The 60948-nt window shown below is 51.1% G+C and overlaps 7 protein-coding genes, 1 long non-coding RNA gene and 1 other non-coding gene across 19 annotated transcripts; 4 read left to right on the forward strand and 5 right to left on the reverse strand.

Annotated features, from left to right (window-relative positions):
• The first annotated feature begins 21804 nt into the window (after window positions 1-21804).
• On the forward strand, window positions 21805-26639 carry LOC120648878 (pumilio homolog 1-like). The gene is made up of 5 exons (XM_039925518.1): window positions 21805-23468; window positions 23677-23839; window positions 24881-25044; window positions 25769-26027; window positions 26103-26639. Exons 1-5 carry the CDS (start codon window positions 22126-22128, stop codon window positions 26205-26207), a joined length of 2034 nt encoding a protein of 677 aa, XP_039781452.1. The 5' UTR covers window positions 21805-22125; the 3' UTR covers window positions 26208-26639.
• A 420-nt stretch (window positions 26640-27059) lies between these two features.
• On the reverse strand, window positions 27060-27132 carry TRNAR-ACG. Its single transcript has one exon. It is a non-coding gene; the product is annotated as a tRNA-Arg (tRNA).
• Window positions 27133-27314: 182 nt separating this feature from the next.
• Window positions 27315-29319, reverse strand: LOC120647024 (ras-related protein RABH1b-like). Its single transcript, XM_039923620.1, has 6 exons — window positions 28977-29319; window positions 28737-28807; window positions 28422-28510; window positions 28036-28147; window positions 27777-27867; window positions 27315-27670 (listed from the first exon to the last, which is right to left on the reverse strand). Exons 1-6 carry the CDS (start codon window positions 29094-29096, stop codon window positions 27509-27511), a joined length of 645 nt encoding a protein of 214 aa, XP_039779554.1. The 5' UTR covers window positions 29097-29319; the 3' UTR covers window positions 27315-27508.
• A 9348-nt stretch (window positions 29320-38667) lies between these two features.
• On the forward strand, window positions 38668-40340 carry LOC120647027. The gene is made up of 4 exons (XR_005664668.1): window positions 38668-38978; window positions 39148-39224; window positions 39374-39534; window positions 40103-40340. It is a non-coding gene; the product is annotated as an uncharacterized LOC120647027 (long non-coding RNA).
• Window positions 40341-40435: 95 nt separating this feature from the next.
• LOC120647025 lies at window positions 40436-42254 on the reverse strand. Of its 11 annotated transcripts, none has more exons than XR_005664667.1 (3): window positions 41570-42146; window positions 41024-41195; window positions 40436-40874 (listed from the first exon to the last, which is right to left on the reverse strand). XR_005664667.1 is itself a non-coding variant. In XM_039923625.1 (2 exons), exons 1-2 carry the CDS (start codon window positions 42178-42180, stop codon window positions 40828-40830), a joined length of 606 nt encoding a protein of 201 aa, XP_039779559.1. In that variant the 5' UTR covers window positions 42181-42254; the 3' UTR covers window positions 40436-40827. The 11 variants fall into 11 exon arrangements, 5 of the variants coding, with proteins under 5 accessions (XP_039779559.1, XP_039779558.1, XP_039779557.1 ...); XR_005664665.1 differs by having other exon boundaries at window positions 41035-41195; window positions 41570-42128; XR_005664666.1 differs by having other exon boundaries at window positions 40436-40868; window positions 41035-42209.
• Window positions 42255-44780: 2526 nt separating this feature from the next.
• LOC120647028 lies at window positions 44781-46203 on the forward strand. Its single transcript, XM_039923627.1, has 2 exons — window positions 44781-45243; window positions 45345-46203. The coding sequence occupies exons 1-2, from the start codon at window positions 45013-45015 to the stop codon at window positions 45813-45815; spliced, it is 702 nt and encodes a 233-aa protein (XP_039779561.1). The 5' UTR covers window positions 44781-45012; the 3' UTR covers window positions 45816-46203.
• Window positions 46204-51318: 5115 nt separating this feature from the next.
• LOC120647029 lies at window positions 51319-52387 on the reverse strand. Its single transcript, XM_039923628.1, has 2 exons — window positions 51893-52387; window positions 51319-51819 (listed from the first exon to the last, which is right to left on the reverse strand). Exons 1-2 carry the CDS (start codon window positions 52308-52310, stop codon window positions 51449-51451), a joined length of 789 nt encoding a protein of 262 aa, XP_039779562.1. The 5' UTR covers window positions 52311-52387; the 3' UTR covers window positions 51319-51448.
• Window positions 52388-52415: 28 nt separating this feature from the next.
• On the reverse strand, window positions 52416-53537 carry LOC120647030. The gene is made up of 3 exons (XM_039923629.1): window positions 52968-53537; window positions 52690-52893; window positions 52416-52612 (listed from the first exon to the last, which is right to left on the reverse strand). Exons 1-3 carry the CDS (start codon window positions 53494-53496, stop codon window positions 52542-52544), a joined length of 804 nt encoding a protein of 267 aa, XP_039779563.1. The 5' UTR covers window positions 53497-53537; the 3' UTR covers window positions 52416-52541.
• A 1931-nt stretch (window positions 53538-55468) lies between these two features.
• Window positions 55469-60540, forward strand: LOC120647031 (probable mitochondrial adenine nucleotide transporter BTL3). Its single transcript, XM_039923630.1, has 4 exons — window positions 55469-56270; window positions 58703-59006; window positions 59106-59573; window positions 59982-60540. The coding sequence occupies exons 1-4, from the start codon at window positions 55828-55830 to the stop codon at window positions 60048-60050; spliced, it is 1284 nt and encodes a 427-aa protein (XP_039779564.1). The 5' UTR covers window positions 55469-55827; the 3' UTR covers window positions 60051-60540.
• Window positions 60541-60948: the final 408 nt, after the last annotated feature.

The following is a 60948-nucleotide window of genomic DNA, read 5'->3' on the forward strand; positions in this document are numbered from 1 at the left end:
CCTTGGCCTTGCGAGATCGCACCGGCCTCCTGGCAGCTCCAGCGGGCGGCGTGGTGGTTCCTATGGAGAGTACCGTTCCCCGCGTTCGACGTGGCGGCGCTCTGAGGGTCCTGCAGGCGGGGGTCTTGATCTGATCAAGGTCCGGACCGCGCCCGAGGGTCGCGCCCACGCCATTCGAGGGTTCCTGCGGAGGAAAAGCACGAGAGAAGTACAGGGAGTTGGCAGCACATTGGTTGGAGCAGTGCCGAGCACATCTTGCACAGCATCGCAGCTTCCCATAGTGTCGCCGCAGCGCCAGGGATGGCGGAGCAGTGACCGGAGCTGGCGGACGGGACTCCGGTCACAGCCACTGTGGGGAATGGCGGCCTGACGTCGTCTGACCCGGGCGCTGCGGAGGAGTGGTTGGCATTTAATACCTCAGTACGGCGGGCGAGCGAGCGGAAGGGCCGTTTGTCCCTTCCTTCGAGGGGTGGCCTCGAGCGAGGCGGAGACGATCCGCTCCACTGAGGGTAGGCTCCTTACCCTCGAGCGAGGCGGAGTCAGTACGCTCTCTCGAGGGTAGGCTCACTACCCTTGAGCGAAGCGGAAACGTGAGGCGCTTGTTGAGGGTCCCGGCAGGAGGCCCTCGAGCGAGGCGGAGATTGCCCCGCGGGTTCGAGGGGGCTCGGAGGGGCCGCACTGTGTACACGGGTCGTGGATTGGGCTTCTTTGAGTCCTTTCCTTTTCTCCGGATTTAGAAAGAGGTTGTAGGCCTTCGTGGGTCGTGTTTTGCATTTTTAGGGTGATTTAGTCCCCTAATTAGGGTGCCCCTAATCATGGTACCCGACAGTAGCCCCCGAGCCTTTGTAGGGGTGAGCATCAGCCCTGCGGAGACTTAACCCTTCGTGGGCGTGACTCGGGCGCTGACCGTGGGTATCTTAGTCTGCCCGGCGGGGGCGCGACGGTGCTCCGGAGAGCGTTGTCAGAGGAGATTGATCCAAAGTAGAGGTTTCTCGTTGGAGAAGCAACGAGGAGGCCACTCCGAGTTGTCTATGCAGATCATAGTCGCCTCGAGCACCATGGCTTAGCCGCTGGGGATGTCTCCATTTGTGCTGATGGGGGCGATCGAGCTGGTCTGCAGAGGGCTCTGCTCCTCGAATGTGTGAGATTCCTCCGTGGGGGTGCATCAGCGCATCCGCGGGTGTAACCCCGAGGCCTTGGAGGAGTGCTTGCACTCGTCCAAGGGCTATAAACGTCGCTCTGCATGGTTGCTTAACTGGGGTGGCCGTCCAGCGTCTTTTTCAGCCGGCCTTGGCATTTTTCGTGCTGGCGCAGCGACTGGGAGTCCTGTTGAATCATCTGGCAGGCGCGCGTTAAGAGTGGGGGTTTTGGCTAAACATGTGGAATTTCACAATCGACGGTTGTCGATCCATTCGAGGGTGCGGCCTGAGCCGCGGTGTGCGAGGAGACCCCGAGCCCTGGCCTACGTGAAGGCGTTCAGGGGACCCTCGACTTTTATTACGACCCTCGTCGCCCTTCCGCAGGGAGGAGGGGTGAAGCGCACCATGCTACCCATGACCGGGCCGCGAGCTATGGCTGCTTCAATGAGCTGTTATCGGGTGGTTCAAGTGGACGTCCGTGTCCCATTCGATAGGGGTCGGCTTGTGGTCCGTGGACACGTCACATAAAGCGCTCGCAAAGGTTCGCTAGGCGGAGCTCGGACCCATTCGATAGGGTCCGAGGGCTCGGTGCTCTCCCTCGATGGGATCCCCCTGCTAGGCACCCTCGACTGGCCTTGAATACTGCGCAGGATGTCTCGAACTCCGTGTTCGAGGGTAGCTTGTATGGCACATCCATGCAGTCCCTGACTCTGGCGATCTGGGGCGCCTGTCGAACCCTCGACGGGCCAGGCTTCGAACCCCTGATCAGTAAGGCCTCGAAATTGATTTCCTTCGACGGTAAGGAATCCCCGGGGGGGATATTCCTTCGACGGTAAGTCCAAATAATACCAATCAAGTGCAATAATTGACACTTAACCTTAAACCAGAATTACTGCACTCAACCAGCACACTCAGACCACCTGCTTTAACCAGGATTGATTACACAGGAACTCTCGCCAAAAGACGAGCACAGATGATTACCGACAACAAAAGCGTTCGAAGCCATTTACAACCCGAGTTTAAAACAGAAGTACCAACTTAAACTACAAAAAGTGGTTACAAGCTAGTTTTACAATTCAAACCTCAGAGTTCAACGCAGCGGAAAGTAATTTAGAGTTGAAAACAAGCTTCAAAATACAGTATGATAACCAACGTCGCAGACAAAGACGAGCTTCACACCTTGCCCACTGATGTGAGGCTCACCTGCCCGAACTTCATGGAGAAGACGGGACCCACTCGACCGACCAACCCGGAGGAAATGGTTGACCGATCCACGAGGCGCAGATCTCGTCGGAGTCCTCCGGAACGCATCCTGCTAAAATATATGGCAACAACAAGCCTGAGTATTCTAATACTCAGGAAGGCTTACCCGACTATTGGTATATACTTAGCCGACTCCTAGACATGCAAAGCTGTTTGGCTCTGGAGTTATTTTGCAGAAAAGCTACTAACAGTGAATCCTTACTTTCAGTATTTTAGCTCAAGGTTATTATACAAATACCAACTAGGTTTGCACTAACATCTAGAGCACGAATGGTTGATCACCTTATCCTTTCAGAGTACCACAACAAACCTTCTCAGTTCAATCTCATTCCACTTCTTTACTACGATGTGACGAAGTGACCAAGGTTCTCTTAACCGAGAGAGACGGCGAATCGATCCGATTTAACCTTGCAAGGTGGACCTAACACACACGTCACATATAGGCCCCGTCGGACCATACGTGGCAACCCTTCACATATGCACACCGAATAGCCGAACTGCCCTGCGACCCGGGACTGCTAGCCCCACCGATACCAACGAAGGGTCAGCCATGAGTTTGTATACTAGCTCCACTGGTGAAGACAGTATCAAGTCTGCCTACCGGTGCACATATGGTACTGAGCTTACCGGTTTCGACTACCTCCTACTCCCGGCATGTGGTTAGTCGGCCAACAACGATACGGTCCTCAATCGACACAGGCAGAGGCTTACTTTCCATCCAATCCATATCCATAACCAAATCCATCTCCGCCCGGTCTCCATTTTTTTCCTTTCTTTTCTCAAAGCTTCACTCTCAGTAACTTTTCCATAAGTAAAAAGACCTATATCTCGCGAGTGACAGGAATCACTCGACTTCTACCAAATCCTAATTAAGCATTGCAGTACTAACGACCTGTATACTAGTAGAGTGACTGAGGAAACCTAGGGATCATGCATCTAAGGTTCCAATCAACTCCTAGAAACTTAAATGCACAATAATTATATAACAAATATTGAATACTAAAATTAAGGGTTATGCACCGGGGCTTGCCTTGCCTGTCAGCGGGGTTAGCGACTTCTGGATCTGGCTCGACGGCTGCTTCGACTCGTGGTTCCCCTGCTTGCGGCTCCTGGATCGGCTCAGCGACCAACTCGTAGACGGCTTCGCTCGTGACGTCTACACGTATGAAAAAGGATGCCATGCAATAATTAAAATGGTGCAATGAAATGACACAAGCGTTCATGATGCAAGGATAACACCGAAGGGAAGATTATTTGGTAGCGCAAAAAGAAAAAAAACCGCGGCTAGGAGCGAAACACATGCAGGAACTCAACTTGCCGACATGAATAAATCAACAAAATTTTACTAGCATGAAAATATGTTGGAAACACATGCAAGAAAAATTTATTTACTTTTATTGCAAAAAGGAAAACATTTATTTTTTGCCCTAGCAGAATAAACTGAGCAACAATAGATCCACACACATGCACATAGACCATGCACCTGAAAATTTTACAGTGGACTACACATGTAAGGAGTAAGCCACTATGAATTTTTCATAAATTTTAGAGCAACAGAACAACTGGTATTAAATAAACTAGGTAAACACAAACTAAATTTTTAGCAGGGGCAAAAGTGACATTTACCAAGCACAAGTATTTTTCTTCTGAAGATCTTGATCTATGAAACCCAACAAAATTTAGTTTGCATTTTTCACATTTTCTATATTTTTCTACACATTTTCAAAGTTTTCAGTCGAATAAAATAAATAAATATGGAAAACAAAATATAAAAGAGGGGGGCTGACGACTGGGCCCCACCCGCCAGGGAGCCCAGCCCACCCCCTCCCTCCCCTGCTTTGCTCGCCTGGCGCGCGGCCAGGCCACCCCGCGGCGGCGGCGTGCCTCTTCGGCGAGGGCCGGCCGGCGGCACGGCGGCGCTGGCCTGCGGCCTGGGCGGAGCGAGGATGCGGGGCGCGCGCGCGCGGGGCAAAGCACAGGGGCGCGCGGAGCAGAGCGGCGGCGCACGCGGAGCAGAGCGGTGGCGGCGCGGGGGCGCGGCGGTCCGGCCCGGCCGTGGCCGGCAGGCGGCGGAGGCGGGGCGCGCACGCGGCTAGGGGCCCAGGCGACCCCCGGGAGCGAGGCGGCGTCGTGCGAGGCCGAGCAGAGGCGACCCGCGGCGGGCGCAGCGGCGGAAATGGCGCCCGCGGCGGTGTTCCGCCGGTGGCGGCGCTAGAAGGGGAGGGGAAGGAGCTCGGGGAGGACGAGGGGGACTCGGGGAAGCTCACTGTGACCTTCAATCGGACCGCGGAAGGGCAGAGGAGGGTCGTCGACGAGAGGGCGGAGCTTCGGCACGGCAACAATGGCGGACGCGGCGGTCGGGAGGCCGATTCGGCATGGGAGCGGGTCGGTCGGCTTGGGGAAGGGGCGTTCGAGGTGCGGGGTGAGGCGAGGGGGGTTGGGGTGCGGGGAATCGAGAAGGGGCGGCGAGTTTGGCCGGCACGAACGCCGGCGGCGGCCTGCTCGGGCTCGGCTTGACGAGGACGTGTGGAAATAGAAGGGGTCGGAGACAAGAAGCATCCAGACTCGCGAGCGGATAAGGGCGACGCAGCGCGTAGGGCGAGGATCGCCGGCGCACGCGACGCGTGGAGTCGCCGGCGGTCGGTCGCGGCAAGCACAGTGACAAACAGCGCAGCACAGTGATCTTTTTGACTAATATTTGACCTAACTTTGACCAATTGAAACTCAAATTTCCGTATAGGAACTTGAAATTTGGCCAAAATAAAAGTTGTAGAGGAGGAAAAGATCTACAACTTTGCTTTTGGGCGAAAGTTGATTTGGAGCTCGGATTAGGGAGAAAAACGAGATCGAACGTGGCTAAGTCGAAAGTTACTATGCAAACTCGATTATCGCTAATGACAGTGATTAACCCTGATTAGCGATTAAACACATGATTAGCACCAAAAGATTAACACCGGGTGTTACAGCCTTCCCCCCTTAAAAGAATCTCGTCCCGAGATTCAGGCACGATAGAACGTATAAGAAGGGAAGGTTGAAAGATGAAGTACCTAGATGAGAGGTTAGGAAATCAGGATACTTGGCTTTAAGAAATTCCTCTTGCTCCCAAGTAGCTTCATCTTCGGAGTGATTACTCCATTGAACTTTGTAGAATCGATTGGTTGCGCGACGAGTAACTCGATCCTTGCGATCAAGTATCTTGATTGGATGCTCAGAATAAGTGAGATCAGATTCTAACTGAATGGTGTCACTATCAATAGCTTTAGTTGGAACTCTCAGGCATTTCTTTAATTGGGATACATGGAAGATGTTATGAATTGCCGAAAATTTTGCAGGAAGGTTCAACCGGTAAGCTACTGGACCACATCTTTCTACAATTGGGTATGGGCCAATGTAGCGGGGAGCTAGCTTTCCTTTTATCCCAAATCTTTGCACGCCTTTCCAAGGTGATACTTTTAAATAGACGTGGTCACCAACTTCAAAAACAAGTGGATCACGCCGTTTATCCGCATAACTCTTGTAACGGGACTGTGCAATCTTCAAGTTCTCTTGAATAAGATGAACTTGTTCTTCGGCTTCTTTAACCATGTCAGGTCCAAAAATAGTCCTCTCTCCAACTTCGGACCAATTCAGAGGAGTACGACATCGACGACCGTATAAAGCTTCGAATGGTGCCATTTTTATGCTTTCTTGATAGCTATTATTATAAGAAAATTCTGCTAATGGTAAACATTGATCCCATTTCTGTGGATAGGCTAGGACACATGCGCGAAGCATATCTTCTAAAATCTGATTGATTCTCTCCGTTTGACCATCTGTTTGAGGGTGATAGGCTGAGCTGCGGATCAATCGAGTTCCTAAACAAGTATGCAATTCTTCCCAAAAGCGAGCAACAAACTGGGTCCCTCGATCTGATATGATAGTCTTTGGCATACCATGTAAACATAGGATGCGATCCATATACAAGTCGGCATATTGTTTGGTCAAGTATTTTGTCTTAACTGGGAGAAAATGTGCTGATTTGGTAAGGCGGTCTACAATGACCCAGATCGAATCATAACCCTTTTGAGTTCGGGGTAAACCGACAATAAAATCCATGCTAATGTCTTCCCATTTCCATTCAGGAATACTCAAGGGTTGCAACGTTCCAGCTGGCTTGAGATGACTAGCTTTGACCCTACGACAGATGTCACATTCTGACACATACTTGGCAATCTCTCTTTTTATCCGAGTCCACCAAAACTGTTGTTTCAGGTCTTGATACATCTTGTTGCTACCAAGATGAATTGATAGTCGAGAGGTATGAGCTTCATCAAGAATTTGCTTTCTGAGCGCAAAATCCTTAGGCACCACTAATCGGTTCTTAAACCATAACACATTCTCACTATCTTGGTGGAAACAACTTACTTTCGAATCTCCTTCTGATAATCTCATCTGAATTTCCTTTATTCCTTTATCTTTCTTTTATGCTGTGATGATTAGATCACGAAGAGTAGGAGTGAGTTCTAGATGGGCCAGTGTGCCATGTGGTACAATGCTCAAGTTCAGCTTTTCCATTTCAAAGCAAAGAGACTCGCTTAATGGTATAGCTGAGATGCAATGACAGTGAGCTTTGCGACTTAGTGCATCTGCAACTACATTCGCTTTACCAGGATGATAATACACTTCAAGTTCATAATCCTTGATCAGTTCCAACCATCGCCTTTGGCGCATGTTCAAATCAGGTTGAGTAAAAAGATACTTAAGGCTCTTGTGGTCAGTGTAGATGCGACAAGGACTACCCAAGAGGTAATGCCGCCATATCTTCAGAGCATGAACTACAGCAGCTAATTCCAAATCATGAGTTGGGTAGTTTTCCTCGTGGCGTTTGAGTGACCTAGACGCATATGCAATCACTCGGTTCTCCTGCATCAAGACACAACCAATACCAGTACCAGAAGCATCACAGTATATGTCAAATGGTTTTGATGTATCGGGTTGAGCCAGGATAGGTGCAGAAGTTAAGAACTTTTTCAGAGTATGGAAATCCTCTTCACATTTATCATTCCAATGAAATTTGACACCTTTCTTGAGTAGCTCGGTCATAGGGTTAGCAATTTTTGAAAACTCTGGGATGAATCGACGATAGTACCCAGCTAATCCTAGAAAGCTGCGGATTTCCTTAACTGATATTGGAGCCTCCCAATCCAACACATCTTGAACTTTTCCTGGATCAACTGAAATACCCTCTGCAGATATGACATGGCCTAAGAAAGGAACTTCTTTAAGCCAAAATTCACATTTGCTGAATTTTGAATACAGCCTGTGCTCTCGTAAACGTTGAAGAACAATATGAAGGTGCTTGGCGTGCTCTTCTTCATTCTTGGAGTATATCAGGATGTCATCAATGAATACCACAATAAACTTGTCCAACTCAGGCATGAAGACCGTATTCATAAGATACATGAAGTAAGCTGGAGCATTAGTCAATCCAAAAGACATGACTAGGTACTCAAATAAACCATAGCGAGTGGAGAAAGCAGTCTTTGGAATGTCCTGAGGTCTGATCTTTATTTGGTGATAACCGGATCGAAGATCTATCTTAGAAAATACCTTAGCTCCGGCTAACTGATCAAAGAGAATGTCAATGCGAGGCAATGTATATTTATTCTTGATGGTAACTGCATTTAGAGGCCGGTAATCAACACATAACCTCAAACTTTGGTCTTTCTTTTTCACAAATAAAGCTGGGCATCCCCACGGTGATGAGCTTGGACGAATGAAACCCTTATTCAGTAGGTCTTGCAATTGTACCTTCAGTTCTGCCAATTCATTTGGTGGCATCCGATATGGCCTTCTAGAGATAGGTGATGTACCCGGTTGGAGTTCAATAACAAACTCAACGTCCCGATCAGGTGGCAGTCCAGGTAAATCCTCTGGAAAGACATCTAAATAATCGCACACTACAGGTATCTCCTCTAAGCTTTTACCCTCCAATTTATTTATAGTTGTATTGTGTGCCTTGTACTTGGTCAAAGGTAACACCGTAGAACCATGTGCACGTGAATTGATATGAACAGCATGCGCCTGAGTATCCAACACAACTTCATGCGCCTTCATCCAATTCATACCCAATATGATATCAATCCCTTGATGTGGGAGAATGATAAAATTGGTCGGAAAGATTCTCCCAGCCAAGTTGATTGGTACCTTTCTTGCCATTTGGTTTGTGATTATTTGACCACCTAGGGATTGAATTTTATATGAAGTATTCATACAATCAATTTTCAATCCGTGCCTATCTGCACAAGCCTTACTAAGAAATGTATGCGAAGCACCAGAGTCGAATAGAACCCTAATTGGATGATCATTGAGGGAAAATATATCTGCCATCACGTTCTCCCCTTCTGGCACGTCCTCACAAGTGGTGTAACTCACACAACCATCCTTAATATACGGCACCTTCTTTTTCTTATTTGTATTGCTAGAACCTTTTCTCGGCTTGGGTGGAGTGTAACAGATATTCTTCGAGTGATGGCCACCCTCGGCTAGGTGATGCTTGCACGGATCAGGGCGGGAGCGAAAAACATGCTGCAATACGGGTTGCTTTTGCTCCAACTATGGAGGAGCCACAAGTTCAGGCATCCCCTGATGTAGTTGATATTGAGTTTGGGAAAAGCTAGTGGAACCCAGGCGTAGGCGTTGCACAACACTCCCAGAGGACCCAATAGGTGATTTCTTCCTCTTTTTCGCCTTTTCATGCTTCAGCATCGCATCTTCTTGGAGGATAGCTTTACTGACCAAGTCACTGTAGCTGGTAAATGTTCTCACTGCTAAACGCATGAGTAACTCGGTATTTAACCCTTTCTGGAAACAATCTTGCTTCTTTTCATCGGTATCTACGTGATGTGCAGCATATTGTGCAAGATGATTGAAAATGTTGGCATACTCCATCACCGATTTGTTCTCTTGTTTCAAATTTAGAAACTCCTCCACTTTCACTTTTATGAAACCTTCTGGAATATAATGTGCCCTAAAAATCTCTCTAAATTCTGACCAAGGAATTTGTCTCTCTGTTGGTTGCATAGCTAAATGATTGGCCCACCATATCTTTGCCGGGCCTCTCAGCTGTTGCGCTGCAAAGGCAGCCTTGTCCACTTCTGTGCAATTCAGAATGCCAAACTTGTCCTCTATGGTGCGAATCCAAGCATCTGCCTCAAGGGGATCTTCGGCCTTGTGGAACAGAGGTTGTTGGGTGGCAAGAAAACCGACGTAGTCAGTTTCTGCTGGTGGTGCTTGTCGGCCTCTGCCAGCATTGCTTTGCACCAGTTGCCTCAATAATTCGGTCTGCTCATGGCGGTCGGCGATAAGAGCCGCAATAGCCTGAGTCAAGGAGGGAGACGGTGGTGGCTGTGCTCCTTGACCCCCATTTCCACGGTTAGCAGCATTGTTATTGCCCATCTGCAAAAGCACCATCCCTTGGTTAGCCATTCCGCTATCGGGACTAATCCATGCAAGTAAAGAATGTGCATAATTAATATGAACACATAGCATGAATCGTTCCCTTCGCGATATGGTTCACCAAGAGAACAAAATGGTTTGCCTCAGTTGAAACCGCATCTAATCGGGTTGAACAGCAGGTTGGTAACTCGGCTAGCTATAACGTTGCAGTCTCAAGGTTGCACAACTATTAACTACGAAGCGACCAACCAACTCGAAAATGCAAGATGCGTGCACGTTCTATCGTTCTCACCCAAACAATTATCAATTATGGTATACGAAGACGACCAGTGGCACAATTACATACTCTCCCTATATATACTAGTCGTTCCTACGATCAAGGATTCATAACGTGCTTACGTAGTTAGTGTTCCTGCAGACAAACCAAGACAACAAGAGAGAGATATAAATATCCATTTCTGGACCCTTCGTGCCAGCACACACGAACGACCCCCATGTGTCCCACGCCACACGGGTAACGCATATGCAGTTTCCCACATATTCACACATACATTACCATCCACTATAGAGATGGCACCCAAACGTTCGACACTGAATGGGCAGCGCTGCATATGTTACCGAAGCAACGTATTCACTTCCCGTACAAATCGCCTTACGGGATACCCAAGGGTACACGTGTCCCAAGGTACACGGTTATGACCAACTGCATAACGAGTCTTCACCTCGTAACATTTACTTACGATATGGCTGTGATCACAATCACACGGTAAGAAATCCGCACTCCATATCAGGCGGCAGATAGCGACAGGCTCGTTTGAATTGAGCCTTATCACCTCCTCGTATGCTCAACATACAAGACCCGCGCACGTATGAAACACGTGGGCTATTCTAAGGACTATCAAGATACTCACCTTGCTTACCTCAGCGTAGGTGCGTCATTACAGAATAGTAGTTGTGCATAAAAGTAAGGTTTAATGAGAAGTAAATGCTGGAAGTGCTGGAATAAAATAGATACTTAGATGCCACCTACTTATAGAACATAATTAGGGCATACGAACTATCTACTATATTCCTTAGCGCCTCTAGCGTCAACTTTTCGAAAACCTGAAATTTTTGAAAAACAAAGTTTACTTAACGTAGTTAAGTATGCCAGTAATCACCCCCCCAGTGCAATTAGCTCTGATGCCAGCTGTCACATAACAGTCCAAATAATACCAATCAAGTGCAATAATTGACACTTAACCTTAAACCGGAATTACTGCACTCAACCAGCACACTCAGACCACCTACTGTAACCAGGATCGATTACACATGAACTCTCGCCAAAAGACGAGCACAGATGATTACCGGCAACAAAAGCGTTCGAAGCCATTTACAACCCGAGTTTAAAATAGAAGTACCAACTTAAACTACAAAAAGTGGTTACAAGCTAGTTTTACAATTCAAACCTCAGAGTTCAACGCAGCGGAAAGTAATTTAGAGTTGAAAACAAACTTCAAAATACAGTATGATAACCAACGTCGCAGACAAAGACGAGCTTCACACCTTGCCCACTGATGTGAGGCTCACCTGCCCGAACTTCATGGAGAAGACGGGACCCACTCGACCGACCAACCCGGAGGAAGTGGTTGACCGATCCACGAGGCGCAGATCTCGTCGGAGTCCTCCAGAACGCATCCTGCTAAAATATATGGCAACAACAAGCCTGAGTATTCTAATACTCAGCAAGGCTTACCCGACTATTGGTATATACTTAGCCGACTCCTAGACATGCAAAGATGCTTGGCTCTGGAGTTATTTTGCTGAAAAGCTACTAACAGTGAATCCTTACTTTCAGTATTTTAGCTCAAGGTTATTATACAAATACCAACTAGGTTTGCACTAACATATAGAGCACGCATGGTTGATCACCTTATCCTTTCAGAGTACCACAGCAAACCTTCTCAGTTCAATCTCATTCCACTTCTTTACTACGATGTGACGAAGTGACCAAGGTTCTCTTAACTGAGAGAGACGGCGAATCGATCCGATTTAACCTTGCAAGGTGGACCTAACACACACGTCACATATAGGCCCCGTCGGACCATATGTGGCAACCCTTCACATATGCACACCGAATAGCCGAACTGCCCTGCGACCCGGGACTGCTAGCCCCACCGATACCAACGAAGGGTCAGCCATGAGTTTGTATACTAGCTCCACTGGTGAAGACAATATCAAGTCCGCCTACCGGTGCACATATGGTACTGAGCTTACCGGTTTCGACTACCTCCTACCCCCGGCATGCGGTTAGTACTGTTCAAACTCGGTCAGCACGGCCAACAACGATACGGTCCTCAATCGACACAGGCAGAGGCTTACTTTCCATCCAATCCATATCCATAACCAAATCCATCTCCGCCCGGTCTCCATTTTTTTCCTTTCTTTTCTCAAAGCTTCACTCTCCAGTAACTTTTCCATAAGTAACAAGACCTATATCTCGCGAGTGACAGGAATCACTCGACTTCTACCGAATCCTAATTAAGCATTGCAGTACTAACGACCTGTATACTAGTAGAGTGACTGAGGAAACCTAGGGATCATGCATCTAAGGTTCCAATCAACTCCTAGAAACTTAAATGCACAATAATTATATAATAAATATTGAATACTGAAATTAAGGGTTATGCACCGGGGCTTGCCTTGCCTGTCAGCGGGGTTAGCGACTTCTGGATCTGGCTCGACGGCTGCTTCGGCTCGTGGTTCCCCTGCTTGCGGCTCCTGGATCGGCTCAGCGACCAACTCGTAGACGGCTTCGCTCGTGACGTCTACACGTATGAAAAAGGATGCCATGCAATAATTAAAATGGTGCAATGAAATGACACAAGCGTTCATGATGCAAGGATAACACCGAAGGGAAGATTATTTGGTAGCGCAAAAAGAAAAAAAAAACCACGGCTAGGAGCGAAACACGTGCAGGAACTCAACTTGCCGACATGAATAAATCAACAAATTTTTACTAGCATGAAAATACGTTGGAAACACATGCAAGAAAAATTTATTAACTTTTATTGCAAAAAGGAAAACATTTATTTTTTGCCCTAGCAGAATAAACTGAGCAACAATAGATCCACACACATGCACATAGACCATGCACCTAAAAATTTTACAGTGGACTACACATGTAAGGAGTAAGCCACTGTGAATTTTTCATAAATTTTAGAGCAACAGAACAACTGGTATTAAATAAACTAGGTTAAACACAAACTAAATTTTTAGCAGGGGCAAAAGTGACATTTACCAAGCACAAGTATTTTCCTTCTGAATATCTTGATCTAAGAAACCCAACAAAATATTGTTTACATTTTTCACATTTTCCTATATTTTTCTACACATTTTCAAAGTTTTCAGTCAAATAAAATAAATAAATATGGAAAACAAAATGTAAAAGAGGGGGGCTGACGACTGGCTCCACCCGTCAGGGAACCCAGCCCGCCCCCTCCCTCCCCTGCTTTACTCGCCCGGCGCACGGCCAGGCCACCCCGCGGCGGCGGCGTGCCTCGCCGGCGAGGGCCGGCCGGCGGCGTCGCGGCGCTGGCCCGCGGCCAGGGCGGAGCGAGGATGCGGGGCGCACGCGCGGGGCAAAGCACAGGGGCGCGCGGAGCAGAGCGGCGGCGCACGCGGAGCAGAGCGTTCGCGGCGCGGGGGGGCGCGCGGCGGCGCGGCGGTCCGGCCCGGCCGTGGCCGGCAGGCGGCGGAGGCGGGGCGCGCACGCGGCTAGGGGCCCAGGCGACCCCCGGGAGCGAGGCGGCGTCGCGCGAGGCCGGCGCAGATGCGACCCGCGGCGGGCGCAGCGGCGGCCATGGCGCCCGCGGCGGGCGCAGCGGCGGCCATGGCGCCCGCGGCGGCGTTCCGCCGGCGGCGGCGCTAAAAGGGGAGGGAAAGGAGCTCGAGGAGGACGAGGGGGACTCGGGGAAGCTCACTGTGACCTTCAATCGGACCGCGGAAGGGCGGAGGAGGGTCGTCGATGAGAGGGCGGAGCTTCGGCACGGCAACAATGGCGGACGCGGCGGTCGGGAGGCCGATTCGGCATGGGAGCAGGTCGGTCGGCTCGGGGAAGGGGCGTTGGAGGTGCGGGGTGAGGCGAGGAGGGTTGGGGTACGGGGAATCGAGAAGGGGCGGCGAGTTTGGCCGACACGAACGCCGGCGGCGGCCTGCTCGGGCTCGGCTTGACGAGGACGCGAGGAAGGAGAAGGGGTCGGAGACAAGAAGCATCCAGACTCGCGAGCGGATAAGGGCGACGCAGCGCGGAGGGCGAGGATCGCTGGCGCACGCGACGCGTGGAGTCGCCGGCGGTCGGTCGCGGCAAGCACAGTGACAAACAGCGCAGCACAATGATCTTTTTGACTAATATTTGACCTAACTTTGACCAATTGAAACTCAAATTTCCGTATAGGAACTTGAAATTTGGCCAAAATAAAGGTTGTAGAGGAGGAAAAGATCTACAACTTTGCTTTTGGGCGAAAGTTGATTTGGAGCTCGGATTAGGGAGAAAAACGAGATCGAACGTGGCTAAGTCGAAAGTTACTATGCGAACTCGATTATCGCTAATGATAGTGATTAACCCTGATTAGCGATTAAACACATGATTAGCACCAAAAGATTAACACCGGGTGTTATAATGACCACCAATAACGCCGGGTGGACACGGGGGTGGTTTTACTTGCGCAACTTCGGCAACCGGCTCCCGGCGTTCACCAACAAGGTGCTCCGGGAGAGACCGGAGAAGTGGAACTAGGGGGTATCACCCCCACCGCATTAGGCCAGGCTCGAGGTGCTCACCAATGCGTTGCAGCATCTGGCGAGGAACGGGCTGACGGCGGCGGCCGTTATCGCAAACTTTCATCGGCAGAGGGTGATTCCTCTCACGGAGAGGAACCTGCCAATTTTCGACCTCACCCCCGAGGCCCCGTACGCGGGCTCGAGGACGTCGAATGTGCTGCTCCCCCAGGACGTCGCTGCTCGAAGGGCGAAGAGTGCGGTGGCGGAGTTCCCCAACAACCCAAACGATCTCTGGGAGATCAAGATGCGCCCCGAGACGGGGTACATTTCTGTGGTGAGTTTAAGTTTCAATTCGTTGTCGATTTGTGCTACTCCTCTCCCCACTCCTTGACACTGACTTGGTTGCGTTTGCAGGGGGTGAGCCACAAGGGCCATGTCTCGAAGCCCCCGGTCCCGGAGGAACGTGAAGCCAACCGCCTGCACGGAGAGGCGGTGAAGAAGAAGAAGGATGCGGCGAAGCAGGCCGCCACCAGGAAGAGGGAGAGGAAGGAGAAGCACGAGAAGGCGTGCAAAATTGCACTCGCAGAGGGAAGGCAGCGGCCCGCCACGCCCGAGTCCACCGAGGAGGACTCCTCGGACGTGGAGCTCAATTTCTCGGATGACGACGAGGCGGTGACGGGCACTGGCTCCCCGCTGGCCTATCGAGGGGTTGGCGGTGAGGATGTGACGGTGGCGGGCAGGAGATCGTCCACGCCCGTGACGGGGCAGAGGTCGCCCCCGCCGGCGATGGGTAGGAGGACACCCGTGCCCGCGGTGTCAATGGGTGGCGGAGGGTCCGCGATGAGTGCGGAGACGCCCGTGCAGACGGCCTCGAGGCACCAGGCCGACCCGAGGGTGGCGCCCTCGGGCCAGTCATCGGGAGGCGTCAGTGTGCCGCGGGCCCGGAGGAGCGGCACGGGCAAGCGCAGCATGAGTGCCCGGTCGGAGTAAGTGACCTCGACTTTGTTTTCGTTCTTGCTCGACCCTCCAGTTCTGCTGACTCCAACGTTTCTTCCTCGATTACCCAGCTCTGGGGCCATCGCCAGGAATGCGGCCCAGCTTGTGCCAACCAAGGCCCTCAAGACCAAGGCGCACGCAACGCCACACACGGCATTGCAGCCTCTGCCCGTGGTGGAGATAGTGGCGGAGGTCGCGAAGCTCCAAGAGGTGATGGCTCGGGGGACCCTGGAGTCCCAGCTGGCCCGTGAGCTGGAGGGTGGAGGCGACGCGGGCCAGAGCGGCGTTGTATCGGCCTCTCGGGCTGACGCCGAGGAGGAGGCCGACCGGGGCGGCGCGGGTGACGCCGCCCGGCCGGGCACCGAAGTCGAGGCCGGTCGGGGTGACGCGCATAGTGCCGCCCAGCCGGTCGCAGGAGGAGGAGCTGGTGGGGACGCGCAGGAGCGCCCCACCGGCCAAAGAGAGGGGGGAGACCCTCGTCCTCGAGCCCCTGAGGGCTGTGGTTGAGGGTGTTACGGAGGAGGAGTTGGCGCCAGGGGCGCTGGTGGTAGAGGAGTCCCGCGTCCCAGAGCCCGCGAGGGCCGGGGACGAGGGCGTTGTCGCAGCAGCGATGGCACACACGGCGCCAGAGAATGTGGTGCCGGTGGTGCAGCTGCCGGAGAGCAGCGACGAGTATGGGGACTCGAGGGAGATCGACCCTGCTGCTGCAACAAGCGCCGCCGGCCCGGTCTTCGAGTTCGTTGCGGATTCCGCGGAGATCCTCGACACGAAGATGTACGAGGAGCTTGGCGACCGGGGGTATAGCGACGAGGGCGACTGGGCGATTGTTCATTCCGGAGTCCCCTCGGAGCCAACCCACGCCGAGCGAGAAGGAGATGACTGGCGGGCCCACATCGTTCCCTCGGATTTTGCCGACGCCGAGCAGGAGGAGGGCGACGCCTGGCGCAACCATATGGCCGTCGGAGGCCAGATCGAGGAGGGGCTTTCCCGAATCGTGGATCTCTTTTCGAAGGCGTACCACGATTCCAGTAGCGTAAGTGTTCTATTTGTCCACTTTCGATATTGCGAGTTTGCTTTCCTCTCATGTCTTTTCACACGCCTCCCTATTGACACCCCTGGAGGCACGCATCCGAAAGCTGGAGCAGGAGCTAGCCCGAGCCACCAGTGAGCGCGATGCCTAGCAAGCCGCAGCCGACCAGAAGGCCTAGGAGGCCGAGGCACGTGAGGCCGAGCTGCGGCAAGCCAGAGCGGCGCTCGAGGAGAAGGAGCAAGCCCTTGAAGCGAAGGAGGCCGAGCTCCAATGCAAGGAAACCGAGCTCCAACATGAGAGGGCGACTGTTGCCACGCTCGCCGGGACTCTCGAGGAAAAGGGCAAAGCCCTCGAGGAAAAGGTCGTGGCCCTCCAGAACACGGAGGCTGCCCTCAAGGAGAAGGAGGACTCCTTGTCTGCGCTCGAGGAAGCCGCGCGGGTCCAGCAGGAAGAGGCGCAGAAAAATATCGTGGGTAAGTGTTCGAAATTTCATTGTCGTTTGATTTGAGTTTATCGCAACTTATCTTGGTTCCCCTGTTCAGAGCTGAGGAAGAAGGTGGCGGACGAGACCGCGGCAAAGGAAGCTGCCAACACGGCGTTCACGGTGGCGCAAGACGAATACGCCGAACTAGCGCGGACCACCGTGGCCGTGTGTCAGGAGCTCGAGGGGAGCAGTGCTCAATCTGGTAGCTCGGTGGCCAGCCGCCTACGAGCACTAGGTGGCCGGATCACCGAGCACGCCAAGAGCACCTTCCGCCTCGGTGTCCTACGAGCCCTTATCGTGGCCTCGATGCACTACATCATGGATCTTAAGAGGGTGTCGTCGGAGTATGTCGTCCCAACCGACGCCGATGCGGATGCTGCGTCGGCCATCATGGATGACGCTGACACAGCCGCCGAGGAGATCGCCACTGTCCTGGCCGGGAAGCTTGAAGCTGACATCCCCCCATAGCTGAATTCGATGCCGTTGAAGACTCGCAAGGGGGGAGGATAACCTGTAGGAAGTCTGGGCCTCGGAGCCCATGTAATAAGTTAGTACTTGTCGTAATCGACAGTGTGGCCCATTGAGGCCTTGTGCGTTCGAACCTTCGCTTTTTGCTACTTAACCCCCGTGTTCTCGTATGCGTGTTAGATAGGTTTCAGCGAGGAAGTTGTCATTCATAAGTGACTTAGGCGTAGGGAGGTGAGTGGGGATGCCGTATCCCGGAGGCGTAGGCGGTCCCGCGACTCGGCCGATCCCGTTCCTTAGTCGCTTACGCCTTGCGTCTACCTTTCTAAGTACACGAGAAACTTAGATACGGAAATTTTTCGAAAAAACATTGGCGATTTTCGGGGACGTTCGGGGGTTCCCCCGTAGTAGCCCCCGAGGGAGGCTTGGCTTTGCCGAGGGTAAAGCCGAGCGTACCTCAGTGTTCGTGCGCATCCGAGCCCCCGAGGGTTCGGAGAGTTCCCAAAGATAAATAAGTAAAGCATACTCCTTTATTGCTTCGGGAAATTTTAAATACGAGTACAAGCGATGTACAAATAGCTTGGAATTCTAAGGATAGAAGCGACGTAGCTGTTGAATGTTCCAAGCATTGGTGAAGACTTCGCCCTTCTCGTTTGCCGGCTTGTATGCGGGGTGTAGCCCCCGAGGGTGGCCCTCGAGGGTACACGCGACGGAGAGGGGGACCTGTAGAAAGTCGGTGGCTCGTAGAGCCCATGCAGTCGAATTAGCAATTTACCTTAAACATGTTTCTATGCGAGAAGACAGATTAATGTAAACCGACAGTGTTGGCCGCTCGAGGCCTTGTGCGTTCATGCGCACCATTTTTGTTACTAAGTTTTCAGACAGATTAATGTAAACCGACAATGTTGGCCGCTCGAGGCCTTGTGCGTTCGTGCGCACCATTTTTGTTACTAAGTTTTCATGCTATCGTATGTGACTTAGATAAATTTCTGCGTAGGGTGGTGAGTGGAGATGCCGTATCCCGGAGGCGTAGGCGGTCCTGCGGCTCGGCCGGCCCTGTACCGTAGTCGCTTACGCCTCGCATCCACTTTTCTAAGTATACGAGAATCTTAGATACGAAATTTTTTCAAAAAACGGTGACGATGCTTTGGGGACGTTCGGGGGTTCCCCCCGTAGTAGCCCCCGAGGGAGGCTTGGCTTTACCGAGGGTAAAGCCGAGCTTTCCTCGGTGTTCATGCGCATCCGAGCCCCTGAGGGTTCGGAAGGTTCCCAGAAAATAAATAAGTAAATTGTACTCCTTTATTATTCCGGGAAATATGAAATACAAGTACAAACTATGTAAAAAGAGCATGGAATTTAAGGATAGAAGCGACATAGCTGCTAAATATTCCAAGCGTTAGTTCTGGGCGCCGTTCGTCGGAGTGGCTGTTGTGGGCGCTGCGGAGTTCATCGGTGGCTCAACTGGTGAGTTCGCCGGTGGGCTTTCCGCGTCGTTAGTCGCGGCGTCGTCCTGTTCCGCCAGCTTGATCATGAAGAACTCCCGGGTGAGATCGCAGTCTCCCTCGCTGGAGTCGTCGGAGCAGGCGAAGCATTAGTCCGTCGTAGCTTGAAACGCCAGAAATGCTTCGTGATCGCGAACTCCAGAGAAGTCCGGGGCGACGCGTTCGCGCACGAAGACGTACCCTTCATCCGCGGAATCGGGGTACGAGCTGTCAAGTGGCGGTGCGATGAGGTTGCGGATTGAGATCAGATGATGACCCGACAAGTCCTCGTACACGCCTACGTGGGGGCTGACGGATGAAGTGTGGGTTGCAGCGGGAGTGTGCATACCAGGAGGAAGGGGCGACGTCGCGGTCGCCCCTCCTCGGGAGGCATCGTCGCTGCAATGGGTGGCGGTGAAGCGGTGACGTCCTCCGCCACGGTGACGGGCTGCGACCCGCCAGCCTCGACCCATGTGGGGGAGGCAAGGCGAGCCGTTCCCGCAGTCGGTGATGGTGAGGTGACAACGTCCTCCGTCGCGGCGCCGGACTGCGACTCGCTTGCCTCAACCCGTGTGGGGAAGGCAAGGCGAGCCGCTCCGCGCCATGCCATGCGCACTTGCCGCGCGTGTCGGCGAGGGCACCTCCCGCGCCGGAATGGCGGTGTCGGTGTGTCAGGGCTGGCTTCGTGCGGGAGGATGTCCGCGCCGTAGCCGTCGCCGGTCGCGACGAAGTCAAGACTCCCGAACCGGAGCATCGTGCCCGCCGAGAATAGGCGCGGCTCGTTCGCCATCCAGGAAAAAAAGAGAGAACGAAGACAAGATGTCACGCAGCTGGCCCCTACCTGGCGCGCCAACCGTCGGTGTCCTGACCCCGTGGGCCTGGCACCAACTAGTGATGATGCTGCGTGTCCCTAATCCTAGATGGTTGATGCAAGAGGCAGTATGGGGACGCATGGTTTATCCTGGTTCCGGCCGCGGGGTCGTACGTCCAGCAAAGGAGTGTGCGAGGGCACTGTACTGTCTTGCGCCGAGGTGCCTGCAGTAGGGGGTAAAAGCGAGGTGAGAGAGGGAGGAAAGCTCCCAGGTCTCTGCTAGTGGAGGAGTTGATTGAGGCGAGTGCCAATATCGGGGCTCAGAAGAGCGTGTGTGCTCTTGTGAGTTGCGCTGAATACGTAGAATAGTCCAGATCCGATGGAGAGGATAGTGAAAGCCTTCCCCTTTTAAAGACACAAGGAGGGGCGGTGTACATGTACGGGAGAACGGAGAAGTCGTCGTATTCTCCCCGAATCGCGGGGGTGCAGTGGTTGAGCAATGTAGAAAGTACACTGTGGGGTATGGCGCTTGGCGTGATAGTTGTCCTTGGCCTTGCGGAGATCGCGCCGGCGTCCTAGCAGCTCCAGCGGGCGGCGTGGTGGTTCCTGTGGAGAGTACCGTTCCCCGCGTTCGACGTGGCGGCGCTCCGAGGGTCCTGCAAGCGGGGGTCTTGATCTGGTCAAGGTCTGGACCGCGCCCGAGGGTCGCGCCCACGCCGTTCGAGGGTTTCTGCGGAGGAAAAGCACGAGGGAAGTACGGGGAGTTGGCAGCACATTGGTTGGAGCAGTGCCGAGCATGTCTTGCACAGCATCGCAGCTTCCCATAGTGTCGCCGCAGCGCCAGGGATGGCAGAGCAGTGACCGGAGCTGGCGGACGGGACTCCGGTCACAACCACTGTGGGGAATGGCAGCCTGACGTCGTCTGACCCGGGCGCTGCGGAGGAGTGGTTGTCATTTAATGCCTCCGTACTGCGGGCGGGCAAACAGAAGGGCCGTTTGTCCCTTCCGTCTAGGGGTGGCCTCGAGCGAGGCGGAGTCAGTACGCTCTCTCGAGGGTAGGCTCACTACCCTCAAGCAAAGCGGAAACGTGAGGCGCTTGTCGAGGGTCCCGGCGGGAGGCTCTCGAGCGAGACGGAGATTGCCCCGCGGGTTCGAGGGGACTCGGAGGAGCCGCACTGTGTACATGAGCCGTGGATTGGGCTTCTTTGAGTCATTTCCTTTCCTCCGGATTTGAAATGAGGCTGTAGGCCTTCGTGGGCCGTGTTTTGCGTTTTTAGGGCGATTTAGTCCTCCTGATTAGGGTGCCTCTAATTATGGTACCCGACACCATCATGCACTTAAGGCCAGTTTTAGTGGGAGTTTCATGGGCACAAATATCTAGATTGGGAACTAGGTAACCGTGCCAGATGAGTTTCATGGTGATGAAACTCTCCTCACATCCTATAAAACTCTAACCTTCTCTCTCCTTGCCACGTCAGCAAAATTGATGATATTTAATGTCATGAAACTTTATATGAAACTCCCACTGAAACTGGCCTAAGATCAATAAATGTGGTTTAATTTTTTCCATGGTTACTTTAAGATCAATAAAGTCCTCCATTGCTTTGTGCAGGACTAATTTTTTTTTTTTTTTTGAAACCATTGTGCAGGACTAATTGTCAATGAATTTAACACGTTGAACCACAGCATATCCAACATTTTCGTTCTTTATTTCTTTTTTTTTTGCTCGCGAAGAATATCATGACCTTTCATTCCCTACTTCTGCGCATGCAAACAAAAAGATCAAGTTTTTTTTTCTGAGGCCGCAAACAGATCATGGTTAACAGCCAGATGGATGATGCGTGTAGCAACGCGGTGTGTAGTGCCTTGACCAATGGCGCAGGCAGGACTGCAGGAGGATTGCGGGAGAAGGGATGAGCTGAGCAAAGCCGCCAAAGCCCAACCCTGCAGCCCAGTAAATTTGGCTATAAAACCCCTGCACCCCATCGGCCGTCCTCCGCCTCTCCCCTTTTGCATGCCTCACCGGCCTCTCCACCTCCTCCGCCTCCCTCCCTCCAATGCGATACCACTGCTAACCCCTGCTCCCCAATCCGGATCCCCCCAACCGACCCCCCGGATTCGCCGTCCCCTCGCCCCCTCCCAGCTCCGCAATTCCGTCCCCACTCCCGCAATCTGATCGGATCTTTCGTCTCTCTGGGGGGGTTTTGATTTCCCATCGTCTTCTTTTCTCGGGTTGCGCGCCAGTGTTGTTGATCCGTATGGAGATGAGGGGCGCGAAGGTGGTGGTGGCGGCGGCGGAGAGGACGGAGGAGAAAGAGATGGACTTGCTCCTCAGCGAGATCCCCCACGTCACGTCGCCGCAGGGCCAGCGCGGCGTCGGCGTCGGCGTCACCGGCCACGGCAACGGCGTGCATGGCGCCGCGGGCGGCCACGGCTACGCCGCGCCGCGCTACGGTGAGGACGGCTACTTCGCCATGGTCCTGAACCGTCGCGATGATGGCGCCCCACCCCAGGGAGGCGGCGTGGCCTTCGCCGCGCCGCTCTCCGTGGGCTCCGTGCCGTCGCCGGCGTCGGGACCGTTCGTCGGTAGCGCAGTGCCACCGCCGCCGCCGGCGGCGCGGGCGGTGGTCGACCCGGACCAGCAGTGGCTCGCGAGCCAGCTCCGCGGCCTGCGCATCGGGGACGCGCCCGCCGCGGGCGCGCAGGCCGCGCTCCAGCGCCAGGGCCCGCTGGCCCCGCCTCCAGTCAAGAGCCCGGCCCCGACTGATGTCTCCGCGGCGCGCGGCGCCTACCATGGGTACAACTTCGCGGCGCCAGGTTCTTCCGTCCACCATGAACACGTGTTCCTTGATCAGGCCAAACCCGTCGGGTACGTCGCAGCACGGCCGCAGCGCTTCCTGTCGGACGTCGGCTTGGATGGCTACGGCGGCTTCCCCAGAGGCCTGGACGCCAGCATTGGCGGCTTCATGTACAATAGGGTAGGGCATGGCACGGGCATTGGTTGGGGCCAAGGTTTGGTGCACCCTGATCTCGCCGAGTCCTACTTGCTTTCCAGGCACACTGGTGCAGAGTTTTTCAGTCCCAGTCCGATTGCTCTTGACGTCCGTGGTGGACCAATGGTACAATATGCATATGGTCTCCCCGTGGCAGACAACGGGTTTGCAAGAAATGTAAATCAGTTTGAGGCATTTCGTTGTGAGAACAGTATGATGTTTGATGGGAAGAAGAACATGAACTTTTCGGAACGTGGGCTGGAGAGGAGATTTCAGCAGTTTATCAACAACAGGACACCGGAGCCTGGGAATTCTAGGACTATGAGGTATGAGAACATGGTTCGAGTTAAGGAGTACATCTATTTTATGGCCAAGGACCAGTATGGGTGCCGGTATTTGCAGCAGAAGTTTGAGGAAGGGAAGCATCATGTGGATGTGATCTTTGAAGGAATCATCAACCACATTGCAGATCTTATGATCAACTCTTTTGCCAACTATCTTGTACAGAAGATGCTGGACGTGTGTGATGAAGAGCAAAGGCTGAGGATCATCGTTGTGCTGACACAAGATCCTCTGAGGCTGGTTGCTATCTGTCTAAACATGCATGGGTAATTATACTTTCTTCTGAAAATTAATCAAACATTTGCATTATTAGCCCTGTCTAACACTAGATGCATTTGTACTTGTTAATCAATTATGGCAATTGCTGATTTCAGAATGTTGTTGTTTGAGTCAGTACAATGAAGTATGCAGGCATCAAAAAGTGTGCTGTGGATGCTATGATGCTGATGATTTGCTTGTCTTGATTTGTTTCAGGACAAGGGCAGTACAGAAATTGATTGAGACTGTTACGACCAGAGAGCAGATTGTACTTATTACTTCAGCCCTACAGCCAGCCTTCATGGAGCTTGTCAATGACCCTAACGGTAATCATGTAATACAGAAGTGCCTGACAAACTTTGGGGCAGATGAGAACAAGGTAACCCAACAGTTCCTATTTTGCAAACTTGTTTCTTCTGTTTGTAACTTCTGACTCCGAGTAAGTAGCTGTTGCATTCTTTGTCAAGTCATTGCCCTTGAGTAACTGGCAGTCTGCACATAAGTTACAGAAATGGTTCTGAACTCATGGAATCTACTGGCTGTGGATACCCATACAGTTTGCATGATCTAGTGCAATCAAGCACAAGCATCTCATAATTTCATTTAGCAATGTGCGCTCATATGCGTCTGTAATCAGACGTTTTCTTGCATGAAGTAGTTATCTTCACATGGCTTAGCTCTTGCCATTTCTTTAAAAATATTTTTTTCTTACAAACTAAAACAAACATGAAGCCACTCATCAGTATGTAAACATGATTTTTTTTAATCTTTGCTTCTGTATACATTACTATCAAAGATTAATTTTGGGTTCTTCATGATTCATGAAATTGATGAGGTCTGGATCCACTTGTATTCAAAGTTAGAGGGACGAATCAAGTCATTACAAAGTTTGGGACCTGAAATGACATAATACACCAAATTGAACTAAGTTCAGTAACTAATAACCAAACTGTTGCTATGCTTTACTAAATTTTTAGTCATATTTTCTTGATGCATATCATTTGTCAGTGATGGTGATGTCTTGCGATCTACCTTAAGAGTTTACCTCACTCTTCTATGAGATCTTGTGTTTTTTTCTTTCGTCAATCGTGTCTTTGGCATAACTATACACATGACCTGTGCATGGCAAGATATGTTCTGTTTGTACGCATGGGTTTTATGCACTAGTCATACAGAAAGTAATTGGAGGTAGATTCGATCATGTTGCTAATTTTCAGTACCTCAGATTTTCAAGTGAAAATAACGAGTCCTTACTGTATGTATGCTCAAATTTTCATATTAACTCTTCATAACTTATATTGCTAGAGATCAATGTTGTCATGAAATTCTTATGCTAGCAAATATTTGCTAAGTATAGATTAATCCTATCTTACTTTACTAGAGCATGCACAACATATTTATATTTACTGTTTTTAAACAGTTCATATATGAGGCCGCTGCAGCTAACTGTTTTGATATGGCGATACATCGCCATGGATGCTGTGTTCTACAACGTTGCATCTCTAGTGCCCGTGGTGCCTACCAGGCCAAGCTAATTGTGGAAATATGTGCTCGTGGCTTTGAACTTGCTCAAGATCCATTTGGGTAAGCCCTTGGTTGCTTATAATGAATAATGATGCAAGAAACACCATTGTGTTGTGCTTATTTTTCCCATGCAGTACTGATCTGTCAGGTAGACTGTAGAACAGTAGAATGTCCTTGTACCTTGTTAGTTCTCTGCTTTCATATTTTTCAATACTGATGATCATCTCTTGTATATCTTGTTTTTGCACAAAGCTAGTCTATGTTGGAGCTAACTTCACACCAGTGACTTAATTTAGTGCAGAAAATTTATGTTTTCCCTTGTTGATATAAACATGTATATATGTATCTTGGTTCAAATCTATGTATGTTTCAGAAGCTCTCAGTGATCCCTTGTAGATACTTTCGGAAGATAACATATTATATTAACAGGGACAGTGATTAATGAAATTAAAAATGTGTGGATAGTATATGAACTTTGTGCCAAGCTGCTACCTAGATGAACTAAATGGTTTCTACCTTTATAATTTTATAAAAGTGAAGGTAACCCAACCTGTGCTTGACAGGACTATACTTCTCGTGGTCAGTAGTAAATGGATTTCCATAACTCTTGTTTGAATAGGCCGGTCGTCCATTTCCTTTAGATTGGTAAATTCATTCATCGGTCCAAGGGTGTTTATTATATTCTATCTATTATATTTTAGGATTTTATTTCTCTATACTGCTGGCAATGCTGTACCCTCATCCCACAAAACTAAGATTGCTTTCCCATTTCCCATTATTCCAGGAACTATGTGGTACAATATGTTCTGAATCTGAAAATTCCTTCTGCAAATGCTCACTTGGCATCTCAGTTTGAAGGGGGGTATATTTATCTCTCAAAGCAGAAGGTGAGCAGCAACGTGGTGGAGAAATGCCTGAAGATTTTCCCAGATGATGCCAAAGCTGTCATAGTGCGTGAATTGCTCAATGGGTCTCATTTTGAGCAACTGCTGCAAGACCCTTACGCCAACTACGTCATCTACACTGCCCTTCTCAACACCAGGGTGAGTATGGCATAGCACATCAGTACATCATCTACATTGCATTCCCTCCCTTCACATTTGTTTCCTCCATGGCAGGGCCATCTTCACAATGCCCTTGTTGAAGCTATCCGCCCTCATGAGGACGCCATCCGGACTAGCCCCTGTTGCAAAAGGATCTCCAGGGCCCTCTCCAGGAGGTGAGAGAGGTGTACAACTTGTATACCTGTGGTACCAAGAAGGCTGCCTGTATTTCATTGTTGTCAATTTATGTTCACTAGCTGTTCACCATAATGTACCTGTCCACACCCTGCCCAACACGAGCCTCGTCAGGGTCCTGAAAAGGCGGATTTTGGTTACAAGAACATCGGTTTAAGTTATCGTCAGGTTGTAAAGATTTTCCCCAGGTGGTACCCGCCCTTCTGTCTTCCGTGGTGTAGTTTTTTTTGCTGCACGCCTGTCCTGATGGTGGTGCTGTAGTGTGGAGTTGTAAAAGAACCCGTGTGCTTTCTCCGCTGTATCTGCTGTATTTGTTTCCACGTTGGATTGTGTGAATTGTTACTGTTGAACAAGTCGTTATACTTGTTGCTTTTTATACATAAATGTTGTGTTTTGAGGAATGACATTTTGTGGAAATTGGTGTAATTTTTACGTGAGCTTTGTTTTAGGAAAAAGAAGTTGAAGTGATGCAGCACCGATCTGCTAGTTCTGATAATGAGAAGTCGCCAATTTTCTTGGTGAAGTGATGCACTTTGCTATGGTTTTCTCTAGGAAAAACCTTTGAGCAACTAGCTTGCTGCTGTAAATAATGGCCTCCGTCGATGCTGGAATGGAATCAGGATTTGAGCATATACTGCCGACATGCATCGTACCAGCAGCCGAGTTCTGAACTTAGATAAAGCAAGAACTGACCCCCTGTACACAGAAACTGGCTTTCTATTCCGGATACCAGTGAATGGAACCACCTGTGAATAAGGGTAGCAGCAGCAGTGCTGCAGCCTGCAGGCGTCCAGGAAGGGGAGGAACTGATAAAACGAAAGTGCCAAAAAGAAAATACGACTCCACTGGGGATCGAACCCAGAATCTCTGGTTCCGTAGACCAGCGCCTTATCCATTGGGCCATGGAGTCCTTGATGCTTCTGTTTTGCTAAATATATTTTTAACAATCTCGTAAGTCTGACCACAGTGCGACATTTACGGATATGCTACTAAGATTGATTTACGAGTACTGCTCCTCAGGGAGTGGCTCTGGTATATCTGAATATTGGCGGCGAGTATTTTGATTTGGTTTGGTATTTTGTAAAAGAGAGATGATGCTAGCTTTCACAGATTTGATTATATCCCTGGGTTCCAAAACAAGTTATGTATGGCAACTTGACAAAAATGTTTATACACAGAAATTGGCTTCTTCCCCACGGATATCACTCTTCATCTCTACGGAAGTATTAACTCAAATGTAGTATCCCTACTACTGCATCTTCTCTGAACATAAAACTCTGCAAGTCTCAACAGGAGCAACCACCTGATTTTTGCTCTGCATGCGAAGCCGCGCCTGAAGCTGACGACCCGGTAGAAGGCCTGAGGTTTATGTCCACCATGTCTTCCTGCTTTGCTGACGAGAGAGCGTCCATTCCAGGAAGGGATCCAGCGATCTTGCGGAACAGAGGCTGCAGGATCCCACCAAGTGTTTGGTGAGCAGTCAAAGATAAGCAATGGAGGACTTCTGCGTGTGAAAGATAATGGGGGGAAAAAGTAGTATTCAGGACTGGGAACCTTGATGTTGAACCCAGCTTTTGCACTGGTTTCTATGAACATGGCGCCATGCTCCTGTGCTTTGGCTTCTCCTTCGTCAGTGGACACTTTCCTGGTTACATCCAGTGAATATAATTGAGAAGGCTAGTTCTGGACTCCATACAAAAAATTGAAGTACAAAATGGATACTTGCATTTTGAGTTTATATCGTGGGACGTTGTCTATGGAAATGGAATAGTAAACTGATATTATCTTGATGACAGGATTCACAGATACAAACCTCTTGTCGACGAGGTCAGTTTTATTTCCGACAAGGAAGATGAGCACATCGCCACCTCTTTGTGTATTCACTTCCTCGATCCACTTTGACGTATTCAAAAAGGATTGCCTGTCTGCAAAGAAGGATGACATGAGCCCGGTATTGCACAGGTTGAAGTCAGACGTTTTCACCTAACTCGTTTTCACCCGATCCATCAAACAAACAATTCGAAACTTAGTAGTAGTTTTCTGAAAGAATATTTCTTTCTTTTTTTGAAAGAAATCAGAAATCAGAAATTTCTCGACATACAAGGTGCGAATTCATGTCCCATGATTCCCATCTAGCGTAGAAAGCAAAACTACAGTATCGTGCACTAGGGGGAAATCTTTTGGAGACGGTCAACTTACCAGTCACATCGTAAACGATGACGGCCACGGAGGAGTCTCTGATGTAGCTCGGGATCAGGCTGCGGAACCTCTCCTGCCCAGCTGTGTCCCTGCACATTTTCGCATTTACAAATTTTCTGTCAAACCTGCCAGTTGTCATAATCAATTTGTGCAATTGCTTTCCGTTTATATCGGGGACAAAAGGCGGTTTCGAGAGATCGATCTTCTCTCTAGTCGCCGGCGAGCACACATGAACTCCATGGGGAATTAGACGATCTACAGAGCAGCGGGTTCAGTTGAGGGTTGAGAGCGGAAGGAAACGTTTTGGATATGTACCAGAGCTGGAGGCGGACGGTGCGATCCTCGAGGTACATCGTCTTGGAGAGGAAGTCGATCCCGATCGTCGCCTGCATCGTGCAAGGGTTAGCAAGCAGCGCGGCGGATCATCAGATATCTCCGACCGGCGGCCTTAATCGTTCAAAACATACGCCGAGAGAGCTCTCCGTCCGAGACAGAGATAGAAGCAGAGAACCGAGGACCGGCGGCGCGGCGCGATTTGGAGATGAAGGAACGAACCTGGTAGGTGTTGTCGAACTTGTCGTACATGAAGCGGGTGATGATGGCCGTCTTGCCCACGGCCTGGTCGCCCAGGAACACCAGCTTGTACTTGGCCAGCGCCGACACCACCGGCGCCATGGGATCCGGTACGTCACCAGGCCCGCCTTCTTCTTTTTCTGGTTATGCTGGAGACCACGATCGAGCTTGGTGTCTGGGGCGGGTCCGGACGCGTGCAGCTGATGGAAAGGGGGAGGAGAAAAGGGGAGGGCGATTGCTTTGAACGGGGAAGAAGGGCGTCGCTTTCGGCGTTTCAAACTAGGCTGGCTTTTCGTCGTCGCGGGGTGGGCCGACGAAGAGGGGAAGGAAGGGGGAGGAGCGTTTCTTGCTTGCACCAGCTGCCAACGAGGGTGGAGAATGAGAAATCGCGTGGGGTCAGCGCTAACTGGGGAACTAACCCAGGTTCCGGTCAAAAGGGCGGGAGGGGGCCAACTGGCCAAGGAACCGTCGTCAAGCCGTGGGCTGCTCCGTCCCGAGCGCCATCCCGGTAGGGGGGAAAAAAACGGAAGCTTAGCGCGAGCCCCCCACCTCCGGCGCCGCGTCCGTCCGAAGTCCAAACCAAACACGCCCGGTTTGACTCGCTTAACTCTTTGAAAGGATCAGATGGGTTGGGCTGGAACCTCGCCTCCCTCCCGCTTAACAATCTTGTTGGGCTAGAACTTTTTGTACGACTTGGGCCAGATTGTTCACAGTAACACACAACCACGTTGCTGTGTGGATTGCTTAATGGGCCAAGGACAGAAGACATAAACTTGCTGAGCCCTTTTTTCGACCCCAAATGCCGCTGTGCAACGGTGGGTCCCGACAAGCAGGAGCAATGCCCTCTCCAAGAAAAAAAGAACCAAGAGACAAGGAGGAGCATGCAGTTTCTGTCTGAAGAAGTCTACATAACCCCCAACTATCAAAATCGGAGCATTTAACCCCTCCAACTATAAAACCGGATATCTAACACACCCAACTATCAAATACCGTGCACTTAGCCACTGGGGCGGTTTTGCTAAGCGGTTTCGCCACGCTGAACGCTGACGTGGCCTCCTGACGCGTGGGGCCCACTTGTAAGCGACACAACCTTTCTTCTTCCCCTGTTTTTTTCCCGTCGCCGCCATGGCCCCGCGTGGGCCTCCGCCTTCGGCGCCGTCGTGGACCTGCGCCGGGGGGCGCCGCCGCGGAGCACAGCACGCCGGCGTGGGGAGGGAGGGAGGGAGGGCCGCCTGCTGTAGGGGAAGGAAGCCGGGGAGGGAGGCAGGAGTGCTCGCCGGATTGCTAGCCGCGCCGCCGCCGCCATGGAATCACCCCGCCGCGCCGCCGGAGCTCCCGCCGTGGAGGGGACAGGGGAAGAGGGAGGGAGGGAGGGGAAGGGGCCTCCGCGCGAGCATCCGCTGCGACGCCGCCGTGCACCCGTATGCTGCCGCCGCCCGGCGAGCAGAGGAGGGCCGGCGCGACGAGCAGCAACAGGGCCGCAGCGAGGCGAGGTCGAGCCACAGCTCGAGCGGGGCCGTCGAGCTCCTCGGCGCAAGCATCGGCTTCGCCACCGCCGCGGCCGCTGTCGTGGTGCTGCAAACCACGGCCGGGTGGCGGAAGGCACCCGCCCTAGCCCTGAGGGTGTGTACTCGGGGGTTAGCTAGTCTTAGATCGATCTCTCTCAAGAACACGATGAACACAGCAAGATTTAGAGTGGTTCGGGCCGCCGGAGCGTAATACCCTACGTCCACTGTGTGTTGTATTGCCTTTCCACGAGAGTGAGAAGGTGCGAGAGCTTGAGTCTGTCTTGTGGAGATCCTGAGGATCTGTCTCTCTACGGTCTAGCGGGCGTGCTCTCCCTTTTATATGTCCAAGGGGAGCACGTACACTGAGCGGGGCCCCGACATGTGGACCCGGCGATGTATTATAAACTACATTTTGGCCTTCAATGCCTCAGATCCGGAGATCTTGTCGTCGGCCTCCGTGCGTAGCTTCTGACCAGGGATGGTCTTGAGCTGTCCTGTCAGAGTAGAGTCCAGCCTCTGCAGCCGCGCGTCGAGGTCATGATGAAGCGCCGAACTACTGGCTCAGTCCACTGTAGCAGCGTGCACTGTTGCTCCAGTCAGTAGCTGGTCATCATGACTCGTCGCCCATGGGCGCGGCGCTGCGTCTTTAGTGCTTGCCTTGGTAACTGACGAGCCGCCTCGGTAACTGGCGATCCACAGTGTGGACTGACAAAAGCTGCCCCGTGCCCAGCGGCAGCAGAGCCTGCCTCAACCACTCGCACTTAATGCGGGTGGGTGAGGGAGCTTCCAGCGGAAGGCTTGCGCCCGCGCCCGCGTCTGCGCGACACGTGGTGGCTCCGGACCCCTCCCGAGTAGCTAGCTGAGCCGAGAGCTCACGGGCGGTCCGGATGGCACGTGGAGGTCCCGGACCCACCTGCGGGAGTCCGGATGGCACGTGGAGGTCCCGGACCCACCTGCGGGAGTCCGGATGGCACGTGGAGGTCCCGGACCCACCTGCGGGGATCCGGGTCCGCGGCCACAGGTGCTGAGCATTTCCACCTCTGGGACACGTGGTGACACCGGACCCGTCCCCGAACGGGAAGCGGGTCCGGGACCGTTGGTCCGGTGAGATGGAGTCGGAACCCAGGAGTCCGGCTGCTCAGCTCCTTAGGGCGTAGTTACGGATAACTACGCGAGTCTTGGCACAGTAGGAGTGGGTACCCCAGTTGCAGGGTACCGACAGAGGCCCCCGGGCCCGCCTCGGGAGAGGCAACGAACCCGCAGGTGGGGCCACTACTGTGAGCAACTTGGCTGCTTCTGGCGCCCAGCGGTGCGCGCCGCAAGGGTCTTGCCCCGCGTCGTCCATCCTTTGGGTCACCTGCTGCATCATCACGTTTGGACCTGCACATGACTCAAGGTAGATGCTTAGTAGCGTGCCCACGGGTCCCAAATCCTGCTGGCTGCAATCCTTTGAGATAGACAGCTAGGTTCAGTGAACGGAGCTCAAGGGGCCGGCCTTTAGGTTAAGAGAAAATCCGGACCTCCAGGTTCCCAGTCCTAGGTACTACGGCACTTATTCACAGGAGGTGGTGCGTGCAGGCTTAGGGTACGGAACCAGGCTAAACGGCTACACGGCTCCGGACCTCCCCGGAGAATGAGTGCGCTTCCCTGAACCTGCAGGTTCCCAGGGGTCCGAACCCCTCTCTTCCATGAGGGGTCTGGAGCTAAGTCACTAACTAGCCAACTCAATTCGGACCACAATCACCGCACAAGAGTAAGAAGCCACGTGGGGGTTAGCGCAAACAGAATGCGTAGATCGAAATTGGAATGTAACATCCTTAGAGGCGAACTGAGAATAAACTTTTCCTTTATAACTAGATGTACATGAGATGTGCGATGTAAGCCAGAACACGGGTTTGAGGCCGGAGCTGTCCGGACCTCCGGGCCCCCAGTCTTAGGTACTACGGTACTCACCCTAGGGAGGTAGAGCATGCAGGCTTAGGGTACGGAACCAGGCTAAGCGGCTACACGGCTCCGGACCTCCCCGGAGGGTGAATACGCTTCCCTGAACCTGGTTCGCAGAGGTCCGGACCCCTCCACGGGGGAGGCTCACCGGACTGGACCACACGGAAGTACTACATAGTTACAAAGGAAAAGATTTTATTCCCTGCTGGGCCTCTAAGAGTAGGACTTACAGAGATGTAGAGTCGGGGGTACGACCAGAGTCGGCTTTCCGCCGGAGAGAGCCACTAGAGCCGGCTTTCCGCCGGAGCGGGCTTGGTGCGACCGGAGTCGGCTTTCCGCCGGAGCGGCTTGGTGCGACCGGAGTCGGCTTTCCGCCGGAGCGGGCTTGGTGCGACCGGAGTCGGCTTTCCGCCGGAGCGGGCTTTCTCACATGAGTAAGGTATGCTGCGAGCTGGGATTTGTCGCTCCGCCGCTCGTAGCTTGTGAGGGGGCCCTTGACGGGTGCCCTGACTCTTGCCGATGTGCAGCGCGCGCCGCTGCCGACGGTGGCTGCTCCACGGGCACGGTTGCACCTGGCGCAGTAAGGCGAGAGGCGTGTGATGCGGATGACGCCACACCCTCCGTCATCTCCAAATGTCGTCGAGGTGGGAGTGCTCAACCATCCGAGCCATGGAGATGAGCAAGAGATGAACTAAAACTAGCTAAAGCGCCCCTACCTGGCGCGCCAAATGTCGTGGCGCTGCAAACCACGGCCGGGTGGCGGAAGGCACCCGCCCTAGCCCTGAGGGTGTGTACTCGGGGGTTAGCTAGTCTTAGATCGATCTCTCTCAAGAACACGATGAACACAGCAAGATTTAGAGTGGTTCGGGCCGCCGGAGCGTAATACCCTACGTCCACTGTGTGTTGTATTGCCTTTCCACGAGAGTGAGAAGGTGCGAGAGCTTGAGTCTGTCTTGTGGAGATCCTGAGGATCTGTCTCTCTACGGTCTAGCGGGCGTGCTCTCCCTTTTATATGTCCAAGGGGAGCACGTACACTGAGCGGGGCCCCGACATGTGGACCCGGCGATGTATTATAAACTACATTTTGGCCTTCAATGCCTCAGATCCGGAGATCTTGTCGTCGGCCTCCGTGCGTAGCTTCTGACCAGGGATGGTCTTGAGCTGTCCTGTCAGAGTAGAGTCCAGCCTCTGCAGCCGCGCGTCGAGGTCATGATGAAGCGCCGAACTACTGGCTCAGTCCACTGTAGCAGCGTGCACTGTTGCTCCAGTCAGTAGCTGGTCATCATGACTCGTCGCCCATGGGCGCGGCGCTGCGTCTTTAGTGCTTGCCTTGGTAACTGACGAGCCGCCTCGGTAACTGGCGATCCACAGTGTGGACTGACAAAAGCTGCCCCGTGCCCAGCGGCAGCAGAGCCTGCCTCAACCACTCGCACTTAATGCGGGTGGGTGAGGGAGCTTCCAGCGGAAGGCTTGCGCCCGCGCCCGCGTCTGCGCGACACGTGGTGGCTCCGGACCCCTCCCGAGTAGCTAGCTGAGCCGAGAGCTCACGGGGGGTCCGGATGGCACGTGGAGGTCCCGGACCCACCTGCGGGAGTCCGGATGGCACGTGGAGGTCCCGGACCCACCTGCGGGAGTCCGGATGGCACGTGGAGGTCCCGGACCCACCTGCGGGGATCCGGGTCCGCGGCCACAGGTGCTGAGCATTTCCACCTCTGGGACACGTGGTGACACCGGACCCGTCCCCGAACGGGAAGCGGGTCCGGGACCGTTGGTCCGGTGAGATGGAGTCGGAACCCAGGAGTCCGGCTGCTCAGCTCCTTAGGGCGTAGTTACGGATAACTACGCGAGTCTTGGCACAGTAGGAGTGGGTACCCCAGTTGCAGGGTACCGACAGAGGCCGCCGTGCACCCGTATGCTGCCGCCGCCCGGCGAGCAGAGGAGGGCCGGCGCGACGAGCAGCAACAGGGCCGCAGCGAGGCGAGGTCGAGCCACAGCTCGAGCGGGGCCGTCGAGCTCCTCGGCGCAAGCATCGGCTTCGCCACCGCCGCGGCCGCGATGGCGGCAGCCGAGCTCCTCGCGCGGCGCGGCGCGGCGCCATGGCCGCCCCCTTCCTCTACCTCCCTCTTTCTGAGGTCAACGGCGGTGGATCTTGCCCCCTCCTCCTCCCTCATCCTCCCTCTGCCCCCTCCGCCTGCGAGGCCCGCGGCTCTCCTGCTGCGCCGAGGCGACGCCGCCGGGGAGGTGGAGAAGGCACGCCCGCCCGCGAGCAGCGGCGCGGCGGCGACGGGAGAACAGAGCAAGAAAAAAGGCTGGTCGCTTACAAGTGGGCCCCACGCGTCAGGAGGCCACGTCAGCGTAAGCGTGGCGAAACCGCTTAGCAAAACCGCCCCAAGGGGCTAAGTGCACGGTATTTGATAGTTGATTGTGTTAGATATCCGGTTTTATAGTTGGGGGTTAAGTGCTCCGACCTTAATAATTAGAGGGTTATGTAGACTTCTTCCAGTTTCTGTCATGCACCTCCGAACCCGCATTTGGCAGCAACAGTAAATAAAACTGTGGTAACTGCGCGCAGAGGAATGATGCAGTAATCAATCGGCTGGCCTGCTAAAGTAGAAGCCATACACCAACATGTAACAACTGTTTTAGCCTGACAGTGAATAACCTGTGCTGCGCTAGTGCCGCATAACGAAGCATACACACACTCTAACCGAACGAATTAGGAGCAACAGCACAACAACCAACAACCCCCCACCGTGCCCAGGTTGCCAGTTACGGAGGTCGTGACGCAGTTCACAGTGCCAGGCGCCCAGGCAGCAGCAGCGCCCGTATCGGATCCGTATCCCCGCAAAAAACTGGCAGCCGGCAGGCAGGCTGCAGGCAGCAGCGTAATGAGCTTCCGCCGGGGTCGATGATCAGATCGGGTACGGCCGCGTCGGGCAGTAATCGCCGCCTTAAAGGCCGCACCCAACTCTCAGGCGGGCGGGCGAGCGATCCTCTCGCCGCGCCACCGGCGGCCGCGCGACTCCTAACTCCCCGTATTGATTGCCCAAAGTACTCCGCCTCATGTATAATTTGTGTACGTACGCCGAGACGACGTGATCTGGCGACGGTAGCGCGCGTACCCTCCTCGACCGCGTTCAATTGCGTATTCAATTTCCCATTCACTCGCTCACCGGCGTCGGCAGGCAGGTCGATTCGATCGGCGACCACGACCGCGACCGGCGTACTCCGTGCATTGCCTTGCGAGCTCCGCCGACCCGTCATGTGATCCACGCAGCGCGCAGCCGCCGGGCGCGGCGGGCGAGCGCGCACGAGATGCAGGCACCGCCGTGGCGGCGGCGGCCTCGCCGCCTGCGCGCGGGTGGCAGCAAGCAGAGATGCATAGCTAGCCGGATCATCATTGGCATGCACAGTGGACAACATTTATGTGGCGTCACCCTGCCACGTCCTCCCGGCTTCCGGCCACATGGCACCACATCGGCGCCGTTCGCCTGAATCATCACCGATTCTGATTATTTCAGCTGCTACCCACATTGAAGGACGTTGTTTTCTTTTGTTATCTCCACTGTTTTTTTTTGTAATTGTAACCAAACCACCTCAATATGGCGCAAATGCACTTGTGCTGATCGACCAATCAATAATCATGCACAACACCCTGTTTGGATTAGAAGTGAGTGGGTAACAATACTAGCAGTCTCGTTTAAAAAAAACTAACAGTATACAGTAACAGTGTAACCTGAGCGCTTCTACTCAAATGCATAAAATAAGACCCCTTCTTTGTGGACTACTTTTAAATTTGATTCACCCAGGTTGAATGACAGGCGAGCAGTGAAAACAGGGGAGATGGAGCAGACAGAGAAGCCAAGCACACGTGCATCGGGGGCGGCCTTCTCCGCATCGGACGGAGGGGAGAGTTTCGGTGGCCGGCGACCTCGCCGAACTACGCAGCGAAATTAAAAGCGGCGACGTTGCGTGCGGGCGGGCGCATTGAAACAGGAATTGAAGGGGAGTTAATGGGAACAGGTGGACTTCACTCGAGCACCACGTATATATGGGCTGTGTTTAGTTCTAAAATTTCTCAATCCAAACTTCACTATTTACCTATCACATTAAATTTTTTACCTCATGTATGAAGAATTAAATGTAGATAAATAAAAAACTAATTGCATAGTTTTGATGTACACGACGAGACGAATTTTTTGGGCCTAGTTAGGTCATGATAGGACAATAATTACCACAAACAAATGAAAAATGCTAGAATATGCTACAGTGTCCAATATGATACTTTTTACCACCATTTTACGAATCTAAACACACAGCCATGACCGTCTTCCATGACCGTCTTCCTCCGGCCTTTAATGCTTTCAAGATGAGTCGCCGTGGGAAGAAAAGAGGCCTTTAATGCTTTCAAGATGAGTCGCCGTTGGAAGAAAAGAAGAAAAAAAAAAGGTCGCCGTCCAAATTTCTTTGCCCCTTCTTCCATTTCCGGGATCCGACACTCGAAAAAGAAAATGTTTCTAAGGCATGGAGTATTTTTTTTAAAAAAAACGTGTTTTCCAATTTGATACAGTTCCATACGGGGGCTGTGGCCCGTCCAGCTCTTGAATTTGCTTCAATCTACTGGAGGTCCAGAAGCGAGGCGCGCGCCTGTTCTAGCATTCTGGAGATCTTCAAATGGGGAACTACCGATATCATTGCAGCAGCAGCATTCACTACTCTTGCGCAGGAACAGCCGAGCCCGAATCCACCGCGTTCAGAGAAATTCATGCGAACGCTGGCATCCGGCGTGCTGGTGACTGAAAATGACCGGTGTAAGCTAGAAACAAACGCATGGCCTATCTTAGCAACGAGAAATCTTAGCCAAGAATGCACGCCCAGCACATGGTGATCGAGGAACCATTAAGACTCACTGTATGATGAAGTCCCAAGAGTCGAACATCCATAATTACCACTCCCAAACCAAGCTAAATAGCTCTTGACCAGCATTGTTCATGTAGCATGACACGGAACGTGCTAGCACGTACTCTGATCTGAATTATCCAGCCGAATTGTGTTTGCCATCACGATCGATCTACACCGATGGATGGCCACGCACTTGTGCACAAACGAGCCGCCCTAGATGCTGGCCTATGGTACTCGCTACTGCCTACTAACATTGGGCTGCTGGTCATTGGGCTGCTCGCGGCTGCTGCTGGCTGCTCCTGCCGTTCGGCTACTGGGCTTGCTGCCGGCTGCCTCGCTGCTGCTGGCTTGCTGCCGGCTGCCTCGCTGCTGCTGGCTTGCTGCTGCAGCAGCCGCGAGCAGCCCAGCAGACAGCTGCCGAACACGGTGATAGTACTAGGAGTAGTAGTACAGTGGCAGCAATTGCATTGCACCATCCAAGCCAGCAGCCATCATAACGATCGCAGCGGCAGGAGGGTTCATAATGGCCACGCAGCTAATCTCCTGGCCGGGGAGGCAGATGGAAGGGGCGTTTTCGTAAAAAAAATCCGGGCACGCCCCCACTCCGAATTTAAAGGGAAGGTTGGCGTGATTTATTACGGGGTTGTAAATTTGGGGTTAAAACTGGGTGTTGGGCCGCTTTAAATTGGAGCCTCCCTTGGCGACCCAAATTTGGAAGTCGGAGTTAGAGCATCTACAGGGTGACTAAATAGACTTCCATCTCTATATTTGCTCGATGTAGGTAAAAATTTGATCTTCAATAGAAGGAGCAAATGAGCTGCTATTTTAGAGCATCTCCAGCAGTTTGCCAAATCAAGTTTTCATCTCTGATTTTTGACAAAAACATTAAAAATACTCCTCCAATAGTTTGGCAAAAGACTTCGCAATTTTTGGCAATTTGGGAAAAACCAGCCTCCAGCCCGTAAATATACGCGCGCGGCGCGCGGTTGGCATCGTGGTTTCTAGTCAGGTGGGAGGGTGAAAAAACAAATAAATAACATAGAAGGATTCCTGATTTAAGTTTTCAAGTGGTGGAAGGGCATAAATATAATTTTGTTTCTCTCTTAGGGTTCTTGGTGTAAGTTAGATCTGGATTTGGCGAGTGAATTATGACAAACTGTTGGAGATCTCTTTAGATATGCCAAGTAAAATATGGCAAACTCTTGTAGATACTCTTAGTAGGCCTTCTAAATTTCTCCATCCACCCCCAATTTAGGAGTCCTTTGTTTAGGCTGCCAACTGTGGACCCCACTAATTTTTTTTTCCATTTTCACAGAGCTGTGCCCGATCCGTCGCACGCGGCACGCCAGGGCGAGCGCGCCCGCCCCGCACACCGCCGACGCCACGCCGCCGGCCGCCCTAGCCGCCGCCGCTCGCGCCCCTCCCCTGCCGACGCCACGCCGCCGGCCACCCTATCTGCCGCCGCCGGCCCGCCCGCCTCCGGTCCTCCTCCTCCCCGGAGCCGCCGGCGCCTGCTTCTTGCCGGTCGCGGGCGCGGGGAGGTGGCCGCGGTGAGCGTCCTCCAGGCCGACGCCGCAGCTCCGCGACATCTTGAGCCGCTTCGCCTGCGGCTTGGGCAGGTAGTCGTCAGGTATTGTTCATGTGCTCCGCTCCGCTTCTGTGCCTCTTGCTCCGCTCCGCTTCTGTGCCTCTTGATCCGCGATGAAGTTTTGTCAGATTATTTCCTGCGTCCTGCTCGATAGATTTGATTATCCTTGTGAGTTCAGTTGGAGTTATTCTTGTGCTAACTTCTCGTGCAGATTGAGATCGACGGGGCATGGCGGATCAAACAGGCCACAGACCCCACCGTCCTCCCCAAGGGTAAAGTCCAAGCTAAGTAAGTGTGCTCTCGATCTGCATCTGTTATAGAAGCTTCTAGATGTTACATGCTGGGGTTGGGGGTCTTGTGCTTCGGTTTGAGGAAAGTTGCTTGTGTCTGCATACTCGTGATGTTGTTACTGAGGAGACTTGGTTGTTGTTTCCCAGCTCCCCGTAAATGGAGATTGCTGTGGGAGTTCAGGCTTTGGATTGGCAACTGCTGTAATCTGGCTGGGATGTTCGTGGAAGTTCATAGTAGAGTGATGTCGGTTTGTTTGGGTTGAATTGGTATGTATTGCAGTGCGTGTACCGCGTGATCCTTTCACGAGGTATGAGAGATCCTCACTTAAATTGGATTTGTAATAGTGCCTTTAAACAATTAATATCTTGTTAAACTAAATAGTAGTCAGATCTGAAGTTAAGATAATAATGAAGTAAATGGTAATTAATTTTTATGTTAGTTCACATGTTGGACTGCATGTAGAAGCATGCATCGTGGTTGCTGTTTTTTAATTGTTCTGATAATTTCCCTATTGTCATGCTAGATTTGTAATAATAAGTGTGCTGACAGCTTTTTCTTGCATTACCTGAACTCATCTTATGGTGCAAAATAGCATAGGCAAATGACAACAATTTGATATAGTTCTGTTATACTTGAACATGATGCCACAAATATCATTACGTTTTGTCCAACTTACGCCTTGACAGAACCTCACAACTCATTTGATCTGTGTGATAATAATATCTGACTGTCATAGCACAAATGATCATTTTAGTCATTTTGGACAATACAGAAATTAACCTGTTTTTCCAGAACTGAACATTCAGTCATTTTGCTAAATTGTTTGCTCTGTATCACAATGGTCAACTGAAATTGAGATGCTTTACTTGTCGCAGGGGCCTCTTCAGAAGATCTGGGACCTGAACAATGAGATCTTCAGAAATTGACATGCAGACTATGGCAACATGTGCTGCTGCAAAGTGAATTCAGTGAACAAACTAGCTCTGTAATCCATTGTGTTTCTTAGATCAATGTTCAGGATTAGTGTGTTTCTGTAATCCACAGCATTTTAACAAATGAATATGCTGCTATTCAGATTTGTTATGCTATCAAATGAATATTTGTTCATATGCACCTTTGAGCCTTTTTTTTTGAGGGGTTAACGGTTTTGTTCAGCTGAGCGAGCCTTCTTGACAGACATGAGCTGCCATCACTATTATTTCTGCTCAGAATTCAGTAACAGAATGCAGAATGCTTCAGTACTGGATAAAGTATTGTCTTACAAAATGATGTGAGCACAAGTCTTACAAAATGCAGAATGTAGAATGCCATCACTATTATTTCTGCTCAGAATTCAGTAACATTCAGAATTCACAATGCAGCAACAGGCACCATCCAAGTGTTACAAAAAATGATGTGAGCATCCAAGTACTGGATAAAGTACTATCTTACAAAATGATGTGGGTTTGGCATCCAAGTGCCACCAGAATGCTCCATCTAATATACTTGAATGCTACATCGAATTTGAGTCTGTCCAGCAGGTAAACGACACCATGTATGGATCACCCTGTCAGACATCACGGGTTAAGGAAAGACGAAGGGTGCTGCTGTTTCTTGGTCGTCACTGCTGCAAACCTGAGGCATTGACCGTCGCTGCTGCTGCTGTAACTAAAAGGGAAAAGAACAGTTAATTGATCGCATGAACTGAACTACTGTACAAACAAGTGCTTGTGTTGTGTGTAGCACAAAGACACTTAATAACAAGTCATACATAATAACAAGTCATGGATATTAAATTCAGCTTACAGGGAGCTTACAGGTTACATACACTGAATTCTGGGTTGCTAGTCTGAATGCTAGTCTGCATCTTCTGAAAGCATTTCAAACACTGCTAAATCTTGAACTGAGATGCAAAGACAATTGAGACACGAACACGATGCAAAGATAATTTTTTCCACCTCAGGATTAGCAAAAGCTCCGAGTACTGCACTGCAAAGACAATATTGCAGCCATATTGGAAAGAGACAGTGATATCAGCCATTTTCCAAAAAAACTTGGCTCCTGTCTTCCTATAGGAAAAGGCCTGATAGTTTGACAGGCTGAAAGAGATGAACAACTTGTACAACCACCATCTGCTCTAGCTAGAATACGTTTTTTTTTTAAAGAACTAGCAAGAACATGTGCAGTCCATTCCGGAGGAGCATAAGAAAAGAACCACTTAATCTATTCAAGCACATACAGCCAGGAGGATCTTGCTAGCTAGGTCTATATGTGCTTGATTAAAGTCTGGCTGTAGCAATTAGCAAATAGCAGTGCAGATTGGCATAGCAAAGAAATCCTGAAATCCTAAATCAAGATGATACCTTGTGAGTTCGAAACAGATCAGAAGGTGCGGTGTCGGTAACACACACGGTCGTCTCAGGCTCAAGCGAGGTGTACTTCCGGATGGCGGCGATGATCCTCTCCTTGTCCCTCGTCGCGAACGACTCCACCAACTCCGCGGCGTGGCGGCGGAGTTCGGCGTGGACGTGTGCGCCGTCGTGCTCCGGCCCGACGGCGCCGCGGTCCGGCACAGGGAGGCGCCGGCGGTGGGCATGATGCGGCGGGCGGTGGCGAGGGACGTGTCAGTGATGGGGCCGCGGGAGGTGGCGGAGCACGAGAGGCAGCTCCGGTAGCTGAGGGCCGCCGTGGAACTCGAGCTGTAGGCCAAGGCGGCGGCGGCGGCGGCGGCTGCGGTCAGGGCCAAGGGCGCCGTCTCCGCGGGGGACAAGAGGGCGCCGGAGGTGGTGCCGGGTGATGAAGGGAGGCGGGGGAGGCGGCGGGCAAACGCCGAGAGGGCGGCGGCGACCGGACGACAAGCAGGCGGCGGCGCGGGGTAGGGTAGGAGCGAGTGAGAGAGGTGGGTGGGGTGCTGAGGGAATGACAGGTGGGGCCGAGATGTCAGTTGAAAAAAATAAAAGTCCAATTTAGTCATGGAGGCTCATAGTTGTGAGTAAAATTTAAAAATGGATTTATAAATGAGCATTTGCTCACCTAAATTTAAAAGACCCACTGAAATTATTTTAAATGGAAATTTGCCCAATCAAATTTAAAAGTACCATTGAAATTGCTTTTATGGAGAGGAGCTAGACAGCCGCATTCATTTCCGGCCTCAACCGTTCCCGGCTCTCGAGTCTCTCACCTCCCCTCCCCTCTCTCGTCGCCGGCTCCGGCCACCCGCCCGGTGCGCCCGCGCGAGCTCTCACCTCCGGCAACCCTCGGGTCAGGTCCCGCACGAGGGGCACGTGTCAGCCGCTCGCGCTGGCCCGGGCGCGACGCGTGAGTAGACATGGAAGGTTCGGGGGCCGGATGACCGATTGACCCTGTGATGACTCTCTGATGGCTTCATAACAGTCGACATTTTACGGAGCTCCCGCCCGTAATGGTTCTGCACGGATTGCACTCGCTATTCAAGCGTTACTGACTGGACGGCCTGGCACGCTGCTATACTACTCATTTACTCCTACTGGTACGAGCAACAACTGGTATTCACATTAACAGCATTCAGGGCAGAATTGATACATGTACGGAGTAGTAGCTTTTAAAGCGGCCCAAGTGGCCAGTACACTTGGTCAATCCGTATAGTAGTAGTAGCATTTCCATGGTTAATTACTCCGTAAACCTCACTGACAGAGTATAAGTACTCCTAGGCCCTAAGTTGGTTGACCAGACACTAGAGATGCAAATTAGTGATTCTTAGTTTTGAACTAAAAATAGTTGGAGGTGATCACAATTTTGTACCCCTGACCGAACCACATTTCCTCTCCCTCCTCAAACGCTGGCCAGTGGTTGGTACCGATTTGTTGTGAGAAAAAAATACTGTTGGCTGGCTGATGTCTGGTATCTCATGCTGATTTGGTGTAAAAGAAAAATATTATTGACTGGTTGGAACTAACAAAATGGCTAATTCCCCGGCGGCCATACTGCTGCTGCGGGCACCAGTGATTAATGGCCCAACCACCTTGCTTCCTTCAGACGAGAAAAGGAGCAAGGGTGTGTTTAGTTCGTGAAAAGTTCGTGAAAAAATTGTTGTAGTACATTTCGATTTTATTTGGCAACTATTATCCAACCATGGAGTAATTAGTCTCAAAAGATTCGTCTCGTCATTTGCAACAAAACTATGTAATTAATTATATTTTTTAACTATATTTAATACTCCATGCATGTATCGTAAGAACCAAAGGAGAAAATTAGGCGATGAAGAAAGATGAGAGCGGCGAACGAGCTGTAGGCCGTAGCTCGAGTGGCACGCGTTCGATTTCCATCGGGAGCAACGCGAGTGTCGCACTGGGACTGAGCAAGTGGTGTGCGTGTGTGTGGGTGTGTGTGCGTGAGTTTGCTCGGTAGGCACATCTCGAGACTGGTCGGGCAGCTTAGTCTACGTTAAGTCCGGTTAGTGTGGGCACCCAACCTCTTACATGACTTTACAGTGCTCTGTGTGTTTAAAAAAAAGAAAGGCGAGAGCGCCGCCTTCTGCAGGGAGGCGCACGCAGCGCGATTAAGGCCGTGTTTAGATATTTTGCAAAAATAATTGCGATGGAATCTTGCGAATTTGAAGTACTAAATGAAGTCTATTTACAATTTTTTTGCACAAATGGGTTGTAAATCGCGAGACGAATCTAATGATGCTAATTAATCCATAATTAATTAATAATTAGCGGATGGTTACTATAGCATCACTGTTGCAAAATCATGGATTAAAGTAGGTTCATTGGATTCGTCTCGCGATTTACAGCCCATCTATGCAAAAAGTTTTGTAAATAAACTTTATTTAATACTCCATACATATGTTGAAATATTCGATGTGATGTTTTTTTTATTAACGAGATTTATGGAGTGGGAACTAAACAGGGCATAATCCTTGGAATGCATACCACTCCATGACATGATCCTATCCGCTCGCCCGTAATCAATGCGGTCGTATCCACTGCCCCAACGGAAAGTAGGATGCGGAGGTTTTGTTTTTTCAGTCCAGTGGTCTAGTACCCGCTTTCGGCCGGAGCTGAATGGAACTCGACGCGGGAGCCGGCAAGGCGGAAAGGGAAGCAAACCCACCCGCCCGCCCGGCCCGGACGAGACGACTGGAGGAGAGGAAGGGAGCGCGCGCGGTTAGTGCGCTGGCCTTAATGGCGAGCTAAAACGATGGTTAACCGCAAAAGCCCATGCAGCGTTAAGAAGCATGTGAGGGCGGAGAGCGATGCGATGGGCGGAGGCCGGAGCAGTAATGGCAGTGCCGCGCGCTGGGGGATGATGGGAGGTGGCCGGACCGGACCGGACCGGGAGGCCGAGGAGGACGAGCACGGTGACCGGCCGGCGTCCGGCGGTTAAAGAGGAGGGGAGGCGGATGACACGCAGACGCAATCGACTCGACCTGACCCGACGGTCCCGTCTGTGTGAACATCTCGTAGGCCCGGCCGCAGTGTCCCCGGGGTTTAAGATCCTGGCTACCTCTTCTGGGCTCATAAATTTCCGGCCCCCCGACGAGGCCGAAGAACCCCCTCGAGGGCTCCTCCCCCCTATATAAACCCCCCGCGCTGCGCCCGAATCCAAACCCAACGCTCGCCCCCACGTACAGATCGCACCCGAGCCAACCAAGCCAACACGATCATCGACCGCCTGATCCACACGGGATATACACATCACCAGGAGCCAGCACCCGGCCTGCATCCCGACCAAAGCCAAGTACGCTACCACCACTGCTGCACCGCACCGACCGAGGGTGCAACGACAGCAGCAGCCGAAGAGCCGAGCGTGTAGCAGCTAGCAGATGGTGTCCCTGCAGTCGGCGCTCCTACCGGAGGCCAGCAAGCGGCCGCCGTGCCTCTCCCTCGTGGGCAGCGCCGCCGTCGCCTCCACCGCCACCAGCAAGAAGCGGAAGCGGGACGGCGGCGGCGACGACGACCGCGACAACAGCCGCGGCGAGGTCGTGGACGGGATCGAGCTCAATTTCGACGCCGCGCCGCTGCCCCCCGAGTGGCAACGCTGCCTCGACATCAAGGTAACATACCCATCGAACGTGCAGCCCGGCCGGTTTATGATCATACACTACATGTTAATTAGGCGAGTTTATCTGATCGTGTGCCGCGCGCGCGCGTGCAGTCGGGGCAGATCCACTACTACAACACGAGGACGCAGAAGCGGACGTGGAAGGACCCCAGAGGCGAGCCGGACTACCGCGCCGCGCCGGCCGCCGCCGACGACGAGGAGGAGGACTCCGCGAATTGCGCGCCGCCGGGGCTGGACCTGGAGCTGAACCTTACGTTCTCGCCGCGCCCGGCGCCCGCCCACCAGGAAAAGAAGAAGCCCAAGCCTGCCGCGCCGCCGCCGCAACCACCACCAGCAGCAGCAGTAGAGAGCCGTCGTCGTCAGCCCGCGGAGGCCGCCGCCGAGGACAGCCGGGAGATGGTGGCGGCGGTGTGCGTGCGCTGCCACATGCTGGTGATGATGTGCCGCGCCAGCCCCGCGTGCCCCAACTGCAAGTTCCTGCACACGCCGAGCCGCGCCGCGCCGCCGCCCGAGCCGGCGGCGCCCCTCAAGCTCGGCCTCCAGCTGCTCTGCTGCAGGGACTAGCACGATCGGCCAACCAGACGGCCCCACCGACCGAGAGAGACGGTTCCATCCCGTGCTTCTCGATCGGCGCGCGTGCACGAGCTCCCTAGCTAGTATGCCGCACGTGTACACGTAGCCACCTGAATGTGCAAGTGCCAGGATGCAAAGGATGGAGCAGTAGTAACTAAAGGCCACTGTGATGCTCGTAACTACTATTACACTAGATGATGGGTACGTAATCAAACAGGGTGGAGTTGATCTCGATCGTCCGGTGGGTAGTAGCACGGTCAGCTCGTCAGCCGGCCGGGGTACTCCGATCCATGGCGACGAGATGATTCATGGTGATGTAGATATAATTGCATATAAATGTAGCTCGGAACTTTCGGTACCTGTCACTTGCCCCCCTGCATGTAATCCGAGCTCGCCGTGCTGGCTGCTCGTTGCGGAAAGTTGGTTGGCTGTTGGCGCGCGGGGATTTTTATTGGTGCGCCGCGCCCCTGTAGTGTCCAGTGGCAGTGCTCGCGGCACCAATTCGAGAGCGATTACTAGCTAGCGATATTTTAGCAAGTGGAAAAGCCCCACCGCAAACGGAAACAGAAAAAGGCAGGATAGGGCAAGCACGTACGCGGCGGCCATGCAAAACACGGCTGGGTTTAATTTGGGCGCTCCTGCTGCGTCCAGGGCCGTTGGGAGTTTGAGCATGTTCTTGTTCTTGTTGGTGGATACCAAAGCTAGGGTGGTGGTGCACGGATGGAATGATGATGGAAGGCGCGGGAACTGATTCGGCAACGGGTCGAGTTAGTGCAAGGGGTTTGAATGCGCGCGCGGCCGGGTCACATTTACTAGCAGCTGGATGGCGGGTGCAACGAACCCGTCCTCGCGTATTGAATCGTCGATCGATCGCATGTGTATAATGTTGTCATCTTCCCCTTGTCAAGACAATGAGGCGATTCATTGCGCGGGTGCATGAGCGAGCGCACCCCGGCCGGCGTCGCGAGCGGGGCGAGCTGGATACAGTGGACAACATTAACTCGTCCTCATTTCTGCCCATTTTTCTGTTCCATGAAAAAGATATGATGAGTGCAACGTTCATCTGCTTATTACGATCAGTTCTCTCTCTGTTTTTTTTTCTCTCTCTCGGAGAACGAAGTTCCCAACGGCCAATGCAACCTTTTGTTATCCTCGACTCCGATCCCTGACATGCAACCCAGCATGCGTGCATATCCGCTTGCATTGTAGACGTTTGTTTTGTCGTGCTTGACCCGGCGCCGAATCAGCATCAGCGGGGCCCATGCATCATGTGGCGGTGCTCTGCACTTGCCACCTGAAGGTACTGTGTGTGTGGACGGCAATACTGTCTCGTCGAGCGGTGCAGCGATCTTAATACTCACTGTTAATGCATGCATCACTATATATGTTTGCGCTAGATTCAGAATTCAGATGAATCTATCTAAAACCTCACGCGCCTGCATGCATCTAGGGGTTGTTCTCTCCGGATGCTCGCAGCAGCTTCCTCGTCTTTCCACCGGACGCGCGCGCGCGCGGATGCGTTCCTTCTTACGTGAAAGCGACGAGGACGTTGTTCTCCGGCCTCGCCCTCGATCGTTTCCACCTTTCAACTGTGCACGGGGAACGTGGAACAGACGGGCATGGTTGCGCGATGTGGGACTACTGGGGTTTACTAAATATACTATACTGTAGTCCATGATTATTCCCATCCCATGCATGGACGCCGCCGGCCGGGCCGCGTACGGGGGCCCGGCCGGGCCACGCTCGACTCGATGGCTAGGCTCGATCGTGTTGACGTGCTGTGTGTGTGTGTGGTATAGGTGCGGTTGATGGAGAAATTGAATGGGGGAGGAGCGGCTTAAATTACCCGGGAGCAGTGCACAGGGGCAGCAGCGTGCTCGACGGCGCCGGAGTAACGCCGGAATTTAAAACCCGCCCGTCCACCGCCGGTCAATGCTGCGATGGCAGCACGGAACAATTCCTTCCCGGCCGTACCGAGGAGCCGGCCGGACGACAGCGGCATCGTTGATGGCGCTATACCTCTTGCTTCTCTCTACTCCGGCGCAGGGAGACGGCGCCGCGCCGTAGGCCTCGTAGTACCTCCTGCGGCATTGTGACTGCTAGCAATGTTCAACTACCGCGATGGATGCTAATAATAATCGCTTGTGTGGTGCGCGGCTGCTTCAGATGTGCGTGCGGCGTGCCAGTGCAAGGAGGCCTCGTCCGGATATTGCTGGATAGAGATAAGTAGGTTATTTATGGAGTCAGTAGAGTGGAGCTGTAATCTAAAAAAAACAATAGAATGGAGCAAATTTATTTTTTAAGTTGGAGTACTCCCAAATATGTTCTTTTTTCGAAAGACTCAGGACAGATTCCAGGTTTTAACTAATAAGAAGTAGTATCAGTTACAAAAGCCTGAGCCGATAAGTAATCGGCGCAGGCTGGGGCATTGGAAAGCCCCACAACAAGAATTTAAAAGAAAAACACTCACTACTCGCTAGAAGGTCTATCAACAATAGTGGCTAGGTGTTTGGCCCCCGCCGACACCCACAGCCTAGCGTTCTCTTTTATTTCCTCAACAATTCTGGTCGTAGTCTTGACAGCATCATAAAAAATTCTCCTATTTCGTTCACACCAGATCGACCACGCTACTAGGATTGCTAGCGAACGTGCCCCTTTTGCCTCCGCCGTGCTTGTAGAGTTTCCCACGAGGTTGAAAAACCAAGTAGACAGATCACTGGCCGTCTCCCAATTTGCCGGGTTCATACCCGGGCAGTGACTCCAGGCACGGATGGAGGCCCAAATGATGCAAGAGACCGGGCACACAGTGAACAGGTGCAAACCAGTCTCCAAATTCCGCAAGCACAGCTGACAAAAATAGCAATTGGGCCATTCGCGTAGCATCAACCCATCTGCTGTCCATACCCTATTCTGTAACATAATCCACATGAAAAACTTGCATTTCGCAGGTGCCCAAACCTTCCAAACATGTTCTTAAGGCCCGTTTGGCTAGGGTTCAGCTTCATCTACTGTAGAGCGGATTTCAGCTCAGGGCCTTAAGAACATGTTGGCTGTAGCACCTCAGGGCCGATTTCAGCTCTGCGTTAGTGCCTAACAGAGCCGGAGCTGCCTCAAAAAGGCCCTTAGTATAGCTCGTCTCCTTTCGACCCTATATTGTGCTCGTTTTCTTTTTGATGATACTGTTCATTTTATCAATAAGCTAAAGCAACGAAGTTCCTTCTTCCAAAGGAAGGTCTACTTTACCCTTCTCCCCTTTTCGCTGAATCTTCGCTCGGTGCTTCGGTTAATTGGTTTGACTTCTGGGTAGGGTAGTTTTTTGAAGGAAACTGCTGCCCTTACCACTGCTGCCCTTACCACTGCTGCATTGGCCATTGGGCCGGGCTGTCAAGAAATACTTGTTGGACTGGTAGTTTTTTTTTTGAACCCTGGAAGTTTAAACTAGCAGGAAACTGCTGCTCCATTTGTTTTCTCGGGTGAGAAAGTAGATAAGATGGTAATCTCAAAAAGAAGAGTGTAGCTGCATTTGCATTTTGCTTGGCTCCCCGCCCCCGGTGATCAAGCAGCGGCCAATGGTGTACAATAGCATTTTAAGCTTACCAACTTCTAGCTAAGCTCCCGGTGGATAACGGTACCCCCTGTCAAAAAAAAAAATGACCAGAGTGAACGGATCCCACCGTTTTTCATTAAGCAACACGGTTTCTCCCCGCCGTGAAAAAACCCCTGAACCCTGGCACATGCCCGAGAGGGTCAAGCCTTACGGCGAGCACAGCGAGAATTTTTTTACCACAGGCGGAAATTCGTCCCATCTAAAATTCGAACTCGCGACCTCGTAGGGACGATCATATCTCAGCTCCTCTAACCAACTAGACTAGATGAGCTTTGCTAACGGTACCCCTGTCACACCTCCGATGGTAAGACACAACACACAGATCATAGACAGAGGACTGCAATTTCCTAAAGAAAACAAATAATGCTATACCTTGGCTGGAACTTGGAACCCAAACTTATACTCCCTCCATTCACTTTTGATAGCTATATTTCATCTTGACACAATGACCAAGGAAAACAACTTTACTTATCATATAATAAATACAACACGGACTTTTTTGTTGGTCCTCCAATGTTTTAACTGGAAACTCCTCGTTACCAGTGCTATTTATTGCCACAGCCCATAACATTAGCAAATATAGCTATCATTTGTGAACATTTGAGTTTTTAAAATATATCCATCAAAAGTGAATAGAGGGAGTACGATGCTACCTAGGCGCGCCTGCATGGCGGCAGCATGGTTCGTATCGGAACCGGTGGAGGAGCCGATGAAAAAAAAGAAAAATCTCTGTACTTTTGTTCTGAACTTCTGATATTATCTTCTCTTAACAACTTGACAATCCACAAGGACATAGCCTGCCTTTTTTGTTACACGCTTGGTGTACTCGATGCAGTGGAGGTGGAGAGAAAAAAAAAGGAAACAAACATGCTCGAGCGAACTGCGTTCTGATACGCGTCGTACAGACAGGTGCAGCCGCTCGTGGAGCCTGCGGGTGCCACGTTGACCCGCGGTGGCGCCGTGCCACAGCCAGCAGTATACCAGACGCTTTGGAAGTTGTGGCCTAGTTCTTGTTGCTTGGCACCGAGATGCCAGAATTACGAGTCTTCTTAAGAGTAACAAAATATAAGTATACCAAAATATGGATGTATCAAGTTTTTTATTAAAATTTTGGTAGATATTTTATAAAAAACTAAAATTTTGGTGGATTTGGAATAATACTTGTCTAGGTAGATATTATTTCTTTTAACCTTCAACCAAACAAGTGCTATTCTCTCAGTCCAAAAAAAAATGTAAATCTCGCTTCTCGAGAATTCAAACAATTTTAATTTTAACCAAATTTACATTAAAAAAATATTATCATTTATATCTCCAAATAGATGTAGTATAAAAATATATAACATGATTAATCTAAAAGTACTTATATTATAACACAAATTTTAATATTATTTTATATAAATTTGGTCGAATTTGAAATTGTTTGACTCCTCAGAAAATTATATTTTTTTTTGAGATGGAGGAAGTAATATTTATGGAGTTAGCAAACAAGCTCTACGCTTGCAGGAATGCTCTACTGCGGAGGACCGAGTAGAGCCTGCACGCTTGGGAAGACAGGAGAAGAAGCTGTCCGCACGGCACATCGAACTGGCTTGCGTCCGTGTCACATACAAGGTTTTTTTATCCGACCGGTTCAACCGAACCGCCTGGCACCGGTTCCGGTTAACCGGACCGGTTGGACCGGTTACCGGTTCCGACCGGCCAAATTCAAAACCAAATTCAAACGTAGCCGTTCTAACGGTTAGGACCGGTTAGCCGGCCGGTTTGTTGGTAAAACCGGACCGGTTGCACCGGTTACCGGCCTTTTAACAAAATAAACCGACAGTTTTAAATTGGTTCCGTGGTGTGAAATAAAAGGAAATTTTGGTATGAACTATGCACATATTAATGTAAAATACCACACCAAAGTAACAATTTATAATTATGCAGAGATATACAATATTAATGCGCGTGCATACAAATACCATAGTCCTAATCGTGCCTACAAATACAGTAGTCACTGATACACATTAATAATAGTTCAACGTAAGAATGTGAAGACCCCCATTCTGGACGCCATTTGGTATTCGGCGATGGACATCACATTCAAACCTCGCACTCTAAGCAGTTCAGCCTTGTAGTCTTGCCAAGATTGCCCTGTCCACGCCGATGTTGTCTCCCATTCCTGAACTAACATAGTGTAAAAATGGGGGTCTTCCCATTCGTACACCCATCTCGTCTGTGGCTCCATGCTGATGTCAGGTATGGGATAGTGAAAAGAGTGCCTGGAATCGCTATAGGAGGAAGAAGAGTACTGTGGAGTATCGTTGTCCGTCGGTCCAACCGTTCTCCTCGGCGATTCCGGTGCTCCATGATCGGGGTCCTGTGTAGCATGTGTGAACTGAGTCTCCCCTGCAATTAACCATATATAATAATTAGTACTCATAATCAGAAACAGGTGTGCATATATAGGTGCAATGTATACCTGTGAAACGAATGGGAATACCACCACCACCACCACCAGCAGCAGCAGCATCTGCACCGTCACTACCGTCACCATCACCAGCGGAGCTGCTATCCCCAGTCTCTTGATACGGTGGACTACGCTCACCATCGCCATCATCTGTGGACGTGTCGCTGTTCACTGATTTTGCTGTTGCTTTTCCTTTTTGTTTTTGACGCTTCGAGTCACCCTTCGTATGCCCCCTCTGGAATTTCCTCTTCCCTAGGTGAGTGTCACCCACATGTCTACGTGCCCAATCGCTGATGCAAGCATCCCCCGTAGTGTCACGTAGATCTGAGAGGTTTATTTGATCCCTGACAATATGAGACGGGAGAGGGACGTCTCCGTCATCATCATCCTCGTCCAGAACTGGAGCGCGGTTAGATCGACCATATTCCATCCATTCCCGCACCGGATTATTCTCATCATAAAATGAAAGATGGGCCAGCTGGTCGATAAAATCACCTTCTTCACGTATCGGTGGGCCGGAGACCTCCTCTAGTCGCAGACGAAGGTTGTAGTTGACATAGACCAGCTTGTTAAGTTTCTTGTGCGACAATCGATTGCGAACTTTTGTATGCAGCAAGGCAAAAGTACTCCAGTTGCGCTCGCATCCACTGGACGAACAATATTATGAAACAAGCCGCATGGCAAGATACTGCAGCTTTGGAGTGCTTGATCCGAACATCATCCACCAGGACGCTGTATGTGCAACCAAGTATGTAAGCAATATATTCAAATATAGAGAAAACAACAATATGTTACGGAGTAACTCTTACATGGGGATGTCTTTGGATCCATCGCCATTCTCATTGCCATTTCACTGCCAAACTCGCCAACCTTCTGCCGAAACACCTCAAGCTCCTGCAATGCCTGCACGGCGCTCTGGACATCCGTCATGCGCTCAAAAGTATCCTTGAGTCCACGGAACATTTCTTGAGTTGGTTCCATCGTGTATGAATACCTCGGATTTAGGACAGCAGCTGCAAAATATAAATCACTTCAAATAAGCATAAGTTTCATAGAGTTCCAAAATAGATGACTCGTATAGTCTTACCTGGACCCACATACGTGCCTATGAAAAGGTCACGCATCCTATCGTCCATAACCTTAAGATACTCGTCCCGAGTGGAAACATTATTTCCAAAGAAAGATTGCAGCTCCTGTCTCGTATTCTGGTACGACATCACGACTTCGCACATGTTGGGCCGCTTGTCCTGATCAGCGAAGCGAAGGAACTTGTATATTGCTTGAACTGTGTCGATGACATATTTCAATCCGTCCCACCACTCCAAATTTGAAAACCTGGAATGAGTAAATCGACCATCTTCGGTATCTGCCCATTTGCTTTGTAAAAACTCAGTAGATGCCATCCACTGCATGAAACGATCACGTTTCCGATAGATGCTCTCTAAGAACATGTAATTGGTTCCAAATCGAGTGGCATTCCACTTGACCAACTCACCACCGATTGCGTTCCTCATCATTGTATTCAACTGACCATGATTGTGTAACCAATTAGAAATTCGCTTGCATTGCTTGATCGTACCAGAATGTTCGGGCCTTCGAGCTATATCCTTCAACATCAAATTGACGGTGTGTGCTAGACAAGGTGTCCAAAGAATGTGTTCATCCTCTGCAAAGGATTCCCCCTCGTCGAACCACTATCCCCTCCATGCTCGTATACACCTCCTCTCTGTTCCACCCCCGTCGGTACACTGCTTCCGCTCTCGATTGGTCCAAGGCACGCTGCAGCTGAGTCTCCTCATCTTCTTCTTCACCGGGATAGTTTCCCTCCGCTGCAGCCTTCTCCCGTCTCAACCTCTCTCGAGCCCGTTCAGCAGTTGCCTTCCTAGCCTTCTCAATGTCACGCTGAAAATACTCCCGCACATCTGGCGGCACATCCCTGCAATGGACCACCTCCGCCCCGCGGTGAGCCAAATGTTGTTTCAATCTAGTCGCACCACCTCCTGCTTTCTGCGTATTACAATACTTGCACCGCCATCCGGGATAAAAATTTTCACCATGTTCCCATACAATATCTTTATCTCTACCTGACATTGTCTATCTGCATAAATGGACAACAAAGACATATCAATCACATAAATCCTAAATCAACCTAAATCCTAAAAACATATATGCACCTTAATATTCAATTCTACCTAAATCCTAAATGAACCTAAATCCTTACGTCATACACTTAAATCTTACCTAAATCCTAACTACACCTAGATCATACATCTAAATCCTAAAACAAATCATCTAATACTTGCAAAAACTCAAAGGGAAAAAAAACAAACGGCTTACCTACCTCCCAGGCCGGCTTACCGCCTATTCCGGCCGGCTTACCGCTGCGCCCGGCCGGTTAACCGGCGCGGCCGGTTAGATCCGGGCCGAGGCCGGCTAACCGGTTCTGCCGGCCGGCTAGCCGCGCTAACCGAGCGGTTGGCCGGCGGTCACCGGCGATCGGGCCTCCTGGCGCCGCCTGGAGGGAGAGGGAGGCGGAAATGGGGTGGGGGGCGCAGGTCTGAAGGTTCTGGGGGGGTGGGGCGCCTTATGTGTCGGTGACGGGCCGGTGGGCCTTAATGGGCCGCCTGTTTTTTTTTTTAAATTCAAATGCCCCCAAAATATATCAAATGAATGAATATTTCAAAAAATTTGACACCATTACATTCCTCGCAACTTGAAGTATTTTTATGAATTTTTTGGGATTTTTTCATTTCCTGGAATTCAAATTTAAAATTTGAATTTTGCCCCGGTTTGAACCGCCCGGAACCGGAACCGGGCCGGACCGGTTACACCGGTAACCGCGGTAACCGGTCCGGTTCCCAGCGGTTTTTTTAACCCTGGTCACATACTCACATCTAAGAAAATTTTATTATTTAAAAGTTTAAATAAAATTTAATTATATTTTTTTATGCAGATGGGTGCTAATTTGCGAGACGAATCTAATGAGCATAATTAATTCATGCTTTGCAACAGTTATGCTATAGTAATCATCAAATTTATCTCGCAATTTGTCCGCATGACAATTTAGTTTTTTAATCAAATTTTATTTAATACTTTTAATAAATAATAAGATTTTTTAGATGTGATAGAGATTAAAGTTTAGTCTCTGAATTCAAACACCACCAAATTTTTGGAGCAATCAGGGTCCAGACGTCCAGTTAGGTAGCTGGTTTCCCTAGACAAACTATTTTTGGAGCAATCAGGGTCCAGACGTCCAGTTAGGTAGCTGGTTTCCCTAGACAAACTGTATGACTCAAACAAGCATCCCTTTTCCTAATCTCGTCTGTAGCTATAGGTCTGATGCTGTATTAGCACACCTAATTGGACCTGCAAATATCAATTTATCTTTTTCAGATGTTTTCCCGTCTTGAATTCTTGATGCTCGCACGAACGAGAAGGAAAATTCTAGAAATCAAATACGGGCCTCCAGCCCTCCACTCAATTGAGAGGACAACTACAAAAGAACATAATTTTTTTTTAAAAAAGCTCGTCTTCTTTTTTTTCAGATAAGAAATAAAATAAAAATTCCACCTCGAGCAACCTCGTTCGCTTCTAGTTGGCCTTTCCTGCCTCCGGGCGGCAAGATCCAAGCCCCCCAACCGCCAACAAATCTCACACGAATCGCAAGAACAAGGACCAATCCCCCTCCGTCACTCGCATCTGCTTGCTCGCCCGGCGGCTGCCACTCGCATCAGATCGAGGCAGCTACTCTCGTCTTATATAATCCATTCCGCTCGGTCCGATTCAGCTTCCCCTCCTCCCCCATTCCCCGTCGATAAAACCGATGCATCGCCCCGCCTCGCAAACCCTAGCGGCGGCGGGAGGAGGAGGACGAAGACAAGGCTACAGCGCGTGAGGGTTGGTTCGGTTCAGGTCCGGTCCGGTCGGGTCCAGTCCGGTCCGCCGCGATGCCGTGGCTCGAGATGTGGCTGCCTCCCGCGGCGGGGGAGGGAGCGGTGGCGGCGGGGCTGTTCCTCGACGGCGGCGACGCGGCGGCGCACGGTGCCCTCCTCGCGGCGATGCCCGGCTGCTCGGTGCCGCTCGGGGCCCGGTCACGGCGGCGGCGGGGGGCGCCGCCGGGATTCCTGTCGCTGACGATGTCGGTGAAGGGGGGCAGGGGGTTCGTGCCTGGCCCGGTGGGGCTGATCGCGGGCGCGGAGGAGAAGGGCGGAGCCGAGGAGGCGGAGGCGCTGGTCCCGGGGAAGAAGGCGGTGGAGGACGTCGCGGTGGCGGAGGGGAACGTGCTACTGCTGCAGGAGAAGGAAAAGGAGAAGGACGCTCGTGCTGGAGCTGGCGCGCTGAACATGACCAAGCATCTCTGGGCTGGAGCTGTCGCTGCCATGGTGTCTAGGTATGGCCGCAGCGTCCGTATTGACATTGATAGCACTATTAATCCACCCCATTGCATTCAGTTATATTTTGTTTTTACATCTTTAGGATGGTAGATAAGTTAATAATTCGTGCTGTTATTATTGAATCTGAAATTCACCAAATAAGTGCTGGCCTCAAATTGCATGTGGATGTCGTTGCCACTCTGTTCTCAGTAGTCTTCTGATCTTGTTCTAGATGACCTGCGCGTGTCAGATGTTTCTGGATTTAAGCTAGATAGTTTATTGTAGGCTATGATTCAGTATTGCATTTAGTAGCTAGCAGCTTAGCATGATTACTTAGCTAGTGAAAATGTATCAGACTTTTGGTATTGAACAATATCAGATTCTTTTGATTTGAATGTTGGGGAATTAATTGTTATTTGGTAGTTGCTACTTCTCAGGCTCTGTGAGGATTGAGTATATTGACCTTTAGACCAATGTTTTTGAGGCGTCGCCTAGTCGTCGCCTAGGCGACAAGGCGTGGTAGAGGGCCAAGGCGTCCGGGTCGCCACACCTCAGCCTGTATGGCGTCCGCCTCAAAGGATTAGGCGTCGCCTAGGCGCGAATGGCGTCGGGCGGACGCTTACAGCCAGGTAGCGGAACCCATGGATGGTGAAGGAAGCAAGAGCAGCGATGAGATTAGGATCGCAAAATGGGTTGTCGGGGGTGTGATTCCATCTATGCTTACTTCATGGTGCCCATATTGCTCGATTTCACCCCTCCTCAGCTTGATTTTGCCGCTGCGCCGTACGCCATGGAAGAGGAGCGGGCAGAGCAGGGGTGGTGCGCCATGGAGTAGAGCGGATGGAGCAGGGGTGATGCGCCATGGAGGGGAGGCAGGCTGCTGTGCGCACCACCGCCGGGGATGTGGCCAGCCCGGAGAGATCCAGCCTGCAGAGGAAGGAGATGAGATTGGGGGGAGATATGACTGGCGGCGGGGGGGGGGGGGGGGGGGGGGGAGATACGACTGGCGGCGGCTGCACGTCTGTGTCGTGTGTGCTCTGTCATGGAGGTGCTAGGGCAAGTATGAGGTGGAGATGGGCTGGATGGGTCAAATTGCAGCCCATGTAGTACAAGGTTAGTTGGCATATTGGCCTTTCATCGTATAATGGGCTGGACATGGGAGAAGAGCTTTTGGAAAGGAAAGGAAGGAACCTAGGCTCAAGAATTGGCAACAAACGAGCTGCACTGGTGTATAAAATTCTAGCTTACAACGCCTAAGCAATGTGTGTATGGCGTCGCCTAGGCGTCCGCCACAAACGCCTAGGCGTTGTGAAGGGGGTCAGGCGCCGCGCCTCGCCGCAAAAACATTGCTTTAGACGCGAATTCAATGAAGTTGCTCCTCACAAGTCATAGCTATTAGTCCAGTGTTTGAACAGCATGAGTGCAACAGGTTAATTCAAGCACTTATGTTGGCATTATGGCATACGTTTCAACTGGGATGAAAGTTAGAAGTTTCAGGTGGCCAAGCTCCCTTTCCATCTCATGAGGAAATTGGATTCATGCAATTAGCCCAAATAGAATCACAAGCCTAGAGATTTGAAATTAAACTTGCATAGGTTCTTGGGTATTTTGAGTGATATCTTGAGTCTTGACAACATGCCTAATCTTGCTTCTGTTTCCTCAGAAAATTATGGATCCAAGTTGACACTGTGTGCTTAGTAGGCTTAAGTTATGTGCTATTTGAGATAGTTACTGGCTATAGGGCTGGTTGATTGTGAGCTTTTGCTGTTCAACCTGTGAAGAAGGGAATTAAGTTCACTTATTTTGTTTGCTTTGATGTGTTGGCTGGTTTGTTTTTGACTTACTGTTGAATGGATTGATTTGTAGTCTCATCTTCTTGGGATCTCGCCTCCGTTTTTGTCCTTCCAATACTGTTGCTTCTTGAGATATCAGACATTGGGTATTGAAGTTTCATGATTGCCCTCTGTTGCTACTTCTAGATTTGGAAGAAACAGAATTATATTCTTTAAATCTGATTAACTATCTTTGCTTTTGAGAAATTTAATTGATCATAAGTGAGGTGTTCATAAGTACCCAGCAATCCGCAGAATCCCGGCCTCCACTGACATTATTATTTCTGGCCGTAATTGGCATGCTAGCTGCTCAATTTTATCTGATTGTGTATTGATGATGATCTTTTTATGTTATGATCCAATAAATCTTAAAAGTGACAACCAAAAGAAACTAAAAAAGACCTGGTAGGAGCTTCTCCTAGTCTGTTTCATTTGCAGTTTGTTACTGCCAAGTAGGTAAGCCTTTCGATTTAGCTCACCTTCATGATAAGTACTATGCACCGTGAGTCTATGTAGTCACTCCAGCTATATAGGTATTGCTTCCGTAATTATTATTATTTTGTTTTTTAGGAAAATAGTAGGGTTGTTGCTTTCCTAATTTTTTTCGTTTCATGCAGAACAGTTGTTGCTCCTCTTGAGAGGCTAAAGTTGGAGTATATAGTTCGTGGGGAGCAGAGGAATCTATTTGAGCTTATGCATGCTATTGCAAAAGCACAAGGGTTGAAAGGATTTTGGAAAGGGAACTTTGTCAATATTCTCCGCACTGCTCCATTCAAAGCAGTGAACTTCTATGCATACGACACTTACAGAAAGCAACTGCTCAAATGGTCTGGTAATGAAGAAACTACAAACTATGAGAGATTTATTGCTGGTGCTTTCGCTGGTGTAACCGCAACACTGATGTGCATACCCATGGATACGGTATGTATCTTTAAATATTTTGTATCCTTGATTTCTTTCATCTTTCATTTTGTGTCATCTTCTCATTTTATATGACCTGATTTGAACTGTTGATTTCAGATTAGGACAAGGATGGTAGCTCCTGGGGGTGAAGCTTTGGGTGGGGTTATAGGTGTTGCCCGTCACATGATCCAAACTGAAGGATTCTTCTCTCTGTATAAGGGATTAGTGCCTTCTCTTATCAGCATGGCACCCTCTGGTGCTGTATTTTACGGAGTGTATGACATATTGAAGATGGCTTATCTTCATTCACCTGAAGGAAAGAAGAGGGTATCGATGATGAAGCAGCAAAAACAAGAGGCAAATGCATTAGACCAACTTGAGCTGGGTACTGTCAGGACCCTACTCTATGGGGCCATTGCCGGGTGTTGTGCAGAAGCCGCTACGTACCCATTTGAAGTAGTTCGGAGGCAGCTACAGATGCAAGTAAAAGCAACAAGAATGAATGCATTTGCAACATGCCTTAAAATTGTTGATCAAGGTGGAGTACCAGCACTTTATGCTGGTCTGATTCCCAGCTTGCTACAGGTATGTTATTTGTCTAGCAGAGAATCTACATCTATATATGTTGAGGGGCTAGGCCTCCCCATTCATCAGTTGATTTGTAGATTTAGCAAACTAGCAATCACACTTGGGTTTAGGCGCATGATGATTCATGTAAAGAGAGGATATATCCATGGGAAAGATATTTAGTGGAAGTGACAAAGTTTTTGACATATGATTTATCTAAAGAGGCAAATTAATGAGTGCATGCTGACTGATAGCAAGGCTTTCATGCCACTCATGCAAAAATTAAGCACTATATATGATTTAAAAAGAAAGCATTCAGAACTTCAGATTAGTTGAAGCTATACTAGCCTGTTTCAGATTACCTAAACATTGCATGCTACTCTGTTTCTGATGACCTGAAGTAATTGGCTTCCTCCTTTTCTTCAGGTTCTGCCGTCAGCGTCAATAAGCTATTTTGTTTACGAGCTGATGAAGATAGTCCTGAAAGTGGAGTAAATGCAAATTAATACTTGAGCCTATGAAGCAAGTCCAAAGGGGATTGGCTCACATCACCTTGACGGAAATTAAAAAAAAATCAGTACCTTATCAGTAAATTTAGCATCTATTTTTCTGGTAGCCTTGCTCGTGAAAGCTTCAGATACTCAGAGGGTAGCTTCACGTTGGTAAAAGTATTACTCATCTTGAGGTATGCATCACTAATCCACAAGACTGTACACAGTGAGGTTCTGCTCAACATCGGATCCGATCGCTTATTCATTGAAGATAGTTCTATGCCCCAGAGACATCTGGGCCTCCTCGCCCAAGTTCAATTGACAAAATTTTCCACCCTTAATCTTTGATGTATTGACATATTGACTGCATTCAGAGTGAAATTTGGGAGATTCTTGTTCTGACCGTCCCATGCATCCATGTTTTGACTAGTCTCCTGCAGCCTGTTACTGTCCGATGCACAATTGAAGGATACGAAGTGTTTCTTTTTTGGTGATGGAAGGTCACAAATTGTTAGATGTACAATAACCGTTAATCGTAAACACGATTATGGTTGTAGTCAGCTAGTCATGAATGTTTCAGTCTCTTGATGTTGACCTGTGCACGTCAGACATCAAACGGTTGGGCAGCATGGGCATGTTTATAGCGTCACAGTTTCCTGATCCAGAAGGCCGGGTGGCTGCAGGCTGTATCGATGTGTCTCTCAGTCCTGCGACTGCGCGGTCGTCGGCGGATGCTTGTGATGGCTGCCCGATCGTGTTCGGTGAGTGGCAAACAGGCGGCAGCAACATTGGCGTGCGCCTGGTTTCGTGGACGCCAGGAACACTGCACTGGCATGACCGCACGAGGGATGATGCACTGCCTGCAGACGGGGCAGGCACGTTTTGCTGGCGCACTGTGCTGT

The sequence above is a fragment of the Panicum virgatum genome, chromosome 9K (assembly GCF_016808335.1).
Source record: "Panicum virgatum strain AP13 chromosome 9K, P.virgatum_v5, whole genome shotgun sequence".
In the NCBI taxonomy this organism is placed as follows: Eukaryota; Viridiplantae; Streptophyta; class Magnoliopsida; order Poales; family Poaceae; genus Panicum; species Panicum virgatum.

Excerpts from the sequence above, each read along its gene's own strand:
- LOC120647030 (XM_039923629.1), bottom strand. The coding sequence starts at position 53,496 with ATGTTGAAGGATATAGCTCGAAGGCCCGAACATTCTGGTACGATCAAG. Across the intron at positions 52,894-52,967 it reads AGGCACGTATGTGGGTCCAG|CTGCTGTCCTAAATCCGAGG; the intron begins GTAAGACTATAC and ends TATATTTTGCAG. Across the intron at positions 52,613-52,689 it reads GGATCCAAAGACATCCCCAT|CGTCCTGGTGGATGATGTTC; the intron begins GTAAGAGTTACT and ends TTGCACATACAG.
- LOC120647025 (XM_039923621.1), bottom strand. The coding sequence starts at position 42,180 with ATGACTAAATTGGACTTTTATTTTTTTCAACTGACATCTCGGCCCCAC. Across the intron at positions 41,196-41,569 it reads ATCTGTTTCGAACTCACAAG|TGCAGTACTCGGAGCTTTTG; the intron begins GTATCATCTTGA and ends TTGTCTTTGCAG.
- LOC120647024 (XM_039923620.1), bottom strand. The coding sequence starts at position 29,096 with ATGGCGCCGGTGGTGTCGGCGCTGGCCAAGTACAAGCTGGTGTTCCTG. Across the intron at positions 28,808-28,976 it reads AGTTCGACAACACCTACCAG|GCGACGATCGGGATCGACTT; the intron begins GTTCGTTCCTTC and ends TGCACGATGCAG. Across the intron at positions 28,148-28,421 it reads CATCGTTTACGATGTGACTG|ACAGGCAATCCTTTTTGAAT; the intron begins GTAAGTTGACCG and ends CCTTCTTTGCAG.
- LOC120648878 (XM_039925518.1), top strand. The coding sequence starts at position 22,126 with ATGGAGATGAGGGGCGCGAAGGTGGTGGTGGCGGCGGCGGAGAGGACG. Across the intron at positions 23,469-23,676 it reads ATCTGTCTAAACATGCATGG|GACAAGGGCAGTACAGAAAT; the intron begins GTAATTATACTT and ends GATTTGTTTCAG. Across the intron at positions 26,028-26,102 it reads CTGCCCTTCTCAACACCAGG|GGCCATCTTCACAATGCCCT; the intron begins GTGAGTATGGCA and ends CCTCCATGGCAG.
- LOC120647029 (XM_039923628.1), bottom strand. The coding sequence starts at position 52,310 with ATGGAATATGGTCGATCTAACCGCGCTCCAGTTCTGGACGAGGATGAT. Across the intron at positions 51,820-51,892 it reads TATTCCCATTCGTTTCACAG|GGGAGACTCAGTTCACACAT; the intron begins GTATACATTGCA and ends GGTTAATTGCAG.
- LOC120647028 (XM_039923627.1), top strand. The coding sequence starts at position 45,013 with ATGGTGTCCCTGCAGTCGGCGCTCCTACCGGAGGCCAGCAAGCGGCCG. Across the intron at positions 45,244-45,344 it reads AACGCTGCCTCGACATCAAG|TCGGGGCAGATCCACTACTA; the intron begins GTAACATACCCA and ends GCGCGCGTGCAG.
- LOC120647031 (XM_039923630.1), top strand. The coding sequence starts at position 55,828 with ATGCCGTGGCTCGAGATGTGGCTGCCTCCCGCGGCGGGGGAGGGAGCG. Across the intron at positions 56,271-58,702 it reads GTCGCTGCCATGGTGTCTAG|AACAGTTGTTGCTCCTCTTG; the intron begins GTATGGCCGCAG and ends CGTTTCATGCAG. Across the intron at positions 59,007-59,105 it reads TGTGCATACCCATGGATACG|ATTAGGACAAGGATGGTAGC; the intron begins GTATGTATCTTT and ends TGTTGATTTCAG.